The following is a 72,089-nucleotide window of genomic DNA, read 5'->3' as shown; positions in this document are numbered from 1 at the left end:
CCCATTCTCTGCAAGAGAAGATGAGCCCATAAGATGGTGTCTGAGTAAATCCAGGCCTAGCTGCCACCTCATTGGCTCTCCTTTTCCTGTCTGGGAATTATACCTGGTAAGAGGTGAGGGGTGAAAAATGTGAGATCACATTGTAGTCTAAATTCCTCTGCTTATATTTTTATTAATATTGTGACAATTAATAAAGGGAGACTTTGTCTAAAATGGAGTCAGGAGGCTAGAAAGGGAAGCTCCCATGCAGTGCCACTAGTCACTAGTGGCAATAAAGTCAATAACAGGAAAGACAGTCAATTACAGACCCAGTCAGAAAGGAGTCATCAACAGAAAGATAGTCAATTACAGATTCCAACAGAAGTCATCAACAGGGAAGAATCATTAATTACAGGAAGAAATATACATTGCATCCCAAACAGAAATCGACTACCCCAGCAACATGGCCCATGAGAAACCATCACCACCCTGAACTCTTGCTTTGCTCCAGTGGACTTTCATTGAAAACAACCCCTCCCAATTTCCTCCTTTTTCTCTACAATATAACATTCTTGTCCTTTGTTTGTTGGATTTGCCTATGGTTTGCCTGCCATAGCATGCACATCCCAAATTGCATGTCTTTGTTCCCAAATGAACACATTTTGATGGTAAAATAACTGGCTGTTTTATTTTTTTACATTTATTTATTTATTTATTTTGGTGAGGAAGATTAGCCCTGAGCTAACATCCATTGCCAATCCTCCTCTTTTTGCTGAAGGAGATTGGCCCTGGGCTGACATCTGTGCCCATCTTCCTCTACATTATATGTGGGATGCCTGTCACAGCATGGCTTGATAAGCAATGTGTATGTCTGTGCCCGGGATCTGAACCTGCAAACCCCGGGCTGTCAAAGCAGAGCCTGTGAACATAACCACTACATCACCGGGCTGGCCCCTGGCTGTTTTATTTTTAACATTGACAATATTATTGCAAGAAAAAAAGTCTCTGGGCAGTACTTAGAAAAACTGCCTCGTGAAAGATGTAGGTCCTTATCAGGAGAAAGTGCAGCTCTTGGTAAACACAAAGGAGGTTGGATGGAGGCTTCATGAGGGTCGCTGTGACGGCCTGCAGGAGTGTAGAGTGTATACAGCAGCCAGTGCCCACATCATTCCCTGGAAATACCTGACTCCTCTCCTCCAGGTGCCACCTGGACCTGGCACCTATCAACATCTCTCTGGGTCTCAAGGCTGAGAGCAGAAATTTGGTGAATCTCTGCTGTGAATGAAATCAGGGAAGCTTACAAGAAGGAAGCAGTTTATGGGCATGGTTTAAGTTGGTGGAACAAAAGAGCTAAAGTTTGGAGATTCTCATTCCCCTGGATGGGGACATGGCCACATGTGAGGCTGTCAAGAAGGAAGTTGAGACAGTGGTAGGTCCCAGTGGAGGAAACGTGAGACAGGCATTTGTCTTCATTTTTGGCTGAGATCCTCAAGATGCTTATGCTGTAAACTTGTCTCACATTTTTTTATGATGAAGTTACATTTATTGATTGATATTTTAATATTCTAATGATGCAATGTTGGTTGAAAGTGAGGAAAATTCAGAAGTAGAAAGTGAAAGCCTTTCTTTTCGTGCCCCATCAATTATAGTAAATAACACATTGACATACCCAGGGTTAAGAGTTTAAGGAAATATGTTCAGAAACATAAAACAATAATTCACAGTGCTTAATAAAAGACACAATTCATATTGGGAAACCTTTGGTAAAATAGTTAAATAATATGGATGGAAATATGTTCTGTTGATTATTTCTTGTTTCTTACTCATTTTGTAACAACATAAACCCCCTATTAGTGTGAGCTATATCCTTTCAGACTATTTAATTTACATTTAAGGATATGCAAGATAGTGTGTATAATACCAACATATAGCCCACTGTTACTCCGTACTAATGTTTTACAGAAACACCGGTTGATTTTCTTAATCGAGAGTACTTTTTTTTCTGGAGATATTTTCTGATATTAAAGAATATGAATGTACCAGATTATGTAGTAGTTTCCTCATTTTAGACTTTCAGTGTTATTTTATTTTTATCTGTTAGCTAGAATGTACAGTGTTTCCATTCTTTTACTTCTTGGATTTTTGAACCAGCATGAGTATTATCTGGGTGGCTCTGAAAGTGGCATTGATGGCTCATAGGCTGTACTAGTTATTTCTCATTATGTTAAAAATTACCCCCAAACTGTGTAACTTAAAACTACAAACTTCTATTATCTCACAGTTTCTGATGATCAGGAAGCTAGGAGCAACTTAAGTGGATGGTTCTAGCTAATTTGCCTTTATAAGGTGGCGGTCATGATGTTAAGCAGATGTCATCTTAAGACTTGAGTTCAGATCTTCACTTTTCTTCTGAAATCTTAGATTCATGGTAAAACAACATATTAGGGAATGAGTACATTATCACCTTAGGAAATAGAATGCTCAAGTTTAAAGTAAGGTAAATGTAAGAAAATGAAATGTTTCATTTAAGTATTTCATAAAAACTATGTTTTAAATGTCCAACAAACTTATATACGTATATGCTCATTAAAAATGCGTTTGTTCTTATATCTTGATGTGTGGTGATCACCAATAATTGAAATATTCTCTGGTACAGTATTTTCTCTAAATTATCTACTGATGAGAAAATATTCACAAGAGTGAAAACTATTTATTCTGTGACTAAGGTTTTCTCATTTAATTTTTAATATGTTGGACCACATTCTCTTATTCATATGTCTTGTATTCCTGAAATAAACCCTTCTAAGTCATGCTGAATATTTTAATTTTTATATGAAAATTCATAATTTACATTGGTTTCTCCCAACTTTTTAACAAGGTATAATAGACACATAAAATCTCTTCTTAGCTTTCTTTTTTTTCTAGTTTATAAAGTAGATTTAGAAGAAGGAAGACACTCTGAACTTTGAAAATATAGGAAAAAGATTCTGTAAAATAATCATAAATTTTCATTCATGTTTGAAAGTATTGAAATGTTACTTATGGTTTTCTGGGTTATAATTCCTTTTAATTCACTTTTGATATTCTATATTTTACAGAACTCAAGTTTATTTGTCCCTGGAGGTTTTAGAAATCTCTATTCTATTAAATAAATTCGTGTTTATCTACTATTTATTGTTAATTTTATGTCCTTTCCTATTTTCTATCAACATTACAGTAGCTCTATTTTATCTATAATTTTATTTTATTGAATTTTAATTAAACTCTACGTAATTTAGTTCAATACTTTAAAATTTATATCATGTTGCTTTACTTGCATTTAGCTTCAGTTTCTTTTTCAGAAAATTCTTTTGTTGCCCCTCTAGTGCATAGATTGTCCAGACATCTCCTAGTGTAGTATGGAAATCTGTAGCTGTCTCATTTCCCTCAACTACTCTTGAATTGAATGCATTGCACAACATTGATATGGAACATTTTGCTGACTTTTACTTTAAACATTCCAAGTTTTTATTAGGGGTCAGCCCGGTGGGGTAGTGGTTAAGCTTGTGTGCTTTGCTCCAGCAGCCTGGGGTTTGCTGGTTTGGATCCTGGGTGCAGACCTGCACACCCCTCATCAAGCCATGCTGAGGTGGTGTACCATATACAAAATAGAGGAAGATTGGCACAGATGTTAGCTCAGGGACAATCTTCCTCAAGCAAAAAGAAAAAAGAGGCAGATTGGCAAGAGATGTTAGCTCAGGGCCAATATTCCTCACAAAAAAAAAAAAGAAAAGAAAGAAAAGAAAAGAAATATTGACCAGATTTTAAGAAGTATTTTAGTACTCCTGAATGTATAGTTTTACAAACATTATTATTTGATGGGAGCAAATATAGTATGTCTCATTCTGAAATATTTAGGTGTGTTAAAAACTTACTTTGTGCTCTGATTTTTCTATTGCTGTGTATGTGCTAAAAATTGTGGCATATAGCACAAGTTCAACATATGTCTATTATATCAAACTCATTCATTATATTTTCCAAATTGTTGAATCCTTAATAAATTTCATGTCTTTTATAATTGAAAGAAGATTCTGAATTCTTTTTTATTATGAATGAGGGATTGTCCATTTTATCTCTTTCTATAAAATTCTGTAAATTTTCTACTGTTGGGTATTTCAAAGCAACAACACTCCTCGTAAAGAAAACCATTCGATGGCCTTCACCTGAGATGCCTCCTCCTCAGCTCCTCTTTGAATGATGAACACCTCTACAGTAGACTTGCCCCGTGTTGCGGACACGGAGTCCATCTGGAAGCCTCTGTCTTCCAAACAGGCTAATTGGGATGACTGCTTAATAGAGAATATTCTACCTTCTAGAAATTCCAAAATCCTGTCTTTTATTTAATGACTCTCAGATTCATCAGCTCTGAGTTGAATTCTTATTAAAATCTTCTGTCCTGCTTCCACCGTGCACTTGGCCTCGCCCAGACCATTCTGCCCATTTTTACTTGGAAGTATTTTAAATATCCTCCCCTCTACCCCAGACAATCACATATTTCAGTTGACTACCATTCCTCTCAGTATTTGAAGTAAAAACACAAAACCTGGTATCCAGTGTCCTGCGGTGTGTAACATATTGTTTTGTCTCCAGCTCCATCCGGGGCCAGTCACTACAGAGCCATTATTTTTCCTTCTCATGTTGTTCATTGATCTTCACATAGGCTTTTACATTTAGGAAATTATTCTCACTTCTCTGCCCAGTTAATTCTAAGTAAATTTTAATTTATTAGGTTTGAAGTTACATGATCCTATAAGTTTCTACCATGTCCAGTGTATTAGAAGCCCCAATTTTAAAAGAATTCTTAAACTAAACTTCTTCACTGTAACTTTTAATAAAATGGAAATTTTCCATTCCACATAATATTTAGTGGAAAAAAGCCCTTCCTCCTCCAGGGGTTTGTTCTGATTTTACCTTCTCAGTGGAGACTTCTTGGACCCCCTCCCATTTAACATGCGAGCCATACCCTCATCCTCACCTCTGCTCCATATTGCCTGCTCTGCACGTTCCTTTCTGCTCCTTCCCCTTCCACTGTCTGAATGCTATTGACAACAATGTCCTAGGAGAGAGCAGACACACAAGGAGGTATCACACCTTCTAGGATGCTACTGGCAGAAAGATAAGAGTTAATGTGTTGGGGGGAGTGTGGAGAAAAGGGAATCCTTGTGCACTGTTGGTGGGAATGTAAATTGGTTACAGTTATTATGGGAAAGTGTATGGAGGTTCCTCAAAAAATTAAACATAGAACTGACATATGATGTAGCAATTACACTTCTGGCTCCATATCCAAAGGAAATGAAATCAGTATCTCGAAGAGGTACTTACACTCCTATGAGCATTACTGCGTTATTCACAACAGTCAAGATGTGGAAACAACCTAAATGTCTGTTGACAGATGAATGGATAAAGAAAAGGTGGTATATATATATACGATAAAATATTATTCAGCCATAAAAATAAATGAATTCCTGCCATTTATGACAAAATGGATGAACCTGGAGAGCCTTATGCTAAGTAAAATAAGTCAGGCAAATACAAATACTCTATGATCTAGCTTATATGTGGAATCTAAAAACATCAAACTCATAGAACCAGAATATAATGGTGGTTACCAGGGGGTGGGTTGTAGAGAAAATGGGGAGATGTTGGTCAAAATGTTCACACTTTCACTTGTAAAATGAATAAGTTCTGGGGATCTAATGTACAACATGGTGACTATAGTTCATAATACTGTATTATATACTCTAAATTTGTTGAGAGGAAATCTTAAGTGTTCTTACCACATAGACACAAAAAATGGTAGTTGTGAGGTAATAGATGTGTTAATTAACTTACTTATCATTATTCCATAGTGTGTATGTACTTCAAATGATCACGTTGTACACCTTAAATATACGCAATTTTCCTTGGTCAATTCTACTTCAGTAAAGCTGGAAAAGAAAGTGATAGGTGTCCTGGGCTTGCCTCCTCTGAGTCATGCTCACCCCGGCTTCACATTAGATTGCTGAAGCATTTTTCAAATACATCTCCTGTGTCCTCTGACCAGAGATTCTGCTGCAAATAGTTGGGGTGAGGCCTAACCTCACTAATATTTAAAGTGTCCCAGGTGATTCTAATCTGTATCCAGCATTGAGCACCTAGGCTCTGAGTCCTCCCATTCCTGAGGGCTGAGATCCTGGCTGAGGGTGGGGGGCTCTGCTCTGCATGGAGTTTGATCAGGGCCAGGTTTGTGACCTGAAGGGGAGGATCAGTCCAGCCCAGATCCCCACTGCTGCAGTGTATGTGAGGGCTTCACAAGGAGGGAAGCGTGATCTGAAGAAAATGTGGGAAAACTCACTTGTTGGTCTTTAGGTAGGATTTTACTGTCCCTGATTTCCTCCTGATGCAGTGGGCAGCAGAGACCTTCTTTTCCACATGATGAGGTCTTTCCTGAATGAGTGGTTGTGGCACAGGAAGGAGGTATGTTGATTCGAAGCATTAAGCAGCATATTTTCAACTTTCAAGACATGTAGGGCCGGCCCCGTGGCTTAGCGGTTAAGTGCGCGCGCTCCGCTGCTGGCGGCCCGCGTTCCGATCCCGGGCGCGCACCGACGCGCCGCTTCTCCGGCCATGCTGAGGCCGCATCCCACATACAGCAACTAGAAGGATGTGCAACTATGACATACAACTATGTACTGGGGCTTTGGGGGGAAAAAAAAAATAAATAAAATCTTAAAAAAAAAAAAAAAGACATCTAAAGATTCATGTTGCCTGAGGAAGAATTCCGGAAGCAGAGGAAAACGAAAGAAAAGGAGTCAAGAATGGCTCTTTCTCAGGTAAAGTCATATTCTCAGTTGATTGTTCTGTCTCTCCTTCCTGAAATGCCCTTCTCTGGACTTGTTAACCTTCTGTGACACTGAAGTATCCTTCCTGACACCTGTTTCCTCACTTTCACTCAGGACCTTCCCTCATTCCTTCTCATCTCCACTTAGATTCCATCTCACCATGACCCCGCGACACGGAACTTGTGAGGAGGCTCCATTGGGTGTGGTCCTGGCCAGGGCTTCACATCCATGGATTGGAGATGGGGTGTCAGTGCAGTTGGGCAGCAGGCATTGTTTAAGGGCCCCATCTGGATACACTGACATCTCTCTGTAGACAAGGATAACAGAAGGTGCACATGGAAGTCACATATTAATATATAGAAATACCTGGTGAATTCTGGAAAAGAGACCAATTAGGGAAATCATTATGACTTTTTAATAGTACATATGAAGCTAAATGAATGAGTCAGTGATGTCAAAATCTTAAGGATTGGAAATGGAATGGAAAGTTCAGAAACAGACATAAGTGATGGAGGGTCTTTTATTCCATCATTGATTTTAAAATATAAAATCAACCTAAATGTCTGACAGATGGAGATTCTTTAAATCATTTTCATCACATCCATTCCTCAGATCTTGCCTTTTCACTGCTGATTGTATCCTTAGACACAGAAGCCTTTACATTTGATGTAGGTCAGGTTCCAGGTTCATTCCTTTGCCTGTAGATATCCAGTTTTCCCAACCTGATTTGTTGAAGAGACTGTCCTTTCTTCCTTGTGTAGTCTTGTCACCTTTGTCAAATACCATTTGGCATGTATGCCAGGACTTATTTCTGTGCATTCTATCCCATTCCTTTGGCTTGTGTGTCTGTGTTTATGCCAGTATCACACTATCTTGACTACTCTTGCTTCATAATATGTTTTGAAATCTAAAAAAGTGAGGCCTCCAACTTTCTTCTTTTTCTAGAGTGTTTTGGCTCTTTGGGGTCCCTGGAGAGTCTATATGAATTCTAGCATGTTATTTTATATGTCAGCAAAAACTGCCATTTGGATTTGGATAGGGATTCCATTGAATCTGCAGAAAACTTTGGGTAGTATGCATATTTAACAATATGAAGTTTTCTAATTCATGAGTTTGGAATATCTTTGTATTTATTTGTATCTTTGATTTCTTTTAGGAATATTTTGTAGTTTTCAGCGTGTAAGTCTTTCACTTCCTTGGCCAAGTTTTTTCCTAAGTATTTCATCCTTTTTAATGTCATATTAAATAGGATTATTTCCTTTTTATTTTTTTCTTATTTTTTTGTTTATTACGGTAACATTGCTTTATAACATTGTATAAATTTCAGGTGTACATCATTATACTTCTATTTCTGCATAGATTACATCGTGTTCTCATGTTCACCACCCAAATACTAATTACAATCCATCACCACACACATGTGTCTAGTCATCCCTTTCACCCTCCTCCCTCCCTGCTTCCCCTCTGGTAATCACCAGTCCAATCTCTGTGTGTGTGTTTGTTTGTTGTTATTATCTGCTATTTAATGAGTGAGATCATACGGTATTTGACCTTCTCCCTCCGACTTATTTCACTTTGCATAATACCCTCAATGTCCATCCATGTTGTCACAATTGGCTGGATTTCATCATTTCTTATGGCTGAGTAGTATTGCATTGTGTATATACCACATCTTCTTTATCCATTCGTCCCTTGATGGGCACTTAGGTTGCTTCCAAGTCTTGGCTATTGTGAATAACACTGCAATGAACACAGGGGTGCATGTATATTTACACATTGGTGTTTTCATTTTCTTAGGATAAATACCCAGCAGTGGAATAGCTGGATCGTATGGTAGTTCTATCCTTAATTTTTTGAGGAATCTCCATAGTGTTTTCCATAGTGGCTGCACCAGTTTGCACTCCCACCAGCAGTGTATGAGAGTTCCCTTCTCTCCACATCCTCTCTAACACTTGTTGTTTCCTGTCTTGTTAATTATAGCCATTCTGACAGGCATGAGGTGATAGCTCATTGTAGTTTGCTCATTGTAGTTTTGATTTGCATTTCCCTGATAGTTAATGATGTTGAATATATTTTCATGTGCCTGTTGGCCATCTGTATATCTTCTTTGGAGAAATATCTGTTCAGGTCTTTTGCCCATTTTTTAATTGGGTTGTTAGATTTTTTGTTGTTGAGATGTATGAGTTCTTTATATATTTTGGAGATTAACCCCTTATCAAATGTATAGTTTGCAATTATCTTGTCCCAATTATTAGGTCGTCTTTTCATTTTGTTGATGATTTCCTTTGCTGTGCAGAAGTTTTTTAGTTTGATGTACTCCCATTTGTTTATTTTTTCTATTGTTTCTCTTGCCCGGTCAGACATGCTGCTTGAAAACATGTTGCTAAGACTGATGTCGAAGAGCGTACTGCCTATGTTTTCTTCTGGAAGTTTCATAGTTTCAGGTCTTACATTCAAGTCTTTTATCCATTTTGAGTTAATTTTTGTGTATTGTGTAAGGTAATGGTCTACTTTCATTCTTTTGCATGTGGCTGTCCAGTTTTCCCAACACCATTTGTTGAAGAGACTTTCCTTTCTCCATTGTATGTTCTTAGCTCCTTTGTCAAAGATTAGCTACCCATAGATTTGCCGGTTTATTTCTGGGCTTTTGATTCCATTCCATTGATCTGTGTGTCTGTTTTTGTGCCAGTACTACACTGTTTTGTTTACTATAGCTTTGCAGTATATTTTGAAATCAGGGAGTGTGATACCTCCAGCTTTGTCCTTTTTTATCAGGATTCCTTTAGCTATTCAGGGTCTTTTGTTGTTCCATATAAATTTTAGGATTCTTTGTTCTATTTCTGTGAAAAATGTTGTTGGAACTTTGATAGGGATTGCATTGATTCTATAGATTGCTTTAGGAAGTATGGACATCTTAACTATGTTAATTCTTCCAATCCAAGAGCATGGAATATCTTTCCATTTCTTTGTGTCTTCTTCAATTTCTTTCAGCAATGCTTTATAGTTTTCAGTGTACAGATCTTTCACCTGTTTGGTTAAGTTTATTCCTAGGTATTTTATTCTTTTTGTTGCAATTGTAAATGGGATTGTATTCTTAATTTCTCTTTCTGCTGCTTCGTTGTTAGTGTATAGAAATACAATTGATTTTTGTATGTTGATTTTGTATCCTGCATCTTTACCATATTTGTTTATTAATTCTAAAAGTTTTTGGTGGATTCTTTAGGATTTTCTATATATAAAATCATGTCTTCTGCAAATAGTGAGAGTTTCACTTCTTCTTTTCCCATTTGGATCCCTTTTATTTTCTTTTCCTGCCTGATTGCTCTGGCTAGGACTTCCAACACTATATTAAATAGGAGTGGTGAGAATGGGCCTCCTTGTCTGGTTCCTGTTCTTAGAGGGATAGTTTTCAGTTTTTCACCATTGAGTATGATATTAGCTGTGGGTTTGTCATATGCAGCCTTTATTATGTCAAAGTACTTTCCTTCTATACCCATTTTATTCAGAGTTTTTATCATAAATGGATGCTGTATCCTGTCAAATGCTTTCTTTGCATCTATTGAGACTATCATGTGATTCTTATTCTTCATTTTATTAATGTGGTGTATCATGTTGATTGATTTGGGAATGTTGAACCATCCCTGCATCCCTGGAATAAATCCCACTTGATCATGGTGTATAATCTTTTTAATGTATTGTTGTATGCAATTTTCTAGTATTTTTGCTAGTATTTTTTTTTTTGTGAGGGAGATCAGCCCTGAGCTAACATCAGTGCTAATCCTCCTCTTTTTGCTGAAGAAGACCAGCTCTGAGCTAACATCTATTGCCAATCCTCCTCCATTTTTTTTCTTGACCAAAGCCCTGGTAGGTAGTTGTATGTCATAGTTGCACATCCTTCTAGTTGCTGTATGTGGGATGTGGCCTCAGCATGGCTGGAGAAGCAGTGCGTTGGTGTGCGCCTGGGATCTGAACCTGGGCCGCCAGTAGCGGAGCGCATGCACTTAACCGCTAAGCCACTGGGCTGGCCTGAAATTTGCTAGTATTTTGTTGAGGATTTTTGCATCAGTGTTCATCAGTGATGTTGGCCAGTAATTTTCTTTTTTTGTGTTGTCCTTGTCTGGTTTTGGTATCAGGGTAATATCAGCTTCATAGAATGAGTTAGGAAACTCCCCACCTCCTCAATTTTTTGGAAGAGTTTGAGAAGGATAGGTATTAAGTCTTCTTTGAATGTTTGGTAGAATTCACTAGGGAAGCCATCTGGTCCTGGACTTTTATTTTGGGGGAGGTTTTCGATTACCATTTCAATCTCCTTACTGGTGATTGGTCTATTCAAATTCTCTATTTCTTCTTGATCCAGTTTTGGAAGGTTGTGTGATTCTAAGAATTTATCTATTTCTTCCAGATTGTCCAATTTGTTGGCACATAGCTTTTCATAATATTGTCATCAGCTTTTGTATTTCTGATGTGTCCGTTGTAATTTCTCCTCTTTCATTTCTGATTTTACTTATTTGAGCCCTCTCTCTTGTTTTCTTGGTGAGTCTAGCTAAAAGTTTTTCAATTTTATTTATCTTTTCAAAGAAACAGCTCTTGGTTTTATTAATTTTTTCTTTTAGTCTCTATTTCATTTATTTCTGCTCTGACTTTTGTTATTTCCCTTCTTCTGCTGATTTTGGGCTTTGTTTGTTCTTCTTTTTCCAGTTCCTTCAGGTGCATTGTTAGATTGTTTATTTGAGATTTATCTTGTTTGTTGAGATAGGCCTGTAGTGCTATAAACTTCCCTCTTAGAACTGCTTTTGCCATATCCCATAAATTCTGGCATGTCATATTTTCATTTTCATTTGTCTCCAGGTATTTTTTGATTTCTCCTTTGATTTCTTCATTGACCCAATCGTTGTTCAGTAGCGTTCTGTTTCATCTCCACATATTTGTGGCTTTTCTGATTTTCTTCCTATGGTTGAATTCCAGTTTCATACCATGTGGTCAGAAAAGATGCTTGGTATTGTTTCAATCTTCTTAAATTTATGGAGACTTGTTATGTTGCCTAATATGTAATCAATCCTGGAGAATGTTTCATGTGCATTTGAAAAGGACGTGTATTCTATGGTTTTGAGATGGAATGTTCTGTATATATCTACTAGGTCCATCTGTTCTAGTGTGTCATTTAAGGCCAATGTTTCCTTATTGATCTTCTGTTTGGATGATCTATCCGGTGGTGTAAGTGGAGTGTTAAAGTCCCCTACTATTATTGTGTTACTGTCTATTTCTCCTTTTATGTCTGTTCATAATTGCTTAAAATATTTAGGTGCTCCTATGTTGGGTGCATAGATATTTACAAGTGTTATGTACTCTTGTTGGATTGTTCTCTTGATCATTATGTCGTGCCCTTCTTTGTCTCTTGTTACAGTTTTTGTTTTAAAGTCTACTTTGTCTGATATGAGTATTGGTACCCCATTTTCATTGCCATTTGTATGGAATGTCTTTTTCCTTCACTTTCAGTTTGTGAGTGTCTTTAAGTCTGAAGTGTGTCTCTTGTATGCAGCATATATATGGGTCTAGTTTTTTTATCCAATCAGCCACCCTATGCTTTTTAATTGGAGGATTTAGTCCATTGACGTTTAAAGTAGCTATTGATAAGTATGTACTTACTGGCGTTTTTAATCTTTTTTTTCTAGGTGTTTTAGTAGTTCTTCTCTATTCCTTTCTTCTTCTCTTGCTCTCTTCCCCGGTGGTTTGATGGATTTCTTTAGTATTATGTTTGGCTTCCTTTCTCTTAGTTTTTTGTTTATTTATTATAAGTTTCTGGTTAGTGATTACCATGGGGTTCATATCCAGTAACCTACGTATATAGGAATCTATATTAAGTTGATGGTCTCTTTAGTTTGACCTCTGTCTGAAAGCTCTATTCTTTGACTCCCTTCCTCCCACATTTTATGTTTTTGATATCATATCTAACCTCTTTTTTATGCATTTGTATCCATTACCCTCTTGTCATGGAAATAGATAATTTTTCCTATTTGTGGTCTTCTCTTTCCCCCTGAGATAAGTCCCTTTAGCATTTCTTCTAGAACTGGGTTCTTGGTGACAAACTCCTTTAATTTTTGCTTGTCTCAGAAACCTTTTATCTCTCCTTCCATTTTGAATGATAACCTTGCCAGAGAGACTATTCTTGGCTGTAGGTTTTTTCCTTTTAGCACTTTAAATATATCATGCCGCTCTCTTCTAGCCTGTAAGGTTTCTGCTGAGAAGTCAGCTGATAGCCTTATGGGGTTTCCTTTGTATGTAACTTGTCTTTCTCTTGCAGCTTTTAGGATTCTCTCTTTATCTTTAATTCTGGGCATTTTAATTACGATGTGTCTTGGTGTGGGCCTCTTTGGGTTTATCTTGTTTGGTGCTCTCTGTGCTGCCTGGATGTCTGTTTCCTTCCTTAGGTTAGGAAAGTTTTCAGCTATTATTTATTCAAATAGATTCTCTGCCCCTTTGTCTCATTCTTTTCCTTCTGGGACACCTATAACACACATGTTAGTGCACTTGATGTCCCAGAAGTCCCTTAGGCTGTCCTCACTCTTTTAAGTTTTTTTTCTTTTATCTGTTCAGCTTGGGTGATTTCTTCTAGTCTTTTGTCCAGCTCGCAGAACCATTCTTTTGTATCCTCTACTCTGCTTTTGAGACCCTCTAGTGAATTTTTCATTTCCGGTATTGTATTCTTCATTTCTGTTTTTTTTTTTTTTTATGTCTTCCATTTCTTTGTTGACATTCTCACTGAGTTCATCCATCCTTCTCTCAAGATCAGAGAACATCCTTAACACTCTTTGTTTGAACTCTCTGTTGGGTAGGTTGCTCATTTCTGTTTCACATTGTTCCTTTTCTAGAGTTTTGTCCTGTTCCCTTAATTGGAATGTATTCCTTTGCCTCTTCATTTTGCCTCTTTCCCTGTGCTTGTGTCTATGTATTAGGTAGGTCAGCTACGTTTCCTGCTCTTGAAGCTGTGACCTTATATAAGTGATGCCTTTTGAGGCCAAGCAGTGTGCTCCCCTCACTTCTTTTTTTTTTTTTTTAAAGATTTATTTATTTATTTTCGCCCCAAAGCCCCAGTAGATAGTTGTATGTCATAGTTGCACAGCTTTCTAGTTGCCGTATGTGGGACGCGACCTCAGCGTGGCCGGAGAAGCGGTGCGTCGGTGTGCGCCCGGGATCCGAAACCGGGCCGCCAGCATCAGAGAGCACGCACTTAACCGCTAAGCCACGGGGCCGGCCCTCCCCTCACTTCTGAATGTTCCAGAAGTGACCTCTATGTGGGCTACGTGTGTCCTTCTGTTGTGGCGTGGTTACTCATCCCATAGGTGCCCAGGGATGCTGATCTATGTCCCTGGCCAGCTGTTGTAATGCTCAGCTGCTTGTAGTTGTTGTGGGCTCTTCAGTCTCTGTATCGGGTGTGGGGAGCGCCAGCACAGTTGGCTGCAAGTTCCTATAGCACCTTCCTGTTGCAGTATTTCTATTAAGTGAGTAGGCCCCCACAGTGGCAGGTTGTTAGACTCAGAGGCTTACAATTGCTGTAAGCCTCCAGCCTTTAGGTCTCTTGTCAGCTCTCTGAGGATTGCAGCTGGGTGGGGCTGGCCTCAGGCACAGGATCAGCCAATTGTTTCAGGCTTTGGAAGGTGGGGCAAACCCTCTATGTGGCTCTTTGAGAAGCACAAGTCTTCTGCAGCTGAGATGCCCCACCACCCACAGGTCCACACACACAGTCAACACAGTCCTGCCCTGTGTGCTTGCCCCAACCTCCTGAAGTAGACCCAGTCTCTCCAAGGCAGGAACCCTACACACTCCAACACCACCCAACACTCTCCACCCACTCTTTGTGCATGTCTTGCCCCACAGAGGTGGATCCACTTGCTGGGCTGCACAGAATCCAGACAGCACACTTAGTGGGCCCACAAGTTGCCCAAGGGCTTGTTGTTGGGTGAGGCCAGTCCCTAGGGCAGGCTGCCTGCCCTGGCTAAGCTGGATTAAATCAGTGTTCTAGTGAGTGGGGCAGACACTGGACTAGCAGGCCCCAGGGTGAACTCCAATGCCGTCTGCCAGTGTTTGTGTCAGCACATCCACACCAGGCCACAACAATGGCCGCCACCAATGTCCCAGTCCTTGGAGAGCTCTCATCTATCACTGAGATGCACTCAGAGCCTATCAGGTGACTCTCTTTTCACCAAAGGACCATGCACCTTTCTTTCTGGTGATTTTAGGTTGCTTTCCAAAATGGGTGAATTTGCAAATGGGCCCTTTAAGAGCTAGCTTTAATTTCTTTGTGAGTAGTATTCCATCGTGTGTATATACCACATCTTCTTTATCCATTCGTCCCTTGATGGGCACTTAGGTTGCTTCCAAGTCTTGGCTATGGAATACTACTCAGCCATAAGAAACGATGAAATCCAGCCATTTGTGACAACATGGATGGCCATTGAGGGTATCATGCAAAGTGAAATAAGCCAGAGGGAGAAGATCAAATACCGTATGATTTCCCTCATTAAGTAGTAGATAATAACAACATCAAACAAACACATAGATACAGAGATTGGATTGGTGATTACCAGAGGGGAAGAGGGGAGGGAGGAGGGCGAAAGGGATAATTCAGCACAAGTGTGTGGTGATGGGTTGTAGTTAGTATTTGGGTGGTGTACGTGATGTAATCTATGCAGAAATAGAAGCATAATGATGCACACCTGAAATTTATACAATGTTATAAACTAATATTACTGCAATAAACAGAAAAAAATTAAAATAAATAAAATACAATTTTTACCAGTACAGACTACATATTGCTTTTAATAAAATCAATTTTTGAAGTTGAAAAAAAAATATACTACAAAGCCATAATAATTAAAACAGCATGGTACTGGTACAAAAACAGACACACAGATCAAGGGAACAGAATTGAAAGCCCAGGAATAAAACTACACATCTATGGACAGCTAATCTTTGAAGAAAGGAGCTAAGAACATACGATGGAGAAAGGAAAGTCTCTTCAATAAATGGTGCTGGGAAAACTGGACAGCCACACACAAGAGAATGAAAGTAGACCATCTTCTTTCACCATACACAAAAATTAACTCAAAATGGATCAAAGACTTGAAAGTAAGACCTGAAACTATAAAACTCCTGGAAGAAAATATAGGCAGTACACTCTCTGCATTGGTCATAGAGGGATCTTTTTGAATTCCATGTCTACACGGACAAAGGAAACAAAAGAGAAAATAAACAAATGGGACTTCATTGGACTAAAGAGCATCTGCAAGGCAAACGAAACCAGAATCAAAGTGAAAAGACAACCCACCAGCTGGGAGAAATTATTTGCAAAGAATATATCTGACAAGGGGTTAATCTCCATCATATATAAATAACTCACACAGCTGAACAACCAAAAAACAAACAACCTGATCAAAAAATGGGCAGAGGATATGAACAGACATTTTTCCAAGGAAGAGATACAGATGGCAATAGGCACATGGAAAGATGTTCAACATCGGAAATGCAAATCAAAACAATACTAAGATATCACCTTACACCTGTTAGAATGGCTATAACCACCAGGACAAAAAATAACAAATGCTGGAGGGGTTGTGGAGAAAAGGGAACCCTCATTAACTGCTGGTGGGAATGCAAACTGGTGCAGCCTCTATGGAAAACAGTATGGAGATTCCTCAAAAGATTAAAAATAGAAATACCTTATGATCCAACTATCCCACTACTGAGTATCTATCCAAAGAACCTGAAATCAACAATCCAAAGAGGCTTATGCACCGCTATGTTCATTGCAGCATTATTCACTATAGCCAAGAAGTGGAAGCAACCTAAGCATCCTTCAACTGATGATTGGGTAAAGAATATGTGGTATGTGTATATATATATATATGTACACAATGGAATACTACTCAGGCATTAGAAAAGCCAAAATAGTCCCATTTGCAAAAACATGGATGAACCTAGAGGCTATTATATTAAGCGAAATAAGCCAGAGAAAGACAAACACCACATGATTTCACCCATATGTGGAAGATAATCTAACACACGGACAGAGAGAACAATTTCGCGGTTACCGGTGTAAGGGGTTGGGGGGGTGGGCATACTAGGTGAAGGGACACATTTATATGGTGACTGACAAACAAAAATGTACAACTAAAAGTTCACAATATTATAAACTATCAATAAAAAATGAATAAAGAAGTAAAGATAGAATAAGAAAGTAAAACACGTGTCAATAGGATCCTACCATATATGTTATACAAATCTTAAAAATATGCATTATGATGTCAAGTGTTACTAGAATAATTGCTTTTGTAAAAACCAAACACTGTTTTAACACATGCAATTGGATATTTATAAATAGCTAGAACTGAAAAAGAACCAGTATAGTAGAAAACCGAATAACACATTGCATGTAATTTTAACCAATTAGTCAGCTAGCACAGTGAGATAAATATCAGATAAGAAAGAATTTAAGGTAAGAGCAGTTTGTAATTGGTGGAATAAGCATTATTTTAATGTTCCTCAACGTGCCATTATCGAATACTATTGGTTGAAGGAAAACAATACTAATATGACAGAATATATACTTTTTTGTGTGTGTGTGAGGAAGATCGGCCCTGAGCTAGCATCTGCCAATCCTCCTCTTTTTTGGCTGAGGAAGACTGGCCCTGGGCTAACATCCATGCCCATCTTCTTCTACTTTATATGGGACGCCGCCACAACATGGCTTGCCAAGTGGTGCGTCAGGTGCGCCCCTGGGATCCGAACCGGGAATCCTGGGCCACTGCAGCAGAGCATGTGCACTCAACTGCTTGTGCCACTGGGCCAGCCCCTAGAATATATACTTTTAAATCTGCATATATACACATTCATAATAATGCATGTGTGTGTGTACCTCTGATCTCCTGTAAAGTAAGTGTCATGAATGCACTCATGAATTTATGGAGGATGAATGAGTATGCAATTGATCATTGTGTATACAAGTACAATTTATATATTTCTGATCAGCCTTGGAGCTATTGTATTCCTTATCCAGATAAAGCAAAGCCAGGATACACTAGAGTCTTGGCTCGTGAGAAGAAAGGGGCTGACAGTTGGAAAACATGCAGCGATTAGTGCAGAGATGGTCACCATCAACTGACTGAGATCAATAAAAAGAGCCAAACAAACATGAAAGACACAGGAGAGGGCCTAACAAGACACAAAGGCAACCACCAGGACAAGGATGCTTTGGGTAGCTCTGGACTCGGGAGGATCTGGCGGAGATGTTGGTTCTATGAATAAGTTGCACCCCGTGCTTGTGTCTGTACAGGATGAAAACCATAGAACCACTGGCCCAGAGCATGAGCCCCAAACAAAGAACATCAGGGAATGATAACAATGCTGCATGTAGTGATCGTGTGATTTTGCTATTGATTTCCCAAGAACGGTATCCCAAATCCTTTTTCATTGTGATGTTTGTGTTGCTCCATTTTCCCATTGTGTACTTAAGAAAAATGATATTTACCAGCCTGTGCAAGATCCATGAGAAGATATTGGTGATTCTCATGAACCTGGGAGCTTTTGCTTTAAGCTTTGTCCACCTGGAGTTCCTGGGGCTGATGATGATGGCCTGGAAGACACTCAAGAGGCAGGTGCTGCCAATGGACATACCCCTGCCCACTCTGTGGACATAGAAAACAAGTTTGCATCCGAATCATTGAGGAAATGTTTCAACCCAAATGCTGCCATTGTCTGCGGGACTCCTTTAGAGAGAATGACCAAGGTGTTGGCTACAATCAGGTGCTTGAGAGTCAAATCTGTGGACCTTGACCTGCACCCAGTGAAGTAAAGGATGATATAATGGTAAAGACGAGAGAAATTCCCCAGGATTCCAAATGTAGTCTTTGATAAGAATATCATCCCTAATGCCAAATCCATGGGGTTCATTCTGAGTTCTCAATGACTGATATTTGTCTTCAGAGCCAGAGATTCCTGCATGGGAATATGAGGCATGGGCAACATAGATTGTGTCAACTGAAATCCAGTAGTCTGTATTTACCACTAGTTCCTGCTTAGAAATATTTACTTAAGTTTTTCTCTTATGAAGAGGTTTCCAAGAGTTGAATGTATAAACTTTGAAGAGCATTTACAAGGTATGTATCACTGTTCTAAAAGCTGGATATGAGGTTACTCCTCTATTCTTCACAAGTATAAAAAGTAGCTCTGCAAAATGTACTATTACTTTCATTATAAAAAAGAGGAGAACATAAGCAGAACAGTTAAGTAATTTGTAAAACTTCACAGCTTGATTAGAGATTCAAGGAGGCCTTGACCACAGCTGGGCTGGTAGCAAAGATAATGCATTTAATTACCATGTTATACTAGTAAGTCTAGTTAGCTATGTTCTACAAATAACTCAGATCAACATTAGTTTGTTTTTGCCCCTTATTATATTTTTACAATGCTGGTATTTTATCTTTTAATTTTGTTTGTAATAAAATTCCACTTACTTGTAAAAATGTATTCTATAGGACAATATCAACTATGAATATAGCTTTAGGTATCATAATAAAAGTAAATCACACTGATTTCAGGATAATCTGTGTAACTGAAATCTACCCATCGCAATTTGGATTAATGAATGCAAGGATAGCCCAGTATTAGGAAGCGAACAGAAATACTCACTTGCTTTTGCACTAGAAACAAAAGCATAAAGGACATTATTTCAAATTATTGAACAATCTCATGTCATGCCTTAAACTACGGAATGTGACAAAATAATGTAGGGCAGAAACTAAATTGTTATTCATCTCAGATCATCTACTTATCTATTTACTAATATTTGTACTAAGTAAAACTATTAGCAATGAGGTAATACTTGTGAGAGTAATTAAAATATAATACACATATGCATAATGAAATTTGTGAGGCTGAAGTCTTGTGCATTCTATATGTTGAAATAATAGTTTTGGATTAATATTAGAATATTTTGAATGAAAGAAAATATCACTAGGCAAATTTAGGCCTGACAGATGAAGTCTAAAACCTTTAACTATCTAAAGTTACTTTTCCCTTAAATGCTGCTTCCCTAACTTCAAAAGGGAAAATAGTTTCATCATAATTAAAAGAGAACAGATGTTTACAGTGGAGACACAATTCCCGTCTCCATAATTGCATCATACAATCAGATTTAGAGAAATCATTTCTCTTCTTGCAATTGCCAATCAAATACATTGTGCAGAGGTTTAGATAATGCCTGTAGATTTGTCATAGTCTTCATTACAGTCAAAGATGTATTATAGGCACATCTCTAGAGATCCTGAAAATTTTGGCACGACTTTTATACGGTAATCTGAACAGCAGACTGATTTTGGAACTACAGTTCCAAATATAAACAGTTTAAAAATCGTTTTTTGTTTTTTTTTCTTTCTTTTATTTTATTTCATTTTATTAATTAATTAATTAATTTATTTTTACCTTTTTTTAATATCACTTAGATTAAATATCAACAATCCCCATCAGTGGAGAATTCATTAAATGGCTTTAGGAGCCATCGGGATTGGTGTAAGGTCTAGGACCCCCACTTCTCTTCACCACTTCTGCTGAGGCATCAGGAATGATACCTCCTTACCCTGTGACTGACACTAGACCAGGTTCATATTCATAATAATCCCTTTTTCCAGTGTGATTACTTACATCTGCTGAGGCACACCTTCTTCTCTTAGAGATTCTACTTCTCTGGCTGAAATAAAAAAAAAAACAAAACAGAAAACCTCTGTATACTCCTCCTCCAGCTGCCAGGACGGTGGGCTCAGTGTGAAGGTCACAACAACCAATACTTGTGTGAGAAGAAGGAAGACAGTCAGACAACTAGATATGGGTTTGTGATTCTGTGACCTCATCTCTTCTCAGAACTGCAGTTATCTTTTCATCTATAGTTGCAGTGAGAGGACAGGCTTGGGGAGCTGAGAATATTTGTGAAAAAATTTTTCCTAGTTGCTAATTGCCAAAAACTATTACAAGTGTCTAGTTGTTTTCTCCACAGAGACTATGGGAGTGTTTGAGAGAGGCTTTTTTTTTTCCATCAACCCTGGAGGCAGACAAGGACTCGCATGGAGGGAGCAAGAAATGCTGAGGTCTGGCACATGGGGGACTGGCAGCAAGTATGTGTGTCTCACTGGATTTTATGCTTCTCTGAGTTTTTCTTCCTGCAATCGAGTGTTTTCCTAGTCCTCAGGCACTGATTGAATCATGATTTTAGTTATGAGCAGGGAAATGGAATGACACAAAGTTCCTGAGACTGATTTTTAAAGAAATACAAGTAAAAGGAAGAACACGATGCCAATAACGTATTTAAAAATCATTGAAAACATTTGCCCAACTCAGTCTCAATTAATTTGGACTCATGTACACAATTCAATGCCAATTAATATGGGCATTTTAGAGGAAAATATAATTTGCTAGTATTAACTTCCCACTAGTGATTGAAGATAGAAAAGAACAATATCCATACAGAGAAGAGAAATGATTATTAAAGATCCACTCAGAATCTAAAGCACAATGATCAGATGGTATAATAGAAAGATTATATCATTTATTTATCTATTTTTTATTTTTAGAAGAATTACAGTTATATTATGTGCTAGAACAAGGAAGTGACGGAATTAGGGGTGAAATAGAATTAGGACTTCAAAAGGGTCTGAGTTTAGACTCTGGGCTCTTAGTCATGATTTTTGATTGACTATGGATTTTATATTTTTATTATGAAATTAAAAGAAATATGAGTCACATCAAACCAAATGAATCAAGATAACTTAGATTCTTACTATACATTTTCCTGTCGATCTTGGTTTTTGTCAATTGCTACTTGAGGATGATTTAATTATTTTATTTTGTATTTTCAGGCATATTATAGCCTACGTTCTGTGTTTTTCCCTTATTTTGTTTAGTAATATATCCCTATTGCCTATTACTTAGTCCATGACAGAAACTATTTTCATTAACTATTTTTATTTATTTCATTTCAACTCAAAACTTACTTAATATATCAGCCTCTCATTTGTCTCTGAAAACTTTCAGCTCAAACATTTTCTTCTTCTATTCTTCACAAAGTAATAGGTATAATTGTTTCTGATTTTTAAATTCTCAATCAGAATCTGCTCAAAAATACAAGGGCAAGTTCAAATATCCCTCTCTGTGACGACTTTGTTAAAAGAACATAGAACTGGAATTAACTACCATCACACAACTTGCCTTCTACATTAAAATGATTTTATTGTTCCATTGTTTTCTTTTTTTCCCTTTAACTAGCAGATAAGCCAATGCTTCTCACTCAAGTCAAGACATTGAATGGGTATCACAGTTCCCTAAACATATTTTCTAGTGATTTTATAGTGATGAACATGGGTTGTTTTTGTAATTAATACAAGTATTAATTATAATTTGAAATTAATCCTTTGGTTCATTTTTACAAACAAGTCTATAATTTCATCTAAGTTCGCTCTCCAATATTCCCTTCCCCAAATTTGATCAATACATTTGATCATCAACATCAGTATTATATACATGAGGCAATTGAATCTTATCATTAAGGCCAGGGTTACACTATATTGTGATATGGTTATCACTCAGTTCAGATTTGTTAAATATCAAGTCAGTAAAAATTACAGAAGTATTTATTGTATATCTACAACCCAAACAATATTTGCCCATGTATCAGATGTAATTATGGACTGGCGTTGTCACAATTGAGCAAAGATCGGTCATTTCCAGGTTCCAAGTCAGTTGGAGACAAAGTCGGTCACTTTGTCTCAGTTCACAGGACTGTACTGGGATCAATATCCATTGTGTGTTGTTATGCAACACGGACAATCTCCTTCCTATGGGGAGTGCATGGTTTGACTCAGAAAGGTCCCTATTTCTGTTCACTACATTGAAGGACATGTCTTGTTTTGATCCATTCTTAGGGCAAGAGCAGACAGCATGCATTGATGTAAATTATAATTACCCTTGAGAACTTCAATAAATTTGGAGGTGCATAATATTTCCAGTAGTGCATCCCTGTGCCTCTGATAGTAGGATGGAGGGTCACTGCTGCGTCTTACTTCCACTTCTCCATTAAAATAGTCAACAGAACATTTAGCTTAGAGCAAGAGCCACTTTCCAATGCTGACTCCTGGTAATATCTAGTTTTACGAAATGTTAAGTCTGCCTGATGCACCTCATTAAAGCTTCACCATCTTTCCATGCTTAATTCTTTCTCTTTCTCCTTGAAGGAGATTCCTTCTAATCAGCCCATTACAGCCAACAAATCTTTTTCTCTCAATGTTACTACTCATTAAAAGAAAATTCAGCTTGCCCTACAAGCATAAATGGATGGCTATCAACTGAAATAAAGAGCATAAGAGTTTATTCAATAATCAGCATGAGAAGTTTGAACCTCAGGAAAATACTTCAACAGAGTGCTCTGATGTAACTGCTCCAAGTTATGTGAGTTTAAGTGCAGCTTATATCTCTTTCAAAAAACAATGTGCATGCAGGGAAGAGGAATAGGAAAAAAACCTTACACGTATATTTCATATATGTCAAAAAAGAAAAAAAGAATAGAGTGCATCTGGACTTTTCTCTAGATTATATAATGAAAGTAACATAAACAGGAATTCCTTGGTTATATATCAAGCAAGATCAGAGATGCCGACATTATCTACTTGTGGATGGAGGCAAGGACCAGAGCTATTAATTATTCCCTCAATCTCTAAGAAATGAAGCTGGTAAATGTGAGAGTGAGGTACCACTTTATCCTTTCCTGTTGTGGATCTGTCCAGCTGGCAGCTTCAGTCATGCATTGTGGGAGACGCAAGGTCATTTTGACACAGGCTGAAGATGGCCTGCATAGCTGCTTCACATCACAGCATGGATTTTATCGTACTGACTTAAAATCTATGATATTTACTTGCTAGATTCACCTGTTAGACCAGGGATAGGGGCCCTAAAATTCTGTACACGATCCCCCTTTTTGGTCATTGTCAACCCACGGTTGTATTCATGACCAACGTTCCTTTGGTTTTTCTCTGACACAGTGAGGTCCTTTCATTTCTTTACTATCTTACATGTCACTTATTAAAAATCCATTCTGGATTGCTTCTACTTTCTTAGCTAACATGATACAGGCCTTGCCCTGTTGTTGCCTCCTTCAACACCTAGCGTAACGTAGGAACAACATGATAATTAATATGATCAAAATTGCAAATGTGAACCCAGTTTTATAATTTCTTTCCCAAAAATGTCCCCTGGCAGAATTTCCCTGGAGGTTTTCCCCAGGGCATGCCCTATATAATAGAGGTATCCTGTGAAGTCAGAATTAATTTTAAAATTTAGAACAGGTTTGAGTAAGATAGATCTTAGACTCTGGGTTATAGACTTATGGGCTCACCATTTGTTGGACTCAAAGTGGTAAGCTTTTCCCAAGACCAATAGTATCTAAGAATCGGAGTGGCTTGGAAAGATAAATGTTGTGACAAGAGTAGGTGAGTCCAGGAAGAAACAAAAATAATGCATATTGTCCCTTAATTACTGGCCTGGTCCAGACTCTCGGGAGAGTTGTTCATATCAGTTGTTGGCTGCTTTTCATTCTGGTCTTGTTGGATCTGAAACATGCTCTGAGGACCACACTGGAGTAGTTGTCCATTTTAAGTGATAAATACAGATCCAAAAGACAATTCCCTGTAATTTAGCTGCCCAGGAATTAGTTAGAAGGACTTGATAAGGTCCTTTCCACTTAGGCTGTAAAGAGTTTTATAAATGGTGATGTTTCCAATAAACGTAGTCGCCAGGTGTAAATCATGAGTCTGTATATCTTCCGCTGTGGGTAAGTTTGCATCATATGCATCAGCAACCAATTTTGAGTGTTCCTTTAATAGTTTGGTTAAGGTTTTACAATAGTTAAGTATGTCACCTTTTAGTAATGAAGATACATATAATCCTTCATCTAGATGCATAGATATCCCAGTAATAATTTCAAATAGAGAAAACTGATGTTCGCCAAGGGGGTTGATCTTATGTTAAGCAACACCAGTGGGAGGGCTTTAGGCCATGGTAAAGAAAATGCATCTGTGAGCTTAGCCAATTGGGTCTTAGTTATGCCATTTGTTCATTCCATTAGGCCTAACAATTGGGGGTGGTAACTGCAATGAAGATGCTGCAAAATAGGCCAGATTTTACAAATGTCCTTCATAATTTCTCTAGTGAAATGAGTCCAAGATCACTGTGTAGTTCTGCTGGAACTCCCCATACTGGAATAATACATTCCAGTAGTAGTTTACTTACTGATTGACCCATAGCCCTTTGGCGTGGAAATGCTTCAACCCAATGAGTGAACATGCAAATCATAACAAGTACAAATTGGTAAATTTGAGGGAGGCATTTGGATAAAATCTATCTGCCAAATTTCAAATAGTCTCATTGGCAAAGGGAAAACTCCCTTTGAACTATGTAGGAGCTTCCCTGCATTATGTTTAAGGCAGACTAAACATTTAGGATATATTTTTTGTGCTATGGAAAGAGAGGGTTTCCAAAAGTATTGTTTTCCCCAAGAGATCATTTTCTCTGTGACCCAATGAGTCAAATCATGAATATACTGCAGAAATGGAAGTTGAGCTTCCAACAGAAGTATTGGGCATTGATTAGGTCCAATTCACAGGTTTCTGTGAGAATCAAAAGTCCCCTGTTTTTGGATCTACCTTTGTTTTTGTTTTTTGTGGCAGTCTTCTGAAAATTAAAGAAAGCCTCAGTTAAGTTAGAGAGGCATAAGCAACATATCAAAGTTTGTGGAATCACCATTTGTGAGGTAGCTTCCTTAGCTACCTGATCTACTAACTTGTTTCCTTTAGTTTCTAAAGTGTCCACCTTGCAGTGGTCTTGTACTTTCATCATTGCCAATTTCTTAGGGAGTAAAATGGCTTTTAACAAAGCAGCCACTTGCTTCCCATTTTTAATATGTTTTCCAGGAGAGACTAAAACGCCCTTTGTTTTTAGAGCATCCCAAGATCATGAGTTACTCCAAATGTGTATCTATTGTCAGTAAAAATATATGCAGTTTCCTTTAGCCAAATGACAAGTACAAGTCACCTCGACGAGTTCAGCTTGAAAAAATTCATAGGAAGTTAATCAACTCACAGAATAATACTGTTTTGTGAGAATTTAACAAGGCTTCAACTGAAATAGTTGAAATACTTAAAGGAGACTCATCATCATTTCTTCATCAACCTTAGCTGTTGCTGAAATGGCCCAGATTTATGGTAGAAGTCCTTTTGCTACTGAGTCTAATTGCTGACTATAATATCTTATAGGTAGATGTTGATCATCATGTTCTTAAGTTAATACACCTACAGCATTTCCTTTATCTTGATGCACAAACAGAGAAAATGGCAAGTTGAAATCAGGGTGACTTAAAGTTGATGCCTAAGCCAAGATGGACTTTAAGGTTTTTTTCCCCTTCTGGTGTTCATTTAACCAAATCAGATTAGTCAGACTTAAGTAATATATATATGTATATATAAAAGTTTGAGCAATGAGTAAAAAGTTAGTTACCTACTTCCTGTAGTACCTAATCAATTCTAAAAAACATCCCCTCATTTGTTTTTTGTTAGCAATTTATGAAGCCATCAATTTCTCCATTATGGTTCTGTAAGTTTTTACTTAGTTTAGTTTTTATGATATGAATATTTATCAGAAACCTGTATTTTAGAGTGTCAGAGTCCTTTCCATGAATCTCTCTGAAGATGAAACATATTTGCAAAAGCATGTGAGTAAAACAATAATTATCTATAGATGACAAAAGACAACGTAATGCAGTTGAAAAGGAAATTTGCTTATTTTTGTGACATGTAACATTTTAAGATAATAACTAGAATTATGACTGATAACCAGGACATATCAGAATTTTAGGAATTTTATATAACGTTTAAAACAATTATATTAATAACATTAACCCATGCAGTATAAGCTAAGAGGGTTTATCATCATTTATTTGACAATGCTTCCCATGTAATTTAACATATCAAATAAGCCTAATTAGTTTAGTATCTTTCTCTTTATAGAAAGAGAGAACAAATTCTTTGAGAAGTCCCAGGAGCTGTTGGAAATTCTCATAGTTAGTCTTAAGCCAAAAGAAGAACTTTACCCAGGATTCAAACCTTGGGAGAAGTTTGTCAAAAATATGAAAAGGTTTAAAACACTTGGTCAAATAGAAAACAATGTTTAGTTATATATTCAACCAAGGTGACACAGAACATGTCAAAGGTAAGCAGAGAGAGATAAACAGTTAAAAAACAAAACAAAACAAAACTAATAGACAGACTTCAGCATTTTTGAATATAGGAACTTATTTTAACAAAATATAGATTTTTCTGTCTTTTAGGTAGACTTACTCAAAAGTAAAGAAAGATCTTATATAATCTCTTTATTAAGAGCAAACAAAGTTCAAGAAAATTATCCTTTTGAGAGAGAGACAAAAACAAATTTTAATTTTGCACCAGCTTACTTTTGATATTGAAACTCATTCATTTAATTGAATTCATTTTAATCTCAGCCAACTTGATTGACTCAGAAATTGACTAAGATTGACTCACAGAATAATACTGTGTGAATTATTGATCAGTCATTAGTTAATCAGAAAACTCTTTTCTCAGGGTTTTACAGGTTTCATGGTTTCTACAAATGTTCTGTCACTTGCTTTTTATGTTCAGAATTTGTCCTGTCTTTTTTTTCTTTCCTAGTACATTAGGACAAATTTATCTTTCTTAACAAAACAAACAAAAATATCTCCATTATTTACACCTTCTTTACTGAAAACATACATCTTATTTTTCATGTATACAGACTGTCTAGAAATATGTGCTTTCTCATAGAAAATTTCTCAGTATGCTCAAAACATGTTTATTAATAAACTCAAGTATTTTTCAGTTTCTCTGAAATAAGAAGCCAAAGATAGATAAACCCATGTTTACTACTTAATTTCTAATATTTTAACTTATGTGGAAATGACCTAGATACTCAACAAATTTTTATCATTTAGCTTAATTTAGCAAAACTCTAAGATTTCAACTTGTCAAAAGGTTTTGAAGTTAAGTACATATACCACAACATAATTATTGTTAAAAAGTTCATCCAAAAACTTTTGTTTTACATCTGTTTAATTTACTTGTTCCCAATAATTACATGTAGACTGCATACAAAAATTTCATGAGACATTAGACAAAATCAACTATTTTTTCTGTTATCATTTTTTGCTGACAAATTTTGTAACAGAGATAACATGTCTGTATCATATCCAATGCTGATAACTCTGAAAACATGTTTGTTCTAATCAAACCAACAAACTTGAATAATCTTTTATTTACCAAAGATTATTTTATATCACATTAACTTGAATGACATTTGAGTTAGTTTCTATTACATCTAGAAATAATTTATATAAGTGCTTACTTCAAGCCAATTAAATAGGTCTCTTTTAGCAGTTATACTATCCAAAGGCAGACAAATATATATATAGAGACACTTACACACGTAAAAATACAGATACTATAGACAAAAACAGAAATATTTAAAATTTTAGCCAGGTCTCAGGTACAAACTCAAGAGAATAGTTGGATTCAACCTGCTCCCTGGAAGATGGACCTTCTCAGATGGCCAGATTTTTACTAAAGATTCTTTTCTTTTTTGCTCTAAGGATACTTTTTAGAGTGGTTTTTGAAGTCATTTTGTCTTTTAGAAGCTTCTGCATATCAATCAAAGAATGCATTCCATTGTTTCTGAGAGGTTTTGAATCCTCTCTTTTAAAGGTAACCCTGAAGGTGGATTTATCTGAAACAAAAGTTCCCTGAATGGCCTTTATAAAGTGAGATTTCTTTTATCAATATCCTCCCATTTAGGGAGCCATTTGCAAGCATGTGCTCCATAAGTATTTTTGCTGGAGTACTAGCAGGAACCTAGCTGTCAGACGCCCTACAGTTTCCAGGTTTTAATGTTTTATTTCCCATTTAGTTCAGTGCTAGCTGAACCATCTGTCAATTGTTAAGGAGGAAGAGAGGAGAAAACTCTGACTTGAGCCACCATCTAGCTCAAAAGGCTAGATAACTTGAACACCAAGTTTGGAATTCTCTTCTCTGTGAACTCAGAGGATAACCTGTCCCATGCAGACAATTATAAAAAATTATTGAATAAACATAAGGATCTTCAACCATCGATTGGGAGATCTGAGACCCAGAAAGACTTACTTTCCATGGCTGGAGCTCTGGGGAGCCAGTTGTGCACAAAGGGCTCTGCTGGCAACATGGCACCAGGTCCTTTCGATGCTCCAGGCCATTTTGGACAGTGTCTCCGGGTCCCTTCATGGTCTCCAATTTGTCAACTGAAATAAAGTATCTAGGTGATATTATTAAAGGAGTTTATTCAATAATCATTGTGGGGAGTTTGAACCCTGGAAACCAGTTCTCCAGAGTGCTCTGATGGAACTTCTCCAAGGTGTGTGGGTTTGAGTGCAGCTTATATCTCTTCCACAAAACAGTGTATGTGCAGGGAAGCAGAAAAGATTAAAAAAAAATTCTTACAATCATATATCTTATGTGTCAAAAAAAGAGATAGAATACATCTGAGCTTTTCTCTAGATTATATATTGAAGGTAACATAAACAAGAATTCCTGGGCCGGCCCCGTGGCTTAGCGGTTAGGCGCACGCGCTGTGCTGCTGGCGACCCGGGTTCAGATCCCGGGTGCGCACCGATGCACCGCTTCTCTGGCCACGCTGAGGCCGCGTCCCACATACACCAACTAGAAGGATGTACAGCTATGACATACAACTATCTACTGGGGCTTTAGGGGAAAATAAATAAATAAAATGCAAAAAAAAAAAAATTCCTTGGTTACACGACAAGCAAGTTCAGAGATGCTGATGCTGATGTTGTCTACATGTAGAGGTAGGCAAGGACCAGAGACATTAATTCTTCCCTCAGTCTCTAAGAAATGCAGCTGGGAAATGTGAGAGTGAGGTACCACTTTATCTCTTCCTATTGCAGATCTGTCCAGCTAGAGTCTTCAGTAATAGGGTGTGGGGGTGGCAAGGTCGTTTTGACACAGGCTAAGATGGCCTGCACAGCTGCTTCACAGTACAGCATGGATTTTATGGTACTGACTTAAAGCCTATTTGGTTTGCTTGCTACAATTCCCTGTTAGACCAGGTAGAGGGGTCCTAAAAATCTGTCCACACATCATTCTTAGCTCAACATAATAGCTAAAACCCCATCTCCCAGTGCTGGCAGGCTGGCAATTTTCAGACTGGTAGTCCTTCACGAATTACCTTGGCTTGCTTGGAGTCCAGAGGTCATCCCAAGTGAAAGTGCGAGGTCTTCATAGGACTTTTCTGACCATGCTTCTTGCCTGGGTATGCCTGTAGATTAATAGATTCTCCCATATACACAGCTGTTTGAATGTCCTAATTTCCCAAAGAGTCTCACTTCAGTTTCTCCTCTTGACTTTGTGTGGTCTATTGTATGTCTCTAACCATCCTCCCTTGCTCCAGGCATCTGGGGGTCATAGTTCTCCTTTAACTAGCTGTGCCTGCTGTTTAAACTGTCTTCCTTTTGAGATACATGAATCTGTGATCTATCCTTCAGGTATTTCTCAGAGAGGGTAGAACACATACAGATAGTAATTTTCAAATAAGTTCTCCTCTTCTCCCTCCAGTTGAGAGGAAAGCTAGGAACTAGTCTACCTTCAGATCAAGATCAAGACCTCTGTTAAACGAAGGAGGGATGGGGCAAGGGAAAGTAAAAATCTCACAAAAGCTTCCTGCTGTGTTGAAGAGGGATTTTTCATGATTGTGTTGTTTTTGTTGTTGTCCTTGGCTGTAAACTTTTGATTATTTTCTTGAGTTCCTACAAAGTTAGTTCAGATAGCTTCTAGTTGTTTTTTCTACCAGGGTACAACAGCTTAGAGTTTTATAGTTCATCATTTTGCTAATGTCCCTCCCCCTACACCCCACATTTTTATGATTATGAAAACTTCCAACAGGAATCTATGCAGCAGGATGAGTCAAATCTGCAGCATCAACATCAGTAATTCCCCCAGGGAACTCAGACTCAATCAGCTGAATAAATCCAGGAAACCATCAAGGTATACTTTCAAAAGCCAGATTGTTTTCTTTGTAAATTTCTGTGTTGACCTTTCCACTTATCCAGAGACATTAATCCAGGTACAGCCAAATGTATGAGTGAATGTCCAGACTGTGCACTGGCTCAGAAGGAGGAAGTCCATGACAATTCTATCATCCAGAACAACCCAGTCCAGAGAGTTGAGGATGATGAATGCCTTCCAGGCAAAGGTGGGATGTCTTTAAAGATTTGCAAGTCTCTTAATACCACCATGGAGGTGAAATTCTTTGGCCTTGATGATAAGATCATGTTAATGAGTGGTGTAAAACTAAGAAACATGATTCCTCTGTGCGCTTGGGAAGGAAAAGTGTTGCTTCCAATTATTGGGGCTACCGAAGTGGAGCCTATTTCAATCAGAGTACACAGGTGGACATTGTCTGCACCATGGCTCCATGGTAGGTTGGTATATTGTAGAGTTTGCCATTCAGTTACAATATATGAGTGTAGTCAATGTTTTTAGAGCGATTTCCATATGGTAGTCAGTCCATCCTGTACATTTTCTTATGTATCCTGATATTTGGCATTCTGACTTCTTGAAGGATAACTGAGAACAGAGGTGGAGAAGAGATCCAGTGGAGTTTTGCATTAAAGGTACAGGAATTAAAGTTATCTTCTCCCATTTCTGATATACTTCTATTTTTGTTTCAAGGGAATGGAAATTAAATGGTGGCCATGACCATTGCAGGGGAAGGCAGACCCAGCAATCAGTTAAATGTAAAGCTCTTGCAATACTTTGGAGGCAGTGCCCTAGAGTGACTTCCTTTTGGAGGTGGGTGCCAGGGTGGTTTCGAAACACAAAATGTAATGAAATGCCCTTCCCTCCCCCATATTAATCTGGTAAAAATATTCCCTAGTGAGCTTTCAGATTGATGCTCTCACTCTACCTCTAAAAAATTGTGATGCCCAAGTTCAGATCCCTGAATAACCCTTTTTTCCAACCTCCCCCTACTTTCACCCAGACATTGTATCAGGAGAGCATTGAGCACGTGTCTATGACATGTCTGTAACAGTTAACCAGAGTGAAGTCTGAGTCCATGAGCTCTCTTTTGTCTGGGCTGCTACACAGAGAGAGGTACCAACAAGACTGGCCTAGAGTTTCTATTAGGGAAAAGAAACATGAACCCTGCCTGGAATGGTCAAGTCAGAATCCTATGTCCATATTACTGCCATAATTTTTATATGAATTAATATCATGGATGTAGTAGAGAGGAGATAATTCCTTTCTATGTATGGTTAAATTGGTTGTTAAATTACCTAATGAAGATGTGTGGAGATAGAGGAAGTAAGGGAGATAGAGTCATACTGTGCATTAATTTAATAGAAGATTTGGTGATAAAGGCACACCATGTTCACAGTACATGTGGTACTGTAGGTCTAGAAGGTGATACACATTAGTTTTAAAGATCACTGTGGTGCGGCTGGAGTCAGCTGATCTTTACATTGTAAGCACCTGCAATGTTGAGGCAGGGGTTATAGCTCAGAGAGAAAAGCAAATGTTTTAAGTTGTCAATATCCAAGGAGATGGCAAAGGCATCACCTACCATGAAACAAATGGAACAACTTCTAGAAAGAGGCACAAGACTGGCATGCACTGGTAATGTCTTGCATCAGAATGAGATTCAGGCTCCCTGAGCAGCTAGATTACCCCCATCCAGACAATCCCAAGCATATTCAGCTTCTTCTTTTATGTTTCTGATGCTTGGTTATAGACAGATTGAGGAATCAGAGGACACAGAGGGACAATGGCTCAGTACTGGTAAGCAAGGATGAGCAAGACACATTTTGTTTCAGTGTCTAACAGACTTTTAGCTGGTTGCAGCTCAAACAAATGAATTTAAAATGTTTTCCATTCACTCACAGGTCTATATCAATTTGGAGAACTCTTGACTCTTTCTCTTTCTGTCAGGGAGAGAAAGAACAACAAGTAAAACCCTTGCAGGTTGCTTGTTTCAATTCAATTTCTCACATATCAGCCTCATTAACAGGTGGGAGAATGGAGGACCTTGACCAACACTTGGTGAAAGAATCTACTACATGCCCTAGGTAGTCTTCTTTTACCCTCTAATCAGGATCAGAAAGGATATTTATCATTTTTCCTTCCAGAAAGACATATATCTCTCAGAACTCCATCATCAGTGAAACTGTGAAGAAGTGAGAAGGGTCTTAAATTTTACACTATTTGGTACAATGTATTTAGGTTGTCATTTCATGGATGATGGAAGAACACATGAGAATCTTGGGTCTACATCAAGATACTTAACTTTTTGTGGCACTACTGGCAGCAGGAGCTTCATATTTGCCATCGGGTCCCTCCTCTTCCCCATGTAGAGTGGAGGTGAGGCAAAGAGGCCCGGAAGGATGTTGTACACACTGCAGTTCTGTATCACACCTGAGGATCTAAAAAATTAGGAAACCCAATATTTTACAATGAATCCCAATCAAACCTGCCCAAATTTTGCCTCAGAGAAAGCCATTATCTTTATTATATTGGAAAATATTTAGTCAGCACTTCATCCCCAATAAAGGACCCCAATAAAGGACCATCATCTTGGAATGTGATATACAATGTTATCTTATCCTTGATAAGATAGTTTGGAACTAAAGCTGATAAAAGACTGTAAAAACATAAGAGGTGTTGGGGGAAAATATGTCACAACTGGGTTGACTTCTGCCTTTAAATATGAGAAAAATTGACCCTCTGAACAAAAATGCCCATTGATGATTCTGGACACCAGGACTTTTATTTGTGACACCATGGATTGCTTAAGTCTTTAAGAGTTAAAAAGATATGGGGAGGGGCTGGCCCGGTGGCGCAAGTGGTTAAGTGCACGCACACTCTGCTGTGGCGGCCCAGGGTTCGCCGGTTCGGATCCTGGGCACGCACTGATGCACCGCTTGTCAAGCCATGCTGTGGCGGCGTCCCATATAAAGTGGAGGAAGATGGGCATGTATGTTAGCTCAGAGCCAGTCTTCCTCAGCAGAAAAGAGGAGGATTGGCAGATGTTAGCTCAGGGCCGATCTTCCTCACCAAAAAAAAAAAATAAAAATAAAAAAAAAGATATGGGGAGAATGGCTACCAGAATGCACAGGAAAGCCAGCAACAAGGGAAATGTGATGTTACTTGGTAAGGCAATAATAGGAGAGAAAAGAAGAGATATGATAATACAACATTTTCTTAATAAATTATGATTTATTAGCCTTATTGGAAAACAATATCATTGCTATCCACATCACAACAAAGTGATTCTGAATAGGGTTCTGATCTAATTTTAAAGAAAGAAAATGATATTTATGGAAGAAAACAAAGGAGATTACAAATGTGTTCTTAGAATAGGAACATATTTATGACACTGAACAAAAAGCATTAAATATAATGGAGGAAATTAAATTAAAGTAAAATTAAGTGCCGACCTTCATCAAGAGAGTAAAATAGAGAGTGAACAAAGAAAGGACTTGTATCCCATATATATATATAAAATTCCTATTAATCAATAAGAAAAAGAAAGATTACACAATATAAAAATAAGAAATATGACATAGTAGAACAATATACACAAATACTGTATGATCTCACTTATATGTGGAATATAATAAAAGCAAACTAAGAAACAGGGGTCACATTTGTGGTTGCCAGAGTTGGGGGTTGAGGGGTTGGGGAATTGGGTGAAGGTTGTCAAAAAGTAGAAACTTCCAGTTTATGTAAATAAATATGTTATGGGGATGTAATGTACAACACAACGACTATAGTTAACAATAATTTGCTGTTATTTTAAAGTTGCTAAGAAAGTTGATCTTAAAGTTCTCACCACCAGAAAAAGAAGTTGTAACTATGTGAGATGATGAATGTTAACTAAACTTACTGTGGTGATCATTTGGCAATATATACATATATTAAATCATTATCTTGTACAACTTAAACTTATACAATGTATGTCAATTATATCTCAATAAACCTGGAAAAACTGGGAAAAATCAAAAAAGATGCTTTAAAAAATTGTTACCCAAATCCTATTTAACACATAAAAATATATTCAACTGTCTTAGTAATCCAAGATATGCAAAGGAACTCCCCCCTTGGAATAATCACATCAACAAGACTCCAAAAATGAAAACAGAAAATATCAAATGTTGGCACAATGTGGATAAACCAGGTATCTCATACACAGCTGTTGAATGTGAAAATTGGTTAAAAAAATATTCTTTTGGAAAATATTTCACAGTACGTAACAAAGTTAGACAGATGTAAACCTGTGGTCAAAAACTTCCATTACCATGTATATGCTCAAGAGATGTACATATGTTTCTCACAACTCAGAAATGAATTTACATAAGTAGTAGTTCTAATATCCCCAAACTGAGAACCACTCACAGGATCAACTAAGTGGAATAATTAAATTGATTCTTTGATATTTACAAAGTGGAATCTTATATAGCAATGTAAATGATTAATCCATAATAACATGCAACAATATTGATAAATTCAAGAACAATATAGAGAATAAAAACAAAATAAATGAACACTGCATTATTTCATTTATACAAAATTAAAAACAGGATAAAAGTTTTCTGTCCTTTTAGATGTCAGAATATTGTTCCCTAGATGAAAGTATTGACTGATAGATGGAAAAATATTGTTTCTGTCGTGTGCTGACAAAATTCAAATTTTTAATCTAGGTATTGAGTAGAGAGGTATGTTCAGTTTGTAAGATTTCATTCAGGTATACATTTGCCTATGAATGTGTGACATTGATTTTGTAAAAATACAGATCAACAGTAAAAGAAAAAGAATTGGGAGATCTTAAGAAGTGGTGTTGGAACGGCATCATATTTTCCAGGTGGAGGTTAAATGTATTTAAAAAATACGCTCTGATTAGATTTCAAAGTATGCTGTAGTTTCTAAGTTAAAAACTAAGAGATACTGAATCTACAACTGCCCAAGTGAAAGGGATAAAATGTAGAATTATTTTAAAAATTCATGCAGAGGACGTTAGAAAAACCAAGAACATGCAACAGGTGTAATGGAGAGCACATGATACATTGGTAACTCCAAACCCAAATGTAAATATTCTTGTATTAAATATAACTACACTAATACTCTTGTTAAGTTAAACATATTTTGCTGTATTCATTTGATTACTTTTTCAAGAGATATTAAAATATAAGGATTAAAATACAGGAAAGAAAAATACGTTCAATGTAATATTAACCAATTTGTTATTCAACCTCTAGAGAAAAGGGGTAAAAATAGAGTTATTTCAAATCATTTATGTGGTCAAATTTAAATTAGAAAGAAAAAGAACATAGAATAGTTATAATGAAGAGTGTACAAAAAGTTGACAAACCCATTTGCAATATAACCATTTTTATATTAACGGTAAAGACTACTCAACAAAATGAAACATTTTTTACTATATTCAATAGTATAATTTTTAAGAGATATACCTAATAAATGAAGATTCAAATTCAAAAATGAAAAATATATAACATGTAAATTTAACCAAATAAACAACCAGCATAATGATACACATATCAGATAAAACGGACATAAAGATTAAATCAGTGTGCTATTTTAATTAGTATTGTTTTTAAATTTCTTAATTTACAATGTTTCTGTATACTGATTGATGAAAAATGAGAATAGTTTGACCTCCTTTATATTTATAAATGTGCATATGTAAACACGGAGATACACCAACACACGGGTGTATATATATACATGCAAATACACACATAAACAAATATATACATACATGCACATGTACATAAATATATATATACATATGTATACACACATATATATGTATATATATACACACACAATCGCATTATTTGGTGTCCAAAATGTTTTCAATATTGCAAAGTGTATCATGTAAGCTTAAAATATGTGTTTATTTTTTTGGCAGAGGTTCAATATCTATCCATTAGGTGAAACTAATTTGTTCTTTTAAATATTTGAATCCTTAGTTCTTTGTATCAGCTTTATAATGTAAATATAGAGTGACTTATATTAAAATCATTTGTAAAAATGAAGAAATTTCAATTTTATTTCTTGAATATCCACAGGCTAAAAGTGACACATAAACAAAATGGATTAATGACTTACTCTTCTAAATGAACATCCCCCCACTGCTTCAAGATTCATGCAAGGCCCCACAATAACCTAATTTTCTCACTTTTGAGACATGGAAGTACACATTGGAACCTATTTCTTCCACCATGCCCAAGTGGCATCTTCACATTATAGAAAAAATCTAATTCTAGAAATCCCTAAATGCATATAACTTTATCCTAGACAAAATGCATGTTTTCATAGGCAACACTTACTTCATGTCTTTCAATATGTGTGAAAATATACTTCTGTGCTCATTTGTCAGACTCCACTTTGATGTAGCCATTTCTATAAGAAAATGTAAGTGTACTAATCTCCCTTCATAACATCTTATTTCAAATGGATCTGGTCTCTCTACGGATAGAATGTATAAAACTCATATTTAGCCCTCAATGACTCAACACTCTGAAATTGAATCCACTCTGAAGCTTAAGTCCATGGTCTTCATTTTTCTGTGGGAGAATTTTCCTTCCTTCAGTTTCTTGAATGCTGATCTCAATGGGTGTTTCTGTTTTCCGGAACTTTCCTATAATCACATAAGTAGTTAATGTCTGGAAAATTTATTATATCTGATTGAATGTTACCTTCTTCAAGATTTCTCCACAATCTCTAGATGGCTTCAGGAACTACTCTTTTAACACAGCATAGACTCTGAACCCTCCACTGCAAACATTAACACAATCGCTATCACATCAATATTAACATGATAATGACATCATATTTCATTTACAGTTGCTATTGATGTTATTGTTTGTTTAGGAGCAGGGGTTCAGTCAGTCTTGTTTACCACTCCCTTGTAATGTGAGTGTTTCAAAAACGTGTTTATATGCTGAAGGAGACTAATGAAAAACAATTCACCATTGTGAATATGCATAAAATTGACAAATTTATGAAAAGTTTAAGGGATTTTTCATTCCTTTCCAAGCAAAGCAGACCTGAGATACGCTGGGGTCATGCTTCAGGAGAAGGTAGGGGCTGACACTTGGGAAACATGCATCAATTAGTGTAGAAGTGTTCCTTAGCCAGAAACTGGGATTGTTAAAAACTGCCAAACAAATGAACAAGATAGAGGAGAGGGTCCACAAAGATACAAAGGTGCTCGCCAGGACAAGGATGCTTTGTGTAGCTGTGGTCTCAGGTAAGGATCTAGGGGACAGATTGTTCCTATGTATGTATTGGATTTGCTGCTTGTGCCTGTGCAGGATGAAAACCATGAAGCCACTGGCCCAGACCATCAGCACCAAAGAGAAACCATCACGAAATAATACCAATGCTACATAGAGTGATGGTGTGATGTTCCCATGAACTGTGGCATAACAGTAGTCATAATATCTTTTCTGTGTGAAGATGGTGCTGTCTATTTTGTCAGTCATATACAGAGGGAGGGTAATATTTAACATCATGTTCAAGATCCAGCAGAGGATACTGGAGTTTTTTATGTACTTGGGGGCTTTCACTTTAAGCTCTGCCCACCTGGAGTTCAAGGGGCTGACCATGATGGCCTGGAAGACACTCAAGAGGCAGGTGGTGCCAATAGACACATCCCTGCTCACTCTGTGAACATAGAAAACAAGTTTGCATCCAAAATCATTGAGGAAATATTTTAACCCAAAACCTGCCACTGTTTGGGGGACTCCTTTCGAAAAGATAACTAAGAGGTTGGCTATGATCAGATTCCTGAGAATCAAATCTGTGGACCTAAACTTGCATCCTTTATATTGAAAAGAGAGATAAAGCTAAAGTAGAGAGAAATTCCCCAGAATTCCAACTACAGCTTGTAATGAAAAGATCATTCCTATCACCAAATCCCTGGAGACCATTCTGTCAGATCTTAGGGATTGATAGTCATCTTCTGAGCCAGAGATTCCTGCATGGGAAGATGAGGAATGAGCAACATGGATCATGTCAACTCAAATTCAATATTCTCCACTGACATTGGTTACCACTTAGAAATAGTTATTTATAGTTTTTACTTTTATCATGTTTCCAAGTGTTGAATGTATAACATGTAAAGAGCTTTCACAGTATGTATCACTCCTACAAAGGCCATATTATGTCCTGCATCCTGTATTCTTCCTAACTTCATGAAACAGTCAGTACTAGTATTTTTATTCAAAAGAGAAGGAGCACTGAGGCAAGTAAAGTTTAGCGATTTGTCAAATGAAATAGTTTTTATGGGAAAGGTGGTGATTTAACTCCCTGGGCTCGTGTAATGGCTGTTCATTTAAACATAGTGCTGCTTAATGAAGCTTTTTGACCTTCACATACTTTGTCATTTTATTTTAAATTTGCAGTATTTTATTTTTTCTAACAAGTTTCAAGTTTAAATATTTATTGTAAAGATCAATAACAATTATTAATAAATATTTAAGCATCTCAATAAAATGTACATGCACTAATTATAGTATAATTCTAGGGACTTGCTCCATGACAAATTGTATTGAAAGAATGCACTCGTCTTTATTTGCAATTCCAACAGAAACATTAATGTGCTTTTCTGCCGGGAATGGAATGACACCTATCACTGGCAGCACTGAACACTCTGGCATGCCCTAAAATGTGAGACTTGAAACATCAGTATGTGACAAATTAGTGTAGAGTTGAAATTACTACTTTCAAATTATAACAAATCTGTTTATTAACATAAGTTAAAAGGTATTATCAACACATCAAGATTTGTGAACATTAAATTATAAGACATATATAGACAAAATCTCTAAGATATGAAATCTTGTTATTTTATAAGTTGAAATTGTAAAGCTTGGAATTGATATGACAATATTATTAAACTGGAGAATAGATAACAAGATATTTTTGTGCTTGATAGCTGCTATCTGAATCCCATTTTTAACATTAGCATTTCTTTAAATCTCCCTCCCTAATTTGAAGATGAAAAAGAGTCTCCCCAAAATTAGCCAGCCATGGATGTTTTCATAGGAAAAAGCTAGTGTCTTTATTAAGCACTTCACACACCCAGAGCTAGAGAAAATATTTATATTTTAGAAATTGTCATTCATATACATTGTTTTTGCACAGGAATAGATGATTTCTGTAGATTTATTCTAGTTTTTGTTAATCGTGGAGGTGCTATTGGCACACCTCTAGCTGGAAAATGTATTCTACGACTCCTGTGAGTTATCTGCTTACAGACATATTTCCAAGCTACATTCATTCCTCACATTAAAAATCAGGTTTCATTATCACTTGGATTAAACACCAACAATCACTGTCAGTGAGGATTACACTAAGTCACAGTAGGAGGCATCGGGAATCAGTGTCTGGTCTAGGACTCCATCTCTCTTTAAGCTCAGCGCAAGCCTCAGAAGTATTCCTCCTTCATGTGTGGCTTTGGCACTGGACAAATTTCAAGGCCATAAGAATCCCTTTTTCTGACACAATCACTTACCAAGATTCCTGATTCCCCTCCTTGCTTGCAGATTCTTGCCCTCAGACTGAAATAGAAAATACTCACTTGATTCCCTCTCTTTTCCAGGGTGGTGGGTTCAGTGCCATGGTCACAGCAACCTGCTAGTGTGAGAGGAAGGAGGCAGCCAGACCACTGGATGTGGGTTTGTGATTCTGTGACCTCACCTCCCCTCAGAACTGCAATCATCTTTTCACCTGCAGCTGCAGTGAGAGGACAGGCTTGGGGGAACTGGGAATATTTGTGAAAATCTTTCTTCCCAGTTGTTAACTACCAATTACAAGTTTGTAGTTATCATCTCCAAAGAGACTGCTGCAATGTTTTGGAAAGACTCCTTCTTTTCCTGATCCCTGGAGGCAGAAAGGGACTCAAATGGAGGCAGCAGGTGATACTGCGGTCTGACACATGAGAGACCAGCAGGGATGTTCATGCATCTCATTATGTTTTCTGCTTCCCTGTGAAGTGTTTCTACTCAAAAGTGAGTTGTTTTCTACTCTTGAGACCACTGAGCTGCACCTTCATTTAACTTATGCACAGAAATGGAACCAGGCAAAGTATCTGATAAAGATTTTCAAAGAGGAACAAGTGAAAGGAAGAACATGACACAACACTTCATTTTGGACCACAGGCCTTACATAGAAACTGTTTGACTTTCTTGCACAACTCATTGCTAATTAATTTGGAAATCTGGTGATATGGAAGATTTCCAGAAAAATATGTGTTATGAGTAGGGACTTTTCCTCCTATCCCACGTTAGGGCTAGACTGTCTAAACAGAATAATATCCATAAAAAGACAGAAATTTATAGATGTTTCTCACACATAAAAGTATCTGAGGTCAGATGGTTAAATAGGCCAATTTTACAATTTCTTACCTATCAGATAAGTCAATGTTACTTTCTCAATTCAAGAACGATGAATGTTTACCAGTGACATAGGGTAGAGAGGGCCCTCCATTAGGAATCAAACCTTTGTCAACTTAAAAAGCAAATTTGGCTGTTATTTTACCTTCAAAATGAGTTCACTCACGCATAGTCAAAAGAATTGCAATTTGGGATGCACCTGCTATGGGGAACCACATGCAAATCTAGAGGAAAAAGGAGGGGAGCTTGCTTTTATAGAGCAAAAGGGGGAGTAGGGAGGGGATATTCTAAAGAAAGTCCATTGAGGGGAAGTAACAGTTCAGGTTGTCACTGGCTTCTCCTCAGCTGAGCTGCAGTGTTTTTCATTTACTGGGCTGTTGCTTAATGGGAAGAAAAATCTCTCTTCAGTAGAAAATTAGTTGCACTTCCTGTAGGAGGTATAAGCAGCGGATCTCTTCCTTTTTGGAGTAATTGACATGCATGATAAGAGATGAGAGCTCCTTCTACTGACCTTCCTGACTCCAATTTAGTTAAGGTGTCTTTTATTAATTTCCATACCTTTGATCCATGCCATGGAAAAACAGGAGAAAGCTTCTCAAGATTGGAAGGCAATCATCTCACATTGTTGTCTTGCAAATCCCAATCCATATGGCCCTCTGGGCCATCTTGGGTGCTGGTGAAGGTGATGCCCACTGCTGGGTGCATAATAGGCATTGGCATTTTTTCAGCATGTAATACTGAACAATATCACTGCCTCAGGGGGTATGTGCTCTAACAACGATGGGAGTCATTGTAGTGGGAATTGTATTTGAGCCTGAGGGCGCTTGATTGTCTACTGCTGGCTTTTAAGATTTGGGAGTGGGGGGAAACCCTGAGAAGGAAATCCATTTGGCCTGAAACCTGATTGATCCTGGAAGCATCTTCTACTAGAGCCTTGGAACAGAGCACAGGCCAGCTGATAGCATTTTTCCTCCTTGTGACAGTTTAAGCAGAGAACCCAGCCAAGTCAACAGATTCCTGACCACCAAACTGTGGGAAAATAAAAGGGTGCTGTGTCAAGCTGCTAAGTTTGTGGTAATGCGTGACAATAATAGGAAACTAGCATATATAGAATCAAATTTAATGACAAATATTGAGATAATAAAATAAAGTAAAAGTTTCTTTTAATTACCCCAAGATCAATTCTAGATTGATCTCCAGATATAACAATTTTCATCAGTTTCAGGTATATCCCTCTTGTTATGCAATTTTAGCATCTATCTGAAATTGTATTTTAAATTGAGCACAACACACACACACATCATAAACATATTCTGCTTTTGATTTAATATTTACATATTCTGTTCTAGTTCCATATTGACAATCATTTTACAATATTATTGCAATATATTTACATAAATATTTTCCTATAGGAATAATTATCCAACAAATTGTTTTCCTTGATCATTCATCTACAAAGGCGGTGTTTTCATACCTCATTGCCTCAAATGCCACAATATATATTATAGAGTCTGTTAGAGAAGTACCTTGATGTAAATATTCTCTGTTTACACAGTTAGAGTTGAATGTCTGTTTCCCCTACTACAGGCATCATGGAATGTGGATCCTTCATCATGTTGATCTGTGCAAAGGTGGTTTATCCAGAAGGTCTGAGACCTGGGGTTACTTCACCATCATGACTGCACATTTTCACTGTGGGTGGGTCATTGCTAATGGTCTTGCAATTGGCTATAAAACATGCTATTCCAACACTGTGTCCCCATATCACCCCACCTTTCACTTTTTGGCCACTCTGTTCTTGGAAGTCTCCAACAGTGCTGTGGATTGAGGAACTGGGAAGGCTTCCTAGGGATGTGGGTGATGAGTGATGCATCTTGGACTAGAAACACTGCCCCTGCCACCAGTACAAACCTACTCAAGTGTACAGAACACCTTCTTGACTCTTTCCCTCCCGGCTCCCAGCCAGGTTCTTGGGAATCCCTCCTCACAACACCTGTCCCCCCCACAAAGTTTCCTCCTCAAATGCCTCACAGGTGTCCAAACTCCTCATGAACCGTAACCCTCCCTCTGCATACCAGGACTGGAAATTGCAGCAACAAGCTGGTCTCTCCAACAACTTGGGGCTTAAACTTCTGCCTAGGATAAGTCAGCTCCAAGACTACAGATGGGAGCTCAGAGCTCAGAACCTCCTAAGACAGAGAATCTGTAGCAGAAACCATACCTCCCACTAACCCTAATCTGTCCCCTCCATGGGTCCTTGATGACATCCCCTTACCTGTCTCTTTATCCCAGCCCAATTTATCATGCAGGCAAATACAGGGAACAAAAAGCAGCTTCCCACTGATTTCAATCAGGCACCTGCTTCATCCGCTTGCCTCCAAGAACAGCACTGAAGCCCTGGGATAAATTCTGAGAATGACTGTGCGTGGTATAAATACACAGGGGGCCAAAGGGGCCTAGTCCAGAACATAACTCGAAGGTGCCTTGCAGATTTCCTTCTTGCTCTTCTGACCTAAAGAATTGTACTCCCAGAATTCAGGTACCCCAAACATATGCACTCTGGATGTGGTCTTCTCTGGGGTCTGAGGGCACTAATAGGGCTCACTGGAGCCTAAGTGCCAGAGATTTTGGGGGGTGTGGTTACATAGGCACACAGTCCTGCACGAATGACCACAGCTACCAAAACTCCAGACTCCCAGAAGGAAATCAGGTGTTCACTATAACTCACATTGTTTGCACAAATCTCTAGACAAAATGGTGCTGCTGGTTCAAGACTCCAAGCATGCAAAATGTTCTTATCACTTAAAACATTCCAAAAACTCAATTTTCTGGAGCCAGCCAAGGGCCAGTCTTGATTCCCTACCCTTCTAGGTATGTGCATGTGCACATTTGGTGACACTGAGGCCTCCTGTGTAAACTGTTTCCTGGGAGTCTATGCCTGGCCTTAGGCATAGGCTGTCATAGAGAAAATGGTCATAGTTTTCTCACACTTACAGACAGTGTAGGATTTATACAACAGCTATACTAACAATATTGACATGAGGATACCCAGCATTTCGAGGAGCTAGTTCACCATGTAAAGATTATGCATCACTATGAAGCCACCTCACATTTCCTCTTCTTTTTGTATTAATTTCCGCCTTGGTCTACAGCTATTCGTACTTTATCATGAGCTTCTGCAGAAATAGTTTTTCCTTGACTGATGGAAAGATTGAACGTTGTGAATCTGCCCACATAGTTCCAACAAACTTTAATTGGAAAAGAAAATGCTAAATTCTTTGAAGGTTTATCAGCCACTCCCATTGGTAGGGATCAGACAACACACTGGACAGGGATTTTGAGACTTGCCTGCAATACCACATCATGAATATGGTGAAAATTTGGGATGCCAGAGGGCAGAGGTATGCCCTCTAAATCTTGACTCACTCATTATTGGACAATGGGAGGGGAGCATGTGTCCTTAACATTTCTTTATGTGCCCTTCACCCTGGTTTGGGTAATCCCCTCTGGCACTTACAGGGCAGCGAAATACAAGCATGCATCACATTCGTTCCTCCTATACCCTGTGACATAGTAACCACAAGGGGACATTGAATCCTCCCAAAGGGCCCTCCTTTCAGAATTATGGGAGCATGTTTCCCCTACTGTGACCGCTATTCAAACCATATCAGTTTAATTTGAACATTTTTCTTTTTCTTCTGTGAGAGCAGAGACAAAAGATTTGAACACTCCTGGGATTCAAAGGCTACCACAGGATGACAGTATTGTCTGTGCAGGTATATGGAGAATGTGAGGGACCAGATGGGACTAGCATGGGGGACTGACCAGCATGGAGGGGAGGTTTGACCTTTTGACTCTTCACTGAGGTCGCTGTGCTTTCTTCTCTTCATTGAACTTCCCTGCAAGCAGAGATTGACACATACTGGGCCTTCTTTCTGTCTGCCCGTGCATGCACTTATGCTAACCCGAGTCCTGGGCACTTTTAGCCTCTCCTGCACCTAATTTTCCCTCCCCCAACTTGACAGTAGAAAGTAGGCTGGTGACATACACTTTTGTATCCAAAAGAGCTATGGATAGCTCAAACTCAAAGAAAGTTTGAGTTCCCAGGTTCCAATCAATCCCAGGAAGGTTCACTTTCTTTTTTTATATACCCAATGCTAGCATGAGGGCAGAGGGAGGAAACAGAGGATGCAGAGGGAGAACAACTCAGTACTGGTAAGCAGCGCACAAGCAAGACACATTTTCTTTTAGTGTTGGCTGCTAACACCTCAAACAAATGAAGTTACAAGGTATTCTATTCTCCCAAATCTCTATATATCTCGACTCTTTTCTCCTTTTGCTAGGAAGAGAATGAATAACAAGCAATACTCTTTTAGGGGGCTTGCTTCAGTCCTAATTCTCACATGTCAGCCTCACTAAAAGGTGGGAGTGTGGAGGACCCCTCCACCCATCTTGACAAACACTTGGTGAAAAAATTTAATGCACGTCCCAGAAAGTCTTCTCTAAAAATGACCCTTAACCAGCGCAAGGAAGGATCTTTTCCTTCCAGAAAGTCCTGTCTCTCTCAGCATTCCATCATCAATGAAACTGTCAAGAAGCGAGAGGGTCTTAAATTTTACTCTATTTGGTAGCAAAGAAATTAGGTTGTCATTCCATCGATGATGGAAGAACACATGAGATTCCTGGGTCTGCAACAAAAGACAATTTTTCACGGTGCTGCTGGCAGCAAGATCTTCACGTTTGCATTTGTTTCTCTTTCCCTTCCTAAATACAGTGGGGGTGATGCAACCAGGCCCAGTAGGGTGTCGTACACACTGTATGTTTGCATCACACCTGAGGATCCACAAACTTTAGAAACCAATAATTTAAAGTGGATTACAAGCAAACCTGCCAAATTTTGCCTCAGAAAAAGGCATTATCTTTATGAATTTCATCAAATAATTAATATGTCCTTTACCTCTCATAAAGGCAATACCACTATCTTTGAAAGCTATTTTTATACAAAAATCCTTGATAGGATAGTTTGACACAGAAGCTTATAAAAGATATAGAAAACAAAAGAGATGCATGGTGAAAATATGTAACAACAGGGTTGAAGTCTCCCTTTAAATATGAGAAAAATTGATCCTCTGAACAAAAAGGCCCAGTAAAGATTCTGGACACCAGGATTTTGATTTGTGATGCCTTGAGATTGCATCTTTAAGAGGAAGGAAGAAATGGGCAGAATGACCACAAGAATTCATTGACAAGTAGGCTACAAATATGACGTGATGTTACCTGGGGAGGAAATAAGAGGTGAGAGAAAAGGAAAGAAATCAGAAGACAACGTTTTCTCTATCTATTGAAATTCATTACCCTTATGGGAAAACAATATCATTTGCTCTCCACATCACAACAAACTGATTCTGAGTGGATTTCTGATCTAAATTTTAAAGATGAATTATGTAATTTATAGAAGAAAACAAAGGAGTAATCTCTGCATTCCCAACATAGGAAAATATTTCTGACAGTGAGCGAAAAACATTAAGAGGAGAAATGACAAATTAGATTATGGTGAACTTAAGAGTTGATCTTCATCAAAAGACAAAGAGCATGCAAGAAAGGACTTTTATCCAAGCATATATAAAAAACTCCTACAAATCAACCAGAAAAAGAGACACAACGGAAAAGTGGCAAAAATATACTAAATGACACAAAAAGATTAGTCAAACTGTATTCACATATGAAGAGTATTTCAACCTCATTAGTAATGAAGAAAATACAAGTAAAACCACTACCTGGAAACAGTACACATCAACAAGAGTACTAAAATGAAAACGACAGGAAATGCCAAGTGTTGGCATGATGTAGATAAACCAAGAATTTTCTGCCCTGCTTGTGGGTGTGAAAATTGGTTAAAAAAAGAGTATTTTGGAAAATATTTACACTACGTAATAAAGCTGGAAATATGCAAATGTACAGTCAAAAAATTCCACTGCCATATATGTACTCAAGAGGTATATGTAAGTGACTCACAAAGTGAATAGAATTTACATATGAGTACTAGTTCTAGTAGGTTCAACTGAAAACCAACCATATGAACATTAGAAGAGAAATGATTAATTCTTTCACAATTAATTATGATAAATTCATAAACAACATAAGGAATGAAAAAATCAAAAACAAATAAGTGAACGCTATATTGCTCATTTGCATAGAATTAAAAACAGGCTGAAAGTTTTCTATTTTCTTAGATGTCAGAATCTCGGTTACTTATTGGAAATATTGACTGGTAGGGGGAAAAATGTGGTCTCTGGTGAATGGTACCATATTCTATTTTTTAAAAAAATCTAGGTGTTGAGTACAGAGGTATGTGCAGTTTCTGAAATTTTATTAAGTTCTGCATTTGTGACGTATGCAAGTGACATTTTTTAATGTAGATCAACAATAAAAAATTGGCAGAATTTAATAGATTATTGTTAGATTGCCATCACACTGTCTAGGAGGACATTAAATATATTACATAACTATATTCTAATTAGTTTCTCAAAGTATTCTGTGATTTCTCAGTTAAAAACAAAAAGATACTGAATGTACAAATTTCAAGTGACTGAAGTAAAAAGTGGAATTATTTAAAAAATTAATACAGAAAAGTTTAAGATAGAGAAACCAAGAGCATACAAGAGGTATAAAAAAGACCACAAGATAAGTTGGTAAATCTATTCCCCAATATAACTATTATTGTATTAAAAATGTAATGTAAAAAAAAGTAACACTAATTACTCCTGTTAAAGTCAAATGTATTTTATTATATTCAACTGTTTTTTTTTAAAGTGATAGCTAAACTATAAGGATTAAATTTACAAAAAAGAAAAAAACATTCCATGTAATTTCACCAATTGATTATCCAACCTCTAAATAAAAGGGGAAATGTAGAGTTATTTTAATTTATTGATATAGAAGTTAAATGAGAAATAATAAGAAAATAGAACAGGTGCAATGAAGAGCATGCAAAAAGTTGAAAAAGTTCATTCCCAAATACCCATTTTTACATTCACCTTAAAGACTACATCTAATAAAGTCAAATATTTTTTGGTATATTTTTTAGTATATTCAGCTGAATATTTTTCCAAGAGATACACCTGAAATATAAAGATTTATATAGAAAAATGAAAAATATATTCCATGTAAATGTAACCAACTGAACAATCAGCACAGGCAAGTGGATATATATACATATATATATTTTGGACAGAATAGACTTAAATTTTGCAAAAGCTTGCAATTATAGTAATTAGTATTATTTTTTCATTTCTGAATTGATAGTTTTACAATGTTATTATATTATTAAATATATAAATAATTTGACTTATTATATATTTATATATGTACATATATAAACACATAGATACACCGACATATGTGTAAATACATGTGCAAACACACTCACAAATATATATATATGTATATACAAACAAAAGCTTATTGTTTACTGTCTAATATGTTGTAAATATTTCTTAGTGAATCATTTGAGCTTAAAATATATGTTTCTTCATTTTTTTGGCGCAAGTTTCAATATATTTCCATTAGGTCAAACTAATTCCTTATTTTTCAAAAATTTGAAACTTTACTTCTTTGTATCTGCTTTATAATGCAAAAATGGAGAGAAATACATTAAAATCATTTATAGAATTGACTATTTTATTTGTTTGAAAATCTACAGGCTGAAAATTACACATATACAATATGGATTCATGTCTTAACCCTCCAAGTGACTATTCCCCCACTGCTTCATGATTCATGGAAGTCTCCACCATACCCTTATTTCTTCATCTTAAAGACATGTGGAATGCACCTTGGAAAATGTTTCTGCCAAAATGCCCAATTGGCATCTTTACATGAAGAAAAATCTACCTTATATTGATCCAAATATCCATGAATTCTTTTCCCAGACAGATGTAGTTCAACAGACAACACTTACTTGATGTCTTTTAAAAATCAGCAAAAACATACTTTTGTGCTCTCACTTGTCTGACTCAGTTCAATATGGCCAATTCTACTTAAAAATCTTTCAAATATCATAATCCTCCTTTGTAACATCTTATCTCAATGACTATGGTCTCTCTAAGGATGGAATATATAAAACTCATAGTTGGCACTCAGTGCGTCTAATATTTGAAACTGAATTTACCCTCCAGCTTACTTCCATGTACTTCCTTTTTCCGTGGGAGAAATTTCCTTCCTTTGGTTTCTTGAATGACAATCTCAATGACTTTCCTGTTTTATGGAACTTTTCCTAAAATTCTGTAAGTAGTAAATGTCCTGAAAATTTATTACATCAGATTGAAAGATATACTCTTAAAACCTTCTCCATAATCTCCAGATGGTTTTCAGAATGACTATTTTAACACTGCATATACTCTGAACTCCTCCAGTGCAAACATTAATAAATTTTCAGCTACATATATGTTAATTTGATAAATATATCATATTTCATTTATAATTGCTATTGGTATTGTTTATTGAGGAAGAGAAGCTCAGTCTCTCATGTTTATCACCCTCTTGTAACGTGAATATTTCATAAACGTGCTTAGACACTGAAATGGATTAATGAATAAACAATTAACAATTGTGAATAAGCATACAGTTTATATTTTTATGATAAATGAGGGAATGTTTTATTCCAATCCAAGCAAAGCAGAATCTAGATACTCTGGGGCCCTGGCTCATGAGAATGTAGGGGCTGACAGTTGGGAAACATGCAATGATTAGTGTAGAAAGTGTTGCTCAGCCACAAACTAGGATTGTTGAAAACTGGCTAACAAGTGTTGAAATAAGAGGAGAGAGTCCACAAACATACAAAGGTGCACACCAGGACAAGGATGCTTTGGGTGGCTCTGGTGTCAGGGGAGGGTCTTGGGGAAAGACTGTTCCTATGAATGTATTGGACCCTCTGCCTGTGCCTGTGCAGGAGGAAAACTATGGAGCCACTGGCCCAGATCATCAGCATCAAACAGAAACAATCATGGAATAATAACAATGGCACATAGAGTGACTCTGTGATTTTGCCAAAAAGTACTGCAAAACAGTAGCCATGATCTGATTTCTTTGTGATGTTTATGTTGTTCCTTTTGCCAGTCGTATTGAAAAGGGACCAAAATATTTAGCATCATGTTCAGGATCCAGCAGAGGATGTTGGAAGTGACCATGTACTTAGGAGCTTTTACTTTAAGCTCCGCCCACGTGGACTTCCTGGGACTGATCATGATCACTTGGAAGACACTCAAGAGGCAGGTGGTGCCAATGGACACATCCATTCCCACACTGTGAACATAGAAAACAAGTTGGCATCCAGTATCTTTGAGGAAAAGCTTCAACCCAAATGCTGCCATTGTTGAGGGGACTTCTTTGGAAAAACAACTAAGAGGTTGGCTACAGTCAGGTGCTTGAGAACCAAATCTGTGGACCTAAACCTGCATCCTGTGAAATAAAGGAAGACAAAATGGTAAACAAGAGAGAAATTCCCCAGAATTCCTACTATGATTTGTAAGAAAAACGTCATTCCTATCACCATATCTCTGGTGGCCACTCTGTCAAATCCCAGGGAGTGATATTCACCTTCTGAGCCAGAGTCCTGCGTGAGAAAATGAGGCATGAGCTCTCTGTGTCATGTCAGCTGAAATTTTACTATTCTTCACTTACATTTCTTCCCACTGAAAAATAATTATTTATACATTCTTTTCCTTTTGAAGATGTTTGTGAGAGTTGAATGTCTAACACTGAAAGATCTTTCAGAGAATATGGACCACTATATAAAAGCCATGTATGTAGTTTTCCTATATTCATCATAAATTCCTGAGAGAGTCAGAACAAGTACTTTCATTGAAAGGATAAGGAGCAAAGAGGCAGAAAAAAGTGGATTATTGGATTATTGTTGGATACCCATCATGTTGTCCAGGCGGAGGTTAAATGCATTAAATAACAATATTCTGATTAGTTTTTAAGAGCATAGTACAACTTCTAGATTAAAACTAAAGCATAATGAATATACAACCTCCAAGTAAAAGTGGTAAAATATACAATTATTTAAAAAGTAATACAGAAGAAGATAACATAGAAAAACTAAAAACATAAAACAGGTCTAATGAAGAACACAAGATACATTGGTAAATCCGATCTGAAATATATTCATTATTATATTGAACATAAATAAACTAATTGCTCCTGTTAATCTCAAACATACTTTAGCATTTTCAGTTGGACACATTTTCAAGATATATAGCTAAAATATATGGATTAAATTAGAAAAAAGTACATTCCATGTAATTTTAACCAATTAAACAAGTAACATGGTGATATATATATCAGATAAATAGACTTGGTATTAGTCTGCTAGTGTTGACATAATATATTTTATTATATAAAATACTGACTTAAGCAATAAATATTTAGCTTTTCACAGTTCTGGAGGCTGGAGTCCAAGATCAAGGTGCTGACAGGGTATCTCCTGAGGCCTCTCTCCTTGGCTTGCACACCGCTATCTCGTTTGCTATGCAGATGGCCACGTCTGTGCATGTGCACTTCTAGTGTCTGTTCTTCTTCTTATATAGACACCGGTCCTACTGGATTAGGGGTCCACTCTTCTGGCCTGATTTACTCATAATTACCTCTTCAAAAGCACTATCACCAAATACAGTCATATTGGAGATTAGGGATTCAACATACAAATTTTGAGGGTACGTAATTCAGTTCATCACATACTTTAAGCTTAAAGTAGTTTGTTATTATTGTAATTAGCATTTTTATTTCATATTTTACCTTTCCCAAAATATTGATTGATGGAAAACATACATAATTTGACAGATTTCATACATATTCACATATTCATATGTATATATATATATATATATATATATACACAAATATAGAGAGACAAACATATATACAAACACATGCAAACAGAAACACACACACACATTTCTCTCTTGCTTTGTGGTCTAATAAGTGGTTAACATTTCTAACATTCTTATGTGAACTAAAAAATTATGTGTTTCACTGTTTTGTGGCACAAGATTCAATATATATCCATTAGTTCCAATTATTTTATTTTTCCAGTTTGAATCTTTAATACACTGCATTATGTTTATAGTGTAAATACAGAGACATGTCTATTAAAATATTAATTAAAATTAAAGAAATTTCCATTTACTCCTTTGAAAATACAACATTACCACATAAAAAATGAATTCATGTCTTATACCTCTAAACACCTACTCCCTCACTGTTTCAAGATTAATGGAAGTCTCCACCATAGACTAATTGCCTCATGGGAGAAACATGAGAGTTTCTCAAATGAGAAACCTGCCTCACTATGATGCATGGAACCTGTTTCTTGCTAACATGCCCAGTTGGCCTCTTCACATAATAGAAAAAAACAACCTCCTACACTTCCCCAAATCCATTTCCATTATGCCAAACAGCATGCGTTTTTAATGGACAACACTCACTTGTGATCTTTTAACAATCGACAAACACATACTTCCTGCTCTTCTTTGTGTACTGTTGGTCAATCTGATCCTTTCACATTTTTTAATCTTCCTTCATAATATATATATGTTTTTTTGTGAAGAAGATCAGCCCTGAGCTAACATCTGATGCCAATCCTCCTCTTCTTGCTGAGGAAGGTTGGCCTTGAGTTAACATCCGTGCCCATCTTCCTCTACTCTATATGGGACGCCACCACAGCATGGCTCTACGAGGAGTGCGTCAAGTGCGCACCAGGGATCCAAACTGGTGAACCTCGGGCCGCCGCAGCAGAGCATGCACACTTAACCGCTTGCACCACTGAGCCAGCCCCCTAATCTTCCTTCATAATATATTTTAAATCCCCAAATGGTACATATGTTACATCTCTCCGTTTCTATGTAACATAGAAAACTCACGCTTGGCTCTCAATCCTGAAATGCTCCCAAACTGAATTTACTCTCCAACTACACTCCACGCTATTCAATATTGTATGGAAGAATCCTTTTTTCAGTTTCTTAATGAACATCGCATATAGTTTTTTCTATTTTATGGAGTATGTCCCACAATCACATAAATAGTTAAAGTCAGGGAAAATTAACTATATCTGATTGTAAATTACACTCTCAAAGACTTCTCCATAATCCCCCGTTTTAAGAACCACTGCTCTAACATTACATAGACTCTGAACTCTTCCACTGTAAACATTAAGAAAATTTAAATTACATAAGCATTAAGATAATAGTTATATAATATTTTACATAGAATTACTATGCATTTTATTGTTTATTTTGGAACAGAGGAATGGTGTGTCTTGTTACACTTTCCAAATGTGAATGTTTCATAAATGTGTTTAATTCTGAAGAGAAATAAAATAAATAATGAACTATTGTAAACATACATGCAACGTCCAAATTTATGACAAATTTAGGTGAATTTATATTATTTCCCCAGCAAAGCAGAGCCATGAAAATCTGGACTTGTGGCTCATCAGAATGTAAGGGCTTACAGACGGAAAACATGAAGCTATTGGTGTAGACCTATTTACCAGCCACAAACTGGGATTGTTAAATACTACCAAACTAATGTGGAAGACAGGGGAGAGAGTCCACAAACATATAAGGTGCACACCAGGACAAGGATGCTTTGGGTGGCTCTGGTCTCAGGGGAGGATCTTGGGGAAAGATTGTTCCTATGCACATACTGGGCTTGCTGCTTGTGCCTGTACAGGATGAAAACCATGGAGCCACTGACCAGATCATGATCCCCAAGCAGAAACCATCATGGAATAAAAACAACACTACGTACGGTGACTTTGTGATGTCGCCATGAGTTATGGAATAACAGTAGCCATAATTTTTATTCCTTGTGGTGTTTGTGTTGCTCCTTTTGTCAGTCATATAAATATGAACCAGAATACTTAGCATCATGTTCAGGACCCAGCAGAGGATATTGGAAGTACTCATGTACTTGGGAGCTTTTACTTTAAGATCTGCCCACCTGGAGTTCAAGGGCCTGATACTGATGCCCTAGAAGACACTCAAGAGACAGGTGGTGCCAATGGACACATTCCTGCTCATTCTGTGAACATAGAAATCAAGTTTACATTCAATATCACTGAGGAAATCTTTTAACCCCAAAGTTACCATTGCTTGGAAGACTCCTTTGGAGAGAATGACTAAGAGGTTGGCTACAGTCAAGTGTTTGAGAATCAAATCTATGGACCTCAACCTGTATTCTGTCAAGCAGCAGAAGAGATAATGGTAAAGAAGATAGAAATTCCCCAGGATTCCAATGATAGTCTGTACAAAAAAGATCATTCCTATCACCAAATCCCTGGTGGCCATTTTTTCAGTTGCCTATGGCTGATATTTCTCTTCTGAGCCAGAGATTCCTGCACAGGAACATGAGGTATGAGTTACATGAATCATATTAACTGAAGTCCAATATTGGATTATATTATATCAGCTTGCATTATTGCCTAATTAGATAAATTATTTAAACTTTTTATTTTATTAACAGGTTTCCAATAGTTGAAGGTATAACTTTTAAATGGTACTTACAAAATAAGATTCACAGCTGTGAAGGCTGTATGTGTAGTAGACATTATATTCCTCATAAGTCCATGTGACTGGCAGTACTACTATATAAATTGGAAAGATAAAGAACACTTAGTATGATAAAGGTTAATGATTTTTCTAAATTCAATTCTTTATTATGGGCAAAGTGGGGATTTGAACCTGGCTGTGGTGGTAAAAAGACAGTGCATTTAAACAGTATACTATGCTAACATGAGTACCTCCCTGCGTTCTTTTTTTTTTTTTGTGAGGAAGATCAGCCCTGAGCTAACATCCATGCCAATCCTCCTCCTTTTGCTGAGGAAGACCGGCCCGGAGCTAACATCTATTGCCAATCCTCATCCTTTTTTTCCCCTTTTATTCCCCAAGGCCCCAGTAGATAGTTGTACGTCATAGTTGCACATCCTTCTAGTTGCTGTATGTGGGATGCTGCCTCAGCACTGCTGGACAAGCGGTGCATCGGCGCGCGTCTGGATCGGAACCCCGGGCTGCCAGCAGCAGAGCGCACACACCCAACTGCTAAGCCATGGGGCCGGCCCCTCCTGCGTTCTTTATATATTATGGATGTATATTAGTCATTTTCATTTCTTGTCATTTCACTTTAGTTGGTGGTATTTTATTTTGTAATTTGGCTTGTAACAATTTTCTATATATGTGTAAAGATTAACTATATAGGCCATACCAATTGTAAATAAGGATTTAGACATTTTTTATAAAATGTAGGTGTACTAATTATACTGTAAATCTATATGAATCTGCTCAATGACAAATTTTATTTAATGAGTTCACAATTGGCTCTATATGGGGGTGGCAATAAAAACACTAACTTGCTTTAATGCTGGGAACAAAATTGCACCTACCAAGAAAACTGTCAACACTAGCTTGTGCCCTAAACTATGGCTCCTAAAAAACAGCATATGACAAATTAGTGTACAGCAGTAATTAAATGTTACTGAAACTAATCTGTTTATTAATATCAGACTTAGAAGTATTAGCAATAAGGCAAGATTTTTGAACTATATTAAAATATAGGACACATTTACAAAATAGAATATCTAGGATAAGAATCATGATCATTATATAATTTGAAATTGATGAAAATGATTTGTGAATATTTTGAAACCAGAGAATATAATACAAGATACATTTGTATCTGATAGCTTCTATCTGAAACCTATTCTTTTACATTACTGTTTCCTAAAATGCTGCTTCCCTAACTTGAAGATGTAAAATAATCTCATCCAAATCACAGACTTTGGATGTTTTCAGTAGGAGACAATTACTCTTTCCATTAAGCACTTCCTACACCCAGAATTAGAGAAAATATTTCAATTGCATCAACTGCCTTTTAGAGACACTGTTTCTGCACAGGATTAAATGATTCATGTAGTTTCATCCTCCTCTTTATTACAAGCATGGAGGTGTTGTAGGCACGTCTCTAGTAACCTTGAAAATGTAGACTATGGTTCCTGGAAGGTAGGTTGAACAGCAGTTTGATTTTGGAACTGCAATCCTTAAACATTTAAATAGCAGGCTTTCTTACCACTTGGTTTAAACACCAACAGTAAATATCATTGTGGATTAATCTCAATTACATTAGCAGCCATTCAGGACGGGTGTAAGATATGAAATCCTCATCTCTCTTTTCTAGCTCAGCTTAAGCCTCAGAAATTATTCTTTCTTCTTTTGTGTCTTTGGCACTGGACCAGGTTCAAACACAGAAGAATCACATTTCCCGTATGATCATTTACCCAGACTCCTGATACCACTCCTTCCTTGTAGACTCTGCCTCTCAAACTGAAATAAATAATATTCAGCTGACTCCTTCTGGCTTCCAGGATGGGGTTAGCATGACACCCACACAGCCAGTATTGTGTGGCAGCAAGGTAGCCACACCACTAGATATGGGTTTTGTGATTCTGTGACCTCCCCTCCCCATCAGAACTGCAATTCTCTTTTCACATGTAGACACACTGAAAACACAGGCTTGGGGATCTGGGACTATTTGTGAAAAAACTTTTTCCCAAACTATTTAGTAATTTTCTAATTACCAAAAAATAATCAAAAGTTTGCAGTTATCATCTCAAGGAGACAATTACAGTATTTGGGAAAAACTCTTTTCCTTGATTCTTGGAAGCAGACAGGGACTCACAGGGAGGCAGCAGGAAATACTGAGGTCTGACACATGAGGGACTGGCAGCGAAGCTCATGGGTCTCACTGGATTTTCTGCTCTCCTGAGAAATATTTCTACCCAAAAGTGCGTTGTTTCCTCATCTTCAGACCACTGAGAGGCACCATCATTTAAGAAACGAACAGAGAAATTTAGCCAGAGCACTTGAGAAGGTTTGTCAAAAGGATACAAGTAAAAGCAAGAATATGATGACGATAATTGACAATCTGAAACCACTGGACTTTTTCCACAACTCAGTGCCAATTAACTTGAAAGTATAGGTGATATGACAATTTTCTAACAAAACACAATTTATGCATCTCGACATTTCCCCCCACCTCCAGTGGGGGTAGGAAGTCTAAACAGAAAAATACCCTTGATAAATAGAAATGTAAAATTATCTCTCTCTAAAAAAAGCATCCTGATCAGATGGTTAATAGGCAGTTTCTACCAAGCCTTTAACTGTCAGATAAGCCAAAGTTGTTTCCTCGATGCAAGAGCATTGAATAGTTACTAGGAATCTCTAAACTTACTTTTTCCTAAATATTTACTAACGAGCCTTGTTTGCTTTTGTAATTAATTAAGAAATATAAGATATGGGTTCAAATTAATCCTTCAGGTTGTCCAAACAACAAATCCAATGTTTGATCCAAGTCCACTATCCATATCCCTCAGTTTCCAAATTAGAGGCTACTTGGAGCCATAGTGGTCAACAACCGTTATTTACGACCCATATGCACAATTTACACTCAGAAGTAAATCCACATGCATGTCTACACACTTAAATACACAGTCACATACACTCATGTACTGAAACATATGCACACTTGCGTAAACAGTCCACAACAAACACATTGATGCTCACTAAGACACAGACTAACACAGCCCACTCACATTCATGAAGTCACCCTCACTCCATCAGCATTTGTGTGTCCATCATGATAAGGTGTTCACAGGTGGAAGAACAGAGGTATCTCCAGACCTCTGTTTGCCTGAAACTGGGGACACGTTTCACCTTTTAACTTTCCTTCCTTCTCTGCGACAACCTACAAACATGCAACATTTGCTATGTGCAACATTTGAAAGATTTTCTGATAATTGCCACTTAGGGAAAAGTGCTTAGTGGCAAAGTGGGAGTGGTGGAGAATGACAGTGTGTAGGTATGCGACAGAGTGGGGCAGGTGCTTGGCAGATTTCTGTCTTGTGTTTTAGATATAACACAGTTGTGTGCCCAGAGCTCAGCTCTCCCAAGAATCTTCACCCCAAACGTGGTTCCTCTGCCTGTTTTGCGTCTGTTGGCTTTGAAAGAGCATCTCCAGGCCAGGTTCCCTCTAAAATAACCTTTAGGTTAGGAATTTGCCTCACCCTGTCTCTACCCCACTTCCAGGTCCTCCCATCTCAGAAGAGCTCAGAGGAGAGCAGTCAGAGCTGCTCCTCCTCCTGTGTGTACCTGGCTGGTGTTCACTATTTCCTCACGCTCAGACACAAAAAAAGCCGAGCAAAGGACTCAAAATTTGTTGAGAGAATTTCTGTTTTGGATTAGAACCTGTGTTACCTGAATACCTTTCAGCACCTGATCTTTTATTTGTGGAGGCCCATTGTTAGTTCCATATGTTAAAAACAATGAAAATACATGAACACGTGTAGATAAACCATCAAAAATCCCTCGGAACCACTACTTCATCCCATCATCAACCTCCCTCCGTTCCATCTATATTTAACTATCATGGCACACACTCAGGAAGGCAAGACACCTTATCTATATCCTCCTGCATCTTCCAGTATCCAATAATTCATGTGAATTAGTCCTGGGCCTCACCAGGACTAACTCACATGATACATGTGAGATTCCAAGCACAGAGCCCTACTCTCAGTGCACTTTAACTAAAAGATGTGTGAGCACATAGTAGGTGCTCAATAAGAATCACTTTAATGGGGAAATTCATGTTGTTTCCCAAACAAAGTTAGACTCAGAAAGTACTGCTTTCTGTAGTAACTTGCCATCTTCCAAAAGGCAGACAAGAATTGGTCTTTCCAGGAAGTGATGGGTGGTCTTCACTGGGAACCGTCAGTTTTTGTGTTGAGATATAATGGTTGGGCGTAAATGGCTCAGGAGGGCTGGGCTTGTTCTCTCTAGCTTAGTGCCACTGAAAGTCGGTCCAGAGGCAGCAGTATCAGCACCACCAGCGACATGGTGAAAAATACAATTTCATGACCCCCAACCAGATCTGCTGAATCATGTCTGAGTGTGGGCGCCCAAAGAGAATTCTCAGGTCATTTATACACACATTAAAGTTTGAGAATCAATGGGTAGCTAAGTGATTCTTAATTCTGGCTTGCTCCTCAGATTAGTAGGCTAGTTCTTGAGAAATAACACCATATGTGGCCCTCTTCCAGAGAGTCTATCAATTGGTCTGGGGTGTGGCCGAAATGTTATTTCAGTAAATGTTGTTAAGTAAGGTGCCCTGAGTAATTCTAATGGGAGGCCAGGGTTAAGCACTGAGACTCCTGGACGTATTTCTGAGGTCTCAGTCCAGGCTGTTGTCCATGGGGAGGTAAAGGGACCTGCTCTGTGTGGGCTTTTAAGGGGCAGGTCAGTCCATCCCACAACCCCATTGCTATAGCAAAATTGGTTGGCATCTCTGGGAGGCAACTCAAGATACTGGGGAAGAAATTAATTGCTACCCACAACATGAAAAATACAGGGAATAAATAAACAAAAAGGCACTTCAAAAAGAGGTTCTTCAAAGTCTATTAAACATGTGGAAAGATCTTCAACTTCCCTAGTAATCAAGGAACTGCAAATAAAATAATTCCCTAGAATCATCACAAACCAATGAAAAGAATAAAATGAAAATGCAGAAATTACCAGGTATGGGCAGAATGCGGATAAATCAGGAATCGCATACAGCACTAGTGGGTGTGAAAATTGGGGAGAAAAAAACCTTTTGGGAAACCTTTCACGGTATCTGATAGTGCTCAACAGATGGAAACCTATGGCCCAACAGTTACACTGCTATTTATATACCAAACGGAAATTTGTTCATGTGACAAAAAGTTCTGGCATTTATATACTAGCACTATTCTTAATAGCCCCAAACTAAAAATCACTCACATGAACATCAACAGTGGAATAATGAAATTAATTGTTCAATATTCACATAATGGACTTTTATACAGCAATTTTAATGAATAATCCAGAATAACATGCAAAAATATTGAAAATTCACAAACATAAAGAATGAAAAAAACCAAGGACAAATAAGTGCATGCTGTATTATTTCATTAATATAAAATTTAAAGAAAACTTGCTAAAAGATATCTATGATCTAACTTGTCATACTATATTGGTTACTATTTGAGGTTGTGACTGGAAGAAGGCAAAAAAGGTGGCTTCCAAGGATGCTAACAAAATTCTGTTTATTGATCTAGGTGTCGTGTACACAAATGTGTTCTTTTTGTGACATTTCTTTGAGCTGTGTATGACCTGTGCATGTGACATTAATTTTTTTTGTACAGATCAACAATAAAAGATAATTAGGAGAAAATTGATCTACTAACTGATGTTGGATGCCGTGACATTGTGCAGGTAGAGCTAAATGTATTAAATTACTACATCATGATTAGTTTTTAAAAATATGCTGTAATTTAACAACTATGAAATACTGTATATATAACTTCCAAGGCAAAATGTGGTATTGTTTAAAAATTACTGCAGAAGAATTCAAGATAAAAAAGACTGAGAACATACAAGAGGTGTAACGAAGAGCACAGTATAAATCAGTAAATCCAACCCAAAATATATTCATTATGTTATTAAACATGTATAGACTATTCTTGTTAAAGTGAAACATATTTTACTGTATGCAACTGGATACTTTTTCTAGAAATACAGTTAAAAAATAAGAAGTTAAGTAGACAAAAGAAAAAATATTCTATGTGGTTTTGGCAATAATTACATAGCCTTTAAAGCAAAGGGGCAAATTATAGAGATACTTAAAAGATTGATACAGAGGAAGTTAAGGTAGAAGGGATGAAAAAATACGATGGGTGTAACGAAGAGCATATAACAAGTGATGAATCCAATCCCAAATATATCCATTTTCATATTAACCACAAAAGACTGATTACAATTAAGAAAGTCAAACATTTTAAACTATATGCAATTGATTTTACTTTTCAAACATATAGGTAAAATATAAAAGTTAAAATAAAAAAATCAAAAATACATTCCAAGTAAGTTTAAACAATTACACAACTAGCATGGTGATATCAGATAAAATAGTTTATAAAGTTAAATCGTACTTTTATAATTGTAATGAGTATTATATTTTTATGGTTTCCAATATTATTGATTGATGTAAAACATAATTTGACCTGTTTTATATAAATACATGTGTGCATATAAATGTACACATATATACATAGACATACACACATATACAAATATATACATATATAAGTGTATATATATATGTACACATTTTGCCTTATGATCTAATAGTTGGCAAATATTTCTATATGTTTCATGTGAGCCTAAAATATATTTCCTTATTTTCACAGCTGATGCTCCAATATATATCCACTAGGTCAAAATAATTTTTCTGTTTTTCAAATTTTAAATTCTTAATACCGTTTATCAGTTTTATAGTGTATACAAAGAGAGAGCTATATTAAAATACTTCCTTAAATTGAGGAAATATTCATGTTCCTCCCTTGAAACCTCACTCCAATAACTCCAAATAAACAAACTGGATTCATGACTTACCCTTTGAAACAGCTGTTCTCCCACTGCTCAAGTTTAATGGAAGCCTCCACACTAAACTTCTCTCCTCACCTGAGAGAACTGTGAGTGCATTATAGAGCCTGTTTCTAACCATTATGCCCAACTGGCATTTTCACGTAAATGTATCTTCCACAGATCCCCAAACCCATGCATTTTAATCTAACACAGCATGTTTTTTTTTTTTTTTTTTTTTTTTTTGTGAGGAGATCAGCCCTGTGCTAACATCCGCCAATCCTCCTCTTTTTTTGCTGAGGAAGACGGCCCTGGGCTAACATCTGTGCCCATCTTCCTCCACTTTATATGGGATGCCGCCACAGCATGGCTTGCCAAACAGTGCGTCGGTGCGCACCCAGGATCCGAACCAGCGAACCCCGGGCCGCCGCAGCGGAGCGCGCGCACTTAACCGCTTGCGCCACCGGGCCGGCCCCAGCATGTATTTTTTAATAGTCAATACTCACTTGATATTTTTTAAAATTCAGCAAAAACTACTTTTATGTTCTCCTTTGTCCCATACCACGTAAATCTGGCCCTTTCTACGTGAAAATGTTTTGGAGAAATCTCCCTTCACAACATCCAATTTCAAATGAGTAATGTCTCTCTTATAAGGCAACTTACAAAACTCATAGTTGGCCTTTGCTGCCTCTATACTCTGAAAATGAATTTACTCTCCAGCTTAGCTCCAGACTATTCATTAATATGTGGGAGCTTGTGTTGTCTTAAGTATTTCGCATGACCACCTCAAATGGTGTTCCTGTTTTATAGAACTTTTCCTACAATCCCACAAGTAGTTAATATCTGGGAAATTTCATTACATCGGATTGAAAGTTACATGCTCACTAACTTTTCAATAATCTCTAGACATTTCAGGATTTACTATTTTAATACTGCATAGACTCTGAACTCCTTTACTACAAATATTATTAAATTTCTATTACATAATTATTAATATGATAATTATATAATATTTCATTTATAATTGCATTTAGTTTATTGTTTATTTCGCAGCAGAAGCTCAGTCTCTCTTTTTTACCACTCTCTTCTAACATGACTGTCCCAGAAATGTGCTTATACTGGAAGAGGATTAAAGAATAAACAACCAAACATTTTGAATATACATTACTTTTATATATTCATGATTTAAATTTTAATTTTTAAATTTAGGAAATTTTGTATTCTTTATTCAAGCAAAGCAAAGCCTGGACACTCTGGAGTCATGACTCATGAGAATGTAGGGACTGACAGTGGGGAAACATGCAGCAAGTAGCGTAGAGGTGTTCACTAGCCACAAACTGAACTCATAAACAGCTGAACAAGTGTGAAAAATAGAGGAGAGGGTGCTCAAAGATACAAAGGTGCACACCAGGACAAGGATGCTTTGGGTTGCTGTGGACTCAGGAGAGGTTCTGGAGGAAATGTTGGTCTTATGAATACGTTGGACCCGTTGCCTGTGCCTGTACAGGATGAAAACCATGGAGCTGCTGGCCCAAAGCATGAGCCCCAAACACAAAACATCATGGAATAATAACAATGGTACATAGAGAAAGTATGTGATTTTGTCATAAATGACAACATAACAGTATCCATAATCTTTCTTCTTTGTGCTATTTTTGTTGCTCCATTTGTCAGTCACATACACTGGAACCATAATATCAAGCATCATGGTCAGGATCCAGCAGAGGATGTTGGAGGTGCCTATGTGCTTGGTAACTTTCTTTTTAAGTTCTGCCCACTTGGAGATCCAGGGACTGATTATGATGGCCTGGAAGACACTCAAGAGGCAGGTGGTTCCAATAGACACATCCCTGCCCACTCTGTGAAGATAGAAAATAAATTTGCATCCAAAATCATTGAGGAAATCTTTTAACCCCAAAGCTGCCATTGTCTGGGGAACTCCTCTAGAGAGAATGACTAAGGAGTTAGCTACAATCAGATGCTTGAGAATCAAATCTGTGGACCTCAATCTGCATCCTTTGTAATAAAGGAAGAGATAATGGTGAAGAAGACAGAAATTCCCCAGAAATCCAACGATCGTCTGTAATAAAAAGATCGTTCCTAATGCCAAATCCTCAGAGGCCATGGTGTCATTTCCCAGTGATGATATTCTTCTGAGCCATAGATTCCTGCATGGAAACATAGGAAATGAGCTACATGTATCAAGTCAACTGAGATTCAGTATTCTCCACTTACGTTAGTTCTCAGTTAGAAATAATTGCTTAATGTTTATTTTCTATTTACATGTTTCCAAGACTTTATGTGTCACCTTTGAAGAGCTCTCTCAAAATACAAATCATTGCTATGGAGGCCATAAATACAGTAAATCCTGGATTCCGCATAACTCCATGAGACACGCAGGACTAATATTTTCATTCAAAAAATAAGAAGCTCTTAGGCAGGTAAAGTTTTATCGGCAAAGTGTGGACCTGATCTGGAGTAACTGGTAAAAAGACAGTGCACTTATGCATTATGCTATTCTAACATGAGTAGTTAACCATGACCTTCAAAGAAGGCTGATGTATAGTTATTATTTATAATTATTCATACCTTATCATTCTATTTTATATTGGTGGTATTTTATCTTATAATTTGTTTGTAGCCAGTTTCAATTTACAGTTAATTATATAGGCCAATAAAAATTATGTATACAGATTTAGATTTATTAATAAAATATAGATGCACGGATTATAGTATAATTCTGTACGAATCTGCATTATGACAAATTATATTTCAATAATGCACATTGGCTCTGTATTGAGATGGCAACAAAAACAAAGATTTTCTTTTATGCTAGGAACCAAGGGACACCTATCAGAGGGATCACTGAACACTGTGCAGGGGAGGAAGAAATATTCCTCTACTTTCTAGGTTCTTCTGGTTTGTCTAAGAATCAAATTGACATGAGATAGATTAACAGGAGAGAATCAAGCAAACTTTAATAGCCTGTATACATGGAAGAAACCCTGGAAAACTGAGTAACTGGCCAAAATGACTGAAGCCACCACCTTAAATACCATCTTTAACTAAAGACAAAGGTGGATGATGCAGGTAGTGGTCTGGAATTCAAAGGGGAGGAAGGCAATTCTCATGCAGATGGAAAAGCAAATGTTTGTAGACAAATGTTTGCCATGCCGTTCAAAGACAGTGAGACATGGAAAGGAATTTAATTAAGTGGGCCTTGCTAGGTTTCTCCCTCTCTACCACACCTAGTTCATATTATACTATAGTTATCTATGGTGTTATCTCATTCCTGAAACATGCCTTCTATCTTAAATTCTTTTAGGCCTTTAGGGGAAATTCGAAGTTTGTCCCGGAGTCTTTTACTCTTAAAAATAGTCAGGCCAAAGAGACATATTTTGGGGTGGCATATTCTGATCCCCTACATTCCCACCTTTGAAATTTCAGGAAGTTTCACATTCCAGAAGCTGAATTGGTATATTCTTCCATCTCGTTGAACAAGTCCCTTAGTACTGATAATAGGTTAATCCAGTTAAACTCATTTCAGGATATGGTGATGCAAGTGGGCTTCCAAATTAGGCTTATATTGTGTAAGAAAGCAATCGGGTGTTTAATAAGAAGCATTTCTATGGAAACAAAAAGAAAAACAAGGTTACTTGTTGGAGCAAATTATAAACCAGTTTCTGAGCCCAGAGAACAACAGTCAGGAAGATTCCTGGATGTTAGGGTTGAAACGTTTTTTGCAGTTTGAAATGTCTCTAATAATGTCATTATGTGTTCAGGTAAATGTTTTTGAGTGGCTTACACAGCAACAGGCATGAAGATTATCTAAACATGGGCTATTGTGGTGATCTCTCTTAAGTTTATATCAAGCTGTCCAGCTTCAGTTTGCAGGGTTTCTGGAAAAAGGGTGGTTTCAGTTCTCAATAATCTCAAATCAAAAGTGGGGGAAAAATTGGAAGCATTAGTTTGAAGAGCTGTAACCAGGTATTTGAGGAAACTAAAAGAATTTAGGATCCAGTCCAGTTTACATGTAGAAAACAAAAACCTCAAAGACAATTAACATAAATAGAACCAAATATCCATGAGTGTGTATTATACTTTCCAGTGAAACATAATTTTTCACTCTAAAATCATACTCATTTTTACCAAAAATAGCCAAATAAGAACTAATTGGCTTGTAAAATAAGTCTACTTCAATAAACTTGGCCCAATTATTTATATAAGTACAGCAAGAATAGTCATTGATCATATTGGGTGGTTTAAATTTGCTTTGCTGTAAGTTTTCATAGGAAATATAAGATCGAACTTTTAAAGGCCTCTTGAGGCTAGGAAAGCTAAGCCAAGGAATTGTTGTCAGACTCCACCTACAGTACCTACATATTTGTGTGAATTCCCCTCTTTTTCAGGTCCCCAATATATCTTGAGGTTCTGGCACTTACCAGGAAGTGACCTTCTTTTCCCACCTGGTAAGTCTTCTGGGAATTCTATAATCAAGGTGCCAGGCCAATATTTCCAAGGGACTTTATTTGTTCCATAAAGCTGTCCGGTGTTATCTGAGTTTATGCATGTCTTTCTCAAATATGACATTCCAGTCAAAACCTTGGTAATATAACAAATGTTTCCAATTGTGCCCTCTTGTAACTAGAATAGATTCTTATTGAACTTATGTAGATAACTATATTGCCATGAAAATAAAAATACTCAAACATCAAGAGTTTCCAAACTCTGGAGGAATTAGGTAGGGAGAAAATATAAATGTTTCAATTCTGCTTGCAAAGGTATAATTTACCAAATTGCTATAAGTCATAGTTAGCTTAAGAGAAAAGAGAACAAGGATTCCTTAAATTGGGAAAAACAAAACATTAAAAAAATCATCAATATTTCAAACAAAAAGTCATAAAAATTATAATCATCCTCATCAGTTCTTTCAGGTTCATGTAATCAATTTTTGATCTTGATCCTTTGTTAGCAGTTGTATGAAGCCACCAGTTTCTCCAATTGAGTTCTATAATTGCTTACCAAGTTCATTTTTGTGATCTGAAAGTTTATCAGAATCCTGTATTCTAGATTAAGTATCAGAATTTTTTCCATGAATTACTCTGAAGATGAAACATATTGGCAAAAGCATCAAAGTAAAATACTAATGTCTGTAAATTATAAAAGACTTAAAACATGGTTCATTATAATACAATTGACAAAAAACTTTGGTTGTTTCTGTGACATATAACATTTTAATATAATAATTAGAATTATGACTATCTAGGACAGATCAGAATTTTAGAAATGTTATATAATTTTTGAAGCATTTATATTAACATCACTCACCCATGCAATATAACATAAAAAGATTTATCATCATTTATTTGACAATGCTTCTCATGCAATTTTATGTACTAAATAAGCCTAATTAGTTTAATATCTCCCTCTTTATAGGAAGAGAAAACAAATTCTTTGAGAAGTCTCTTGGCACCCTCTGGAAATTCTTAACTTTATTTTTGGGTCAAAAGTAAAACTTTATTAAAGATTTGAGTTTTTGGAAAGCTTGTCAAAAATATCAAAATGATCATAGGTCACTGTGAAACAATGCTTAGTTATCCATTTAATCGATGTGACAACATTGTTAAATGCAAGTATAGAGAGTTAAACAGTTAAAACAAAAACATAGTTATCTTAAAAGAGAGACCTCAGCTTTTTGAACATAGAAAATTATTATGACAAAACGTTGAATTTCAGCCCTTTGAGCAGGCTTACTTGAAGATAAAGAAAACCTTTCATAATCTCCTTATCCAGAGCAGACTAAAAGTCCAACAAAAACTCATCCTTTTAAGAAAGAGAAAACCAAAATCAGACTTTGTACCAGCTTATTTTTGATAGTAAAACTCATTTAATTAATTAAATTCATTTCAATATTAGCCAAATTGACTATACATAAAATAATTTTCTGAGGGTTCCTCTTCCATAAACCTTGTATAACTCTTTTTTGCATTCAGAATTTGTCCCATGTCTTCCCTCCTTCTTAGCCTTGCTTTAAGACAAAAAATATATTTTTTCCCATAACCAGTTTTACTTTAGGACAAATGTATCTTTTTAACAAAACAAACAAAAATATCTCCATTTCCTATACCTTTTTATTTTTGCTGAAAACATACATTTTACTTTCCTTGAATACAAAGATGTTTCCCTTATTAACTTTAATAGCTTTAATCATGTATATTAATTAGAATTCTTACCCCTTATGAACCCTACTTTTTAGTGAAAACTAAGAAATAAATGATTATGAACTGTCTTTTACATTAGCATTCTGTGGCTTGGCAAATTTATAAGTAATCTTTATAATTTTTAGAAACATGTTACTTCACAGTACAATCTTTTAGTAAAGGGCAAGACGTTTATTAATAGACCCAAACATTTTTTAGTTTCTCTGCAATAACAAGACAAGAGTAAGTAAACTTAGTCTTCTTTAGCAATTAATGTTTCAGTATTTTATATTATTTGAAAATGTATCTAGTCAACAAATTTTCTATAATTTAGTTTACTTAGGAAAACTTTAAAGTTTCAGGTGTGGAATAAGGTGAAATCAAAAAGACCCCGAGCACAAGATGGACTCTGTGTGGCTAACTGGGACATAAAACCAAGATCAAGTCAAGCAGCCATGATGCGACTGGGAGGCAGTCACATACTATAGTTTCAAAAAAGCCCAAAATGCACACTTAAGCTTTCACTCTGCCAAAAGTCCTGATTTTACAAAGGCCCATAATAGCCTCCTGAACCTAACCAATAAAACTGTGAGCTAAGTCAACCAATCAGGACTAGCCAGGATTTCATCCCTCATTTTCATAAATGGACCTGGGTGGGAACATTTTTTAAAAAGACAAAAATGTGGGTTATATCCCATTTGTGGTCAGATATGGCTGGACAGAAATGTGGGTTGCATTCTATTTGTGGCTAGGGTCCTGCTAAACTGCCACCAGCCTTGGGGGAATTACATTGGCATTTAGAAGGAATATTCCAATTATATAATATCATTTAAAAAGTGCACTTAAAAGAAAAAGCCTCAAAATTCCAAAATAGACTTATTGAAAGTTTTGTTGCAAAAAAGGTGATGAAAAATTAATATATGAGGTACCTAAAAAATGACTATACAGCATTCTGTTAAGTTAATGGCTTTACATACACCCTCATATCTACTTTCAAAGGAAGGCCGCAGTGTGGGCTCCTTCCAGAATTAACTAGACTCTGAGAGATTTTCTGATAAACTGCTACCTTATTGCTTAAAGAGTAAAGGAGAAACTAAAATTAAATAATTGATATAGTTGTTTAATACTGTCAGAAATATTTACTGTTTGTCCCAGCTGAGACTTGAAAAGATATTTGAAAGGATTTAGTAACTTATGATCAGAAATTTGGCCAAACTGGAACCTGACATTTGGAGCTGATAGGAATTTTCTTTTATAGACCTTCTTCTTGAAGTTAAAATAAAACTATGTACCCAGAAGGAAAGAAGCAAATTAGGGCTTATGTAGATGGACAAATAGACCAACCTATAATGTTATTTAAATTACAACCCAATTTCTGAGGAATTGAGAGCAACTGTCCTTATCTTGTAAATTTTGCAAAACTGGAAATGCAGGTGTAGAGGCAGTTCAGATTCCACCCATTCCCTTTCACCAATCCCAGATTCCTCCCCTATTTATCTCAAAATGCTTGTAACCTCTCCAGGAACTGTTATCTGATCTATCATCAATTTCTAAAGGAAAAAAAAAGGAAAAAATAAAAATAGGTATAGCAGCACCTTTGTCCAAAATCTAGCACCGTAAATGTCTTTGCCACAAATATTACTAGAAATAAGCTTAGCCATCTGAGCAGATAACATTAATTTATTCCATCTGCCAGATAAAAAATTTGGATCAAACTATTCTTTCATAACTAGTGAGCTTTGTATTATTGTACCTGACTCATGGCAATAATTTTAAAACAATAGCTATGGGTTCTGTATGTACTTGTGTCTCTCTCTATACAACATATATCTGGAGGGTATAATTTCTAAAAGAACACTATTTAGTTAGCTTAAAGTAAGCACTTATATAAATTATTTCTAAATATAATAAAAGTTAACCCAAATGAAATTCAAGATCATGTGATCTAGGGAAATATTTGCTATTAAAGGTAATTTGTCATCTTTAGAGTTACCAACATAAAATTTAAAACTTTTGTTCTACTTAGGTTTACTAAAAGCAAATAAATTTATGTTGTCTGTCACAAAATTTGGCAACTAAAAAAATTGATGGCGGACTTTGTCAGTGTTTCATGAAGTTTTTGTAGGTAATGTAAATATAATTATTGAGCACAAGTAAACTAAATGCATGTAAGTAAGATTAAATGGTTTATAGATAAACTTTTTAGCAATAATTATATTTTATGGCATGTGTATTTAAAATAACTTCTAAAATGTTTCTGCCAACTTGAAACTTTGAAGATTTGCTGGGTTAAATTAAATGATTAACAATTCATTGACTATCTAGATCATTTTTGAATAGGGTAAAACACTGGAACATTAATTGCTAAACAAGTCTAAGTCTTACCTATTTTCATTGTCTGAATACAGAGAAACTAAAAAAATGTTTGAGTCTATCAATAAACATGTCTTGTGCATTATTAAAAAGATTGTACTATGAAGTAACATTTTTCTAGAAATCATGAAATGTACTTATAAATTTGCCAAGCCCCAGAATGCTAATGTAAAAGATTGTTCATAATTGATTATTTCCTTGTTTTCAGTAAAAATTAAAGTTACTAAGGGTTAAGAATTCTAATTAATATATGTGATTAAAGCGACTAAAATTAATAAAGGAAACATCTTTGTAGTCATGGAAAGTAAAATGTATATTTTCAGTAAAAATAAAAGAGTATAAGGAATGGAGATATTTTTGTTTGTTTTGTTAAAAGCATAAATTTGTCCTAGAGTAGAACTGGTTATGGGAAAGAAAAAACTAATTTTTGTCTTAAGGAGAGGCTAAGAAGGAGAGGAGGCATCGGACAAATTCTGAATGTAAAAAAGAAATTATAGAAGGTTTATGGAAGAAATACTCAGAAAAAAAGAGTTTTGTGCACAGAGTCAAGTTGGCTAAGATTGGAATAAATTTAATTAATTAAATGAGTTTTATTACTAAAACTAAGCTGGAACAAAATTACAATTTGGTTTTCTCTCTCTTAAAAGGATGATTTTCTTGAACTTTTAGACTACCCTTGTTAAAGAGATTATAAGAGGTTTTTCTTCAACTCTTCTGAGTAACTACCTGAAAGGTAGTAATTCTATGTTTTGTCAAAATAATTTTCTATGTTCAAAAAGCTGAGGTCTCTATGAAGAGAAATAAGTTTTTTTTTAAACTGTTTAACTCTCTATGTTTGCCTTTAACATCTTCTGTTGTCACTTTGGTAAAATGGATAGCTAAGAGTTGTTTCACAGTGACCCATATTCCTTTTGATATTTTTGACAAACTTCCCCAAAATCCAATTCCTAAACAACATTTTTTTCTTCTGAATTGAAAGTAACCTTGAGAATTTCCAGTGGGCCCCTGGGACTTAAAGAATTTGTTCTCTCTTCCTATAAAGGCAATGATATTGAACTAATTAGGCTTATTTGGTATGTTAAATGGGACTCTATGTCAAACAAATGACAATAAACCTTTTAGGTTATATTGAATGGGTAAATGTCATTAATATAAGTGTTCTAAAAATTATATAAAATTCCTAAAAGTATACTACATCCTAGTATAATTCTAGTCATTACCTTAAAATGTGTGTCACAAAAATAACCAAATTTCCTTGTCAGTTGCATTGTAATTGGATCTTTAACCATGCCACTTTAAGTCTTTGTCATTTACAGATAGTTATTGTTTTACTCTGATGCTTTTGCAAATGTGATTTATCTTTAGTGAGATTCATAGACAGGACTCTGATACTTACTCTACTACAGTTTTCTGATAAACTTTCAGATCATAAAACTGAACTGGGTAATAAATTACAACATTCTAACAGAAAGACTGATTGTTTCATAAAACTGCTAACAAAAGAACAAGAACAGATATTAATTACATAGGACTACATGAACCAAGAAAGATGGTCTAATGTTTAGGCTTTCCAGATTTAAAGAATTTT

The 72,089-nt window shown here is 36.6% G+C and overlaps 2 protein-coding genes and 3 pseudogenes across 2 annotated transcripts; all 5 read right to left on the bottom strand.

Annotated features, from left to right (window-relative positions):
- Positions 1–17,846: 17,846 nt before the first annotated feature.
- Positions 17,847–18,785, bottom strand: LOC106803295 (vomeronasal type-1 receptor 4-like; annotated as a pseudogene).
- A 19,255-nt stretch (positions 18,786–38,040) lies between these two features.
- LOC147912774 (vomeronasal type-1 receptor 4-like) lies at positions 38,041–38,973 on the bottom strand. Its single transcript, XM_087422348.1, is given in 1 exon segment — positions 38,041–38,973. A coding segment is annotated over 1 exon segment (933 nt).
- Positions 38,974–50,040: 11,067 nt separating this feature from the next.
- LOC147912773 (vomeronasal type-1 receptor 4-like) lies at positions 50,041–51,001 on the bottom strand (annotated as a pseudogene).
- A 2,877-nt stretch (positions 51,002–53,878) lies between these two features.
- Positions 53,879–54,788, bottom strand: LOC147912772 (vomeronasal type-1 receptor 3-like; annotated as a pseudogene).
- An 8,368-nt stretch (positions 54,789–63,156) lies between these two features.
- Positions 63,157–64,053, bottom strand: LOC106803296 (vomeronasal type-1 receptor 4-like). The gene has a single exon (XM_014794319.1). The coding sequence runs from the start codon at positions 64,051–64,053 to the stop codon at positions 63,157–63,159; it is 897 nt and encodes a 298-aa protein (XP_014649805.1).
- Positions 64,054–72,089: the final 8,036 nt, after the last annotated feature.

This window comes from Ceratotherium simum, chromosome 33, assembly GCF_057802395.1.
Source record: "Ceratotherium simum simum isolate JZ-2026a chromosome 33, ASM5780239v1, whole genome shotgun sequence".
In the NCBI taxonomy this organism is placed as follows: Eukaryota; Metazoa; Chordata; class Mammalia; order Perissodactyla; family Rhinocerotidae; genus Ceratotherium; species Ceratotherium simum.
The sequence above is the reverse complement of the archived record's forward strand: the minus strand, read 5'-3'. Positions and strand labels throughout refer to the sequence as shown.

Coding starts and splice junctions, on each gene's coding strand:
- LOC106803296 (XM_014794319.1), bottom strand. CDS start 64,053: ATGGCCTCTGAGGATTTGGCATTAGGAACGATCTTTTTATTACAGACG.